Consider the following 72,089-nt stretch of genomic DNA (forward strand, 5'->3'; position numbering starts at 1 on the left):
ATGAAAAGGTGCTCAACATCCTTAATTGTTGGGGAAATGCAAATTAAGGCCACAATGAGGTACCACTACACACCCGATGGGTGATTCCAAGTGTTGAGGAGGTCGTGGAGAAACTGGAATCCTCATACATTGTTGATAGGAATGTAAAATGGTATAGCCTCTTTGGAAAGTTTGGCAGTTTCTGAAATAGTTAAACATCAACTTACCATGTGACCTCGCAATTCCACTTCATTTCTGTACTCAAGAGAAATGAAAACCTATATCCAAACAAAGACTTGCAGTACACAAATGTTCACAGCACATTAGTCATAAAAGAGAAAAACTAGAAACAATCCAAATGTCCCATCAACTAGTGACTAGATAAACAAAGTGTGCTTTATCCCTACAACAGAATGCTATTTATCAACCAAAAGGAATGAAAAACTGATACATGCTACAGCATGGATAAACCTCAAAAACTTATGCTAAGAAGAAGGCAGATGCAAAATACTGCATATTGTATGGCTCTATATGAAATGTGCAGAAAAATAAAATTTATAGTCACAGAAAGCAGATCAGTGGTTGCCTAGAGCTGGGGTGGGAGCACAGATTAACTGTAAATGGGCTTGAGAGAATTTTTTTGAGTGATGAAAATGTTCTAGAACTGAATTGTGGTATTAGTTGTACAACTCCATAAATTTACTAAATGAATTTACTAAAAATTACTGAATTGTGCACTTACAATGGGTAAATTATGTGGTATGTAAATTATTTCTCATTAAAACTGTAAAAAACACTGCTACCAACACAAAATGCCAAATATTGTTGAGTCACCCCAATTGATGGACCTTAGTGACATGTGTTTACTATTTTTATGACCCAATTAGGAAGATACAGAAAACTATTTTTTGAGAGACACTATTAATGAAAATTAATTAATCTCTTTCTTATTAATTATTCTTAATTCTTCTTATTAATGAATCTTCTTGAGTAGATAATATTTATCCTAACTCTAATTTTTCCCACTTTGAATACCTTTTAGCGTCTACTTTGATACCCAAGGATGTTTGCAAATATGCTGAATTTTATGCTATTGGAAAAATTGAGTCTCTGAGTATGTCTTTAGGAGTGGATATATGTGGGTAATGAGAGTAAATGAATGCTTATTTGTTCATTTATTCACTCAGTAAATACTTATTGAGCACCACTGTCTGCTAAGCTCTGGAGAGAAGGAGATATAGACCAGTAGACCAAGAAGGCTTAGCAAGGTTCAGAAAATCTACAGTCACAGTCTGAAAACTTGTGGTTTGTTCGTGAAGTGTGTGTTTGAAACATCAGCAGCAGGATTTCCTGTTTAAATCATGACTTTATAATGCTATGAGTGGGTGTGTGCGTTAGATTTTCTAATATTTAAATGGACTGTTCCTGCTAATGTCATCATTTAAAGAGAAAAATTTAAAAACATATGTGTGCTTTCCCCCAAAATATCTTTAAGCTTTAGTGTTTAATCACAAGTTTCAACAGGAAAAGGTTTTTAAAAAGTATTTATCAGGCATTAAAATAATAAAACCAGAATTACTACAGTATTTATGAATTATGATGGAATGCAATGTTGATTAATACACAACAATTTACATAATTTTATGCTTTGGCAGTTCAGTCTGAAGATAGTACATTTTTGTAGACTTATTGTTCCCAGAAGAATTTAGATAGACAAGGCTGCCAAATGTCTGTTTGATGTATTTAGTTAACATGTTTCATAATTCAAATATTCAGTGCTGAGAAAAAAAATTAAAAATTAGGAAAAGCTATATATCAATTATACACTGATCTTGGCCAAATAAATGATTACTCCTTGGATATATGTCTTTTTAGTCATTTTCTTCTAGGCATAATTTCTTCTTTACATAATTGTAATCATGCTACATAAGTGCTAAACACCTTCTGTCAATTAGTCATAATTGCTTTTCATGTCATTATGTAGACTTCCTAAGCCATCCTGTAAAATAGTTGGATAATCATTGAGTGCAGGTTCCATAGTTTAGTATTTCTGTATCACTGATCATTACATATATCACTGATCATGTGACAGTGTGTATCACTGATCATGTGACACTGGACCACTGATGATGTGACAGTCTTCAAACTTCTACACATAATGTACATAAGCCTTTGCTGGTATTAACATTGTCGCATTGAGATAAATTTACATAGTTAGTGGATATTTTGTCATTTTGATACATGTTGCCAAATCACTTCCCACAGGATAGTATTTTCCACTACCACTAATACATAAAGTATAGTTCATTTTCTCTTTTGCGAACTATTTGTTCATGTCCTTTGACAGTTGAATTTTAGTGTCTTAGTATTTCTCTCATCAATTTGTAGGTCATTTATGTGATTAAACTGTGAAATATTTGCTACAAATACATTTTCTAATCTGTTGTTTATCTTATAATTTTGGTAGTATTTTTTATTTTGTCAGAGAAATGCGCACATTTCTATCTAATCAAATCTTCTGATTTGTGTTCTTTTCTCTAGGTAATTTTTTTTCCATCAACTTTGTGAAAACTTCTTAGGGAGGGTTGATTACTATTGTTCTGTGTTTTGATTTTTCAATGTTTGATTTTGGAAAGTACTCTCTATTTTACTGTGTGGTGTTGAATTGAAGGGATAATATTTTTTTTTCCATTCAATTACTAATCGATTATTCCAAGGCCATTTGCTCCATAATTTTTTCCTCTCTGTGACTTTCTGATGACACCCTTTCCATTTGTAAAATATCTACATTTAAAATAATCTGTTTCTGAGCTACTTATGATTTTTCTTGACATATCTGTCTGTCTGTTCTTACCCTAGTATAAAAATATTTCTAGAGTCCATCTGAAGAAAAAATAGAAAAAATATCTCTAGGAATTATGATTATTTGGCTTTCCACTAATTCTCAGTTCCTGCCTAGAATACTGCCTTGCATAAGAGAGGCACTCAGTAAATGCTGGTTAATAATTGAATGAATGAAAAATAAATTCAATAGAATGGAGTTAATTTAGCATGATTTTGAAACTTTTAGAATGACTATCCCTCAATGATATTTTCTCAATATATCTCTCAGCTGATTTCTCAATAACCTGTAGCTAGAGATTAAATTCTGTTGAGAACCTGGATGATGACAATATGTGATTACTGTCTGACAGTGGACTTCTTGTGGACAGGGACAAATTTGTCACCCTTTTGTATGACTTGAGGAGTTTAAACTGGATTCTTGACTGGTGGAGGGTCATTTACCTTTAGAAAGAGGGAAATGTGTGAAAGAGCTGTGGTTGGCAGGAATACTTGAAATTGTGATGCATCTATCTGTGAAAATTTTCATGCGTTTGCCTAAATAATATTTCATGGAATATTGCTATTGGTGTATACCCCATTTCCCAGCAGCATTTGGAATATCTAAAACACGGGACAAATGCACATGAAAAATTTAAGTAACAGAAAATATGGATCAAACATAAATCTATGTTAAGAAACTTTAAAAGAAAATCTCTTATTAAACACCTAATATTAAGTATGCAGGCAAATTTCTGGATAACCACTGGTAACCATAGATAAATAAGAAATTCTCCTTTAGTAATATATAAAACCTGTAATTGTTTCTGGTTGTCACCATGACCTCACATTTTCCATTTTGGGTATGTCTTAATTTTAGTATTCCTTATAAAACTTGTAATCCTGTTGACCTCTGCTGGTCTATTCAGAGCTTAGGCTGAACTCTACATTTTCTTGTCTCCAAAGAAACTCCATATTACGTCATGGTCATGAGATACTCACCCAAACAAGGATGATGTCTTTAGGATTTGCTGCCAGTTGCTCATACATTTAAAATGGTTGAGAGAAGGCCAATGAGTTTGAAGTTAAAGGTATTGATTTCAGTAATGATAATGAAGTCTCAAACAAATTTATTTTAGTTTTAGAAGGTAATTCAGTATTGTTTCTGTTATTTAATAGCTACATTAGGAGATGAAGCAGTACAGTCCCAACTTGAAAGGACAGCACAGAGGCAGATTAGAATAAATTAAGGGGGTTTTATTTACAAAGAGACTGTTTTTAAAGGTTTGCACAGAATGTAGGGGAACCACAGGAATAATTCATAACCTGGAGTAGAAATGGTGGGGGGAAAGAATAAAGAAGGAATCCAGTAGGAGAGAGTTATGTAGAGATGGCAGTCTTGAGAGGTACAGTGAGCTTGAGGGATATAGCAAGGGTAATAAATACCATGACTTACCTTCATCCCTCCTTCTGATCACCTGACTGGGCTCTTCGTTGGTCGAATCCAATAAGAAGCCAGAAGACGTGGAAATCTCTTGATGTTGCCCCTACAGGTCAGCCTCTTGGAGCCAGAGAGCAGAATGAAGAAAGAATTTGGAGGAGGAAATGGAAGACGTTCAGCACAGGTGAGGGGGTGAGGGTGAGGGATGGAATTACCTGATTTGCATCATGTCATGATACATGTTCTACTACAAGGAACCTCAATTGTGGAATGAGTTTGTGATAATGTTATAGCCTGAGAGGTTCTTATAAGCTATAAGTCTGGACCACCGTTCTGTGACTAATTCCCACTATGCATAAAAATATAATAAATTACTTCATGTGATAAACTTGTTTCTCATGAGCATCATGTTTCTTTTAGAAGGATTTGTACCAGTTTTCATATGGGTTGGGTTTTCCATAGATGGAAAGGAGGATATGCAAAGAAGTGAAAAGGACAAGTGAGAAGACACTGCTCAGATTTTGGCTTTGAGCTTCAAAAGAAAAAAAACTTGTATGAAAAGAAAATAAGGCACAAAATATGCATAGTGTGATAAAACATAGCTTTTCCTTGATTTCTTTTATAACTTAAAAAGTCTATATTTTGTATATAAAGAGACATTCACTAAAGAAAAAATGCAAATTGTTGATTATTTTTAGGAGTGAACATTACTAATAAACAAATACAAATTAAACAGATAGTGGAATTTAATTTTCAAATATTGGAAAATGATGAGTTTCCCCAGTGTTGGCGAGGTTGTGGTAAGACAGGCTTTCACAGAGTCCTGTGGGAGTTTATACTGATACCATCTTTTTGGAAATCATTTTGGCAATACAAATTAGTAACCTTAAAACAGTTCATACACATTGACAGTAATTTCATTTAGTTCCACCAGAGAGAACCTAAATGTTTAACATTATAGATGTGCTTGAGGGCATTGTGTTTTACCCATAAGATGGACTATTATGCAGCTCTTTGTTATGTTTTTTTAAGAGTTCTTAATGCATGGGAAATATTTATGATATCATGCTAGTTTAAAAAAGGATATAAATTATATTTCTAATAATTTGAGTAGAAGGACAGAAATAGGTCAAAATGTCAATAGTGACCATCTAATGGTAGTAAAATAATGGGTAATTTCTATTCTTTCTCATAATTTTTTTTGGTTGTGAGCACGTTTAACTTTTATAATATGAAAATAATCATAAACATATTTTTAAAAAGTTGTTTCTTTTTGTTTCCAGTTCTATGAGCAAACGTAAAATGTTTGACAATCAGCTGGAGGCATTGGTCTGTTGCATTCTCTTTTTGCAAAGAATAAAAAGAGTAGAGAAATTAAATCCAAACTGTTTTGGGAGTCATATGGAATTTGAAAGCCCCAAGAATATTTGTATTTGTACCTTTTTATTTTTTATTTATATATATATAAAAGGTTTAGGAAGAAGAGTGATTTTAATATTTTCTTCTTTATACTTTAATGTGTTTTCAAGATGATTATAGTGAGCATTTACTTTTTATAATTAAAAAATTCAATTTATATATATATATAATATAAATTGGTCATAGTGGGAATAATTAAGCAGTTAGGTACATGAATGTTTATTTCTTTTGTGTGCTTTGAAACTAATTTTTAAATTCATCATAATTATACTTATTGTATTTGGTTATTTTAATAATAGAGTGTTTTTAGAGAAGCAGAATCCATGAATAGCTAATCTCAACCTGGTATGTAACTCAGGTGATAACCACATGACTGAGATTTTCTTTTGCTTCCTGAAGGTCTAATGCAGGGAAGAGTGATGGCAAGAGAGACAGAGAAAGAAAAAAAATCCTTTTCTTCTCTTGCTATCTTAATACAGTTACCATGTAGGGTAAATAGTCAGTGTGCGCTTCAGAGAATTAAAGAAGAGCAGATGTTAGATGCATTAAGAAAATTTGTTAAGAAAACAAGTGTAACCCATTCCTAGATAATACTGAGGGGCATGAGAGAGAAAAAGGGGAGAGGTCAGCTGACACTCCCCCTTATTTCCTCCTTGCTGATTTCAGGGACTCTGATAATGCCTAATGAATTCTCCAATCCTCATTTCTTTTTGCCCCCTGCCAGTTAATTTCCATCTTCTTGTTCCTTTATCTAACTCTATCTCAATCTAGCTCTCTTTCCCTCTCATATTCTCTCTCTCTTCCACCTTCCCTCTCTTTCTCTCTGTCTCTCTCTCTCTTCTTTGTTTCTAGATCTTTCTCTTTGTATGGACATTTTAGTTTCCTAAGGCTGTTGTAACAAATTGCCATTTACTGCGTGGCTTAAAACAACATAAATGTGTTCTCTCATGGTTCTGGACGTCAGAAATGTGAAATCAAGGGGTCTGCAGGTTGGTTCCTTCTGGAGGCTCTGAGGGAGAATTTGTTCCATGCCTCTCTCTTAGCTTCTGGTGGCTGCCAGAAATCCTTGGTGTTCCTTGGCTTGTAGATGTATTACTCCAATCTCTGCCTCCATTGTCTTAATATCACCTTGTCCTCTATGAGTTCTTCTCTTTTTTTATAAGGACACTAGTCGCTGGATTTACAGCTCGCCGTAATCCAGGATGATCTCATTTTGAGATCCTAATTACATTTGCAAAGACCCTTTTTCCAAATAATGTCACACTCACAGGTTCTGGATAGACGTACCTTTTGGGGGAGCTGCCATTAAACCCACTACAGTAGGAGATCTTTTCTGGCAACATTTATTTCTACTTTATAATTCACTCTCTCCTTAGTTCCTACCCTCTCTTTTGCTGTCCTCCCTCTGCTGTCTAGGACTTGGAACCTATATTCTCTGCTGCAGAGTTTCATGGAACACTGCTCTGCGAGATACAATGTCGAGAAAGTTCTAAGTTAAAACCAGTTTGGGAAATGCTGCATTCTATATCTTCCTATTAGAAATTCATAACACATTACCATGTTAAGGGGCTGAGAAGTCCTTCTGTCCTATTATTTCTTTAACCATGAAACTCCTTGAGCATAATATCTAATAGAATCTTGTGAAACTGTGCTTTGCAGAACACACTTTGGGAGCAACCATGGCATGGGTTCCCTTTCCTCTAACTGCAGTGCTGCTTTGGTAGCTTTTAAAAAAAAATCAATTCCCTGCCTATCTCGGAGCAGTTCTCCATTTTTGTGTTTCAACTTCTTACTTTTTTTGTAAAAATTATTATATTGTTCTTAAAATTTCTACCCCATATTTATGTAGGTGACTGCTAAATTCACATCTCTAGGTTTGGCCTCTATCAGCTTAAATTCTTTACATTTCCTATCTACTATTAGCAGAGAATGAGCAGGTCCTTTCTTTTTCCAGTGATGTTTAAAAGTCTTGTTTTCTATCATTTTTCAAAATAACAGCCTTGAAGCATTTAAAAAGAATTTTTACTTCAAATTTCCTATGGAGAGACAGAAGAAAGTAACTGGTCTAGAACTTCTAATATCTATATGTGAACCCATAAATCTTCAAAATGTTTTAGTAAATGGTTTCTGGAACAATCCATACTGTATCATTTAAGCTTCAGAAAGAAAATGTAAAATGGCTACATATTTAGATACATGGTTCAGGCTTTAGGCTACTTTCATTACTCACGGGATTTTCTGCACGTTTTGAGTTGGTGTTGGAATTTTGAAAGGTACTAGACAATAGCAACACTGATATTTCAGAGACTCGTTTATCTTTATAAATTCCATATTTTATTGTTAGTTTTCCACATAGCTATGATAACTTTTCTATCCATAAGGCTAAAGCAAGGAGAAGCTTAACCTCTTAAAATGTCTCTAAAATTTTAAATAAACTTTTTAAAAAGTAAAAATATTTCTCCTTGAGAAGTAATATGCCTAAATTACAGTGCCCTGCAGAAGTGTATAACACCAAAGGACTCCCTGGTGGCTGAGACTTTATTCTCTAGATAGTCTTAAAACCTTCAATACACTGAAACACTGACATATTAGTCCGAGTATCATGTAACTCTCTGATCCTCAGAGTTTCCATTATCATAGATGACACATACATTTGGTTTTCTTTACATAGACCATTACTCCATTTATTCCATTGTACTTGAGTCCATCTAACGAGCTTCTGGTTCTACCCAGGGGTAGTGCTTTAAGTGGCTTGCCAAGCTCTTACTGAATCCTTAGGTGTTTTCTGAGCCCAGTGTGACAGCTGCTGTTCTCATTTAATGATTTTGCCAGGGACTCAGGAACTCACTTTGTCATTGGCTTGAGTTTGCATGTAATCTCACTTCTTATAATTTTATGAGTATGGAAAAAAGCCTTCCTATCCCAGGTTAAACTAAATGAAGGGAAACCTTACCCTAGGGAAAGCGAGAAATACTGCTGTGGGAGATCAAATTTGGCCACCCTGAAATATATTTCTTTACCTTGATTATTTTCTGTGACGGACATTTGACCTCCCCCACTAACTGCCTGAAGGAATTTAACTCTGGGTATGGACAGACTGGCAGTCCTCGCTAAGCCCATTCTTTTCAAAATTCTCTTTACCAAATATTTACATTTGTAAAGGTATCTCCCTCTGTGTAGTGGGAAGAGGGGGGGATGACCTTATCTGTGAAAACTCTTATCGGTATGGAAGGAGAGGACTTAAATCTACATACTATTGATTACTGTGATTTCTGTCTCTCCGGCCACATTCTCTGTAGGTGGCCCTCCAAAGCATTGTCTAACAAACATTTACATTTCCCTCTCCATGTGAATTGTCTTCTTCCCCTCTGAAATCCCAAACCACTACCACCCCCAACATCCTCCTTTGTCTTTAGCTGAAGATGATATTTAAGATGAGAATTGTTGCTGTTGTGTGGAGAAACTCAGTTTCCCTGGTTTCTCCCATGTATACATGTTATTAAACTTGGTATTATTTTCTCCTGCTAACCTGTCTTTTCATTATTTAGCCAGCCATAAGAACCTTAAGGGAAAGGGTGGAGGGGGATTCTCCCTCTTCCCCGACACTGCACATAGAAATTTGCCAAAATTGTTGCTATAGCTAAGAAATATGAGAATCTTTAGGCATGGGGAATTAATAAAATAAATCTATGAAAATGGCATTTGGGTAATGATAAAGCTTAAATTTGAATTTAATTTCCCTTTCTCTTCCATAATCCCCTTATTACAGAAGTTGACTGTAAGAAAGGTGACCAAATTGCAAGGCATTTCTTCATGGAGATGAAACTTTTAAATTTTCTGTAAGGGTAATTGGGGTTAGAGCTGAGTAGATTGTTCAGGACGCATGCAAACTAGGTATGGTAGACTTATTGAACTGGTTATTTACTTTTGTGACTGTTGGGAGACACTTCTCTATGAGTCTCTCCTGTGTCTGCACATCTTGTGAGCAGAGGTACTAACTGCCCTTTTGTTTCACACTATATTTTAAATAATATTTGTGTAGAGAATAACTTTGGAAGATAAAGATAATGTCTCCCTCTCTAACAGACAGTAGATATGCTTATTTTTCTGTATAATAAAGATAATGTCTCCTTCCAGAGCAAAGATCAGGCAACTTTGCTTACTGTCCATTATAAAATATTTGGGCTACCTAAGCTTAGTGTTTCTCAGATGTGACGCTAACCCACTGTGTGTGTCGTATCCACCTGGCCCACTCTGCATTGTCCTCATGGGACTTGGGGGCAGGTGGACAGACACAACTATAAAGCTCAGTTTCCCTGAGTAAAAATGTCTTATGTCTCTGACCTAGGAGTCTTTTCTCAGATCCATTAAGTGTTAATTCTTAAGGCGGACTTTCAAAGGCAACCTCACTTCCTCTCTTTCGAAGGTTTTAAGGGCTGTTCATAATTGCCCTCTTTACTGTTTCATAGTACTCTACTCAGATGATTAATAGGATTTTTAAATTGAAAGACATCAATATTATTCCTTATTCATTTTATTAGTCAGGATAGGCTATGTATGCTGTGATAAATCAACCCTCAAATCTCAGTGGATCAACACAAGCAGGGTTTATTTCTAGCTCACATAACATTCGATGAGAATTAGATGGCTCTCTAGGGCTGCTTTATCCTTAACCCTCCACATGATGATTGATTCAGGTTGTTCCCATTTTGGGTGTTGACATCTGAATTTGTATACTCCTGATGTCAGAGCAGGGGATGAGAGTAAGTGGAGAACTCCCACCCACCCTTGTATGCCTTGAATCCCATCACTTCCTGTTCATTGACTAGAACTAATCACAGCTAGTGGCTCAGCTAAGATGCAAGGTTGTTGAGAATTGTAGGGGAAACCATGGACATTCAGTAAACAGTAATGTCTCTGTCACTTTTATGGATATCTTTGCAAATATTTTTAAAAAGTAGGTTGACTGCCTACTTATTCTCATGCTAGTACTGCATTTTAAAAATTATTATAGTCTTATAACAAATTTCAGTAATAGCTATGTGTGAATCCCTACTTCCTTTAAAAAAAGTGTCTTAGCTATTTTTGTCTGATTATTCTTACAGATAAAACTCAAAATCCTTTTTGAGAATTAAAATTCTTTAAAAAATTTTGGCATTCTTATTGGAATAAAAGTAAAGCTGTAAAGTAATTTAGGAAGAACTGATATTTTTATGATATTAATCTTTCAATGCAAAACAGGACTATGTTCTAATTTCTGTAGTAATAAAGATTTATAATTTCATTCATAAGATTCAAATACATTTCTAAAATAATTATTCATAGACATTTTAGTTTTTTTTAAATTTTTTGTTTATTGCAGTTACATTGGTTTTTAACATTGTATAAATTTCAGGTGTACATCATTATACTTCTATTTCTGCATAGATTACATCATGTACACCACCCAAATACTAATAACAACCCATCACCACACACATGTGCTGAATTATCCCTTTGGCCCTCCTCGCTCCCCCCTTCCCCTCTGGTAACCACCAATCCAATCTCTGTCTCTATGTGTTTGTTTATTGTTGTTATTATCTACTACTTAGTGAAGGAAATCATATGGTATTTGACCTTCTCCCTCTGACTTATTTCACTTTGCATAATACCCTCAATGTCCATCCATGTTGTCACAAATGGCTGGATTTCATCGTTTCTTATGGCTGAGTAGTATTCCATTGTGTATATATATACCACATCTTCTTTTTTTTTTTATTTTAATAATTTTTATTTATTTATTTTTTTCCCCAAAGCCCCAGCAGATAGTTGTATGTCATAGCTGCAGATCCTTCCAGTTGCTGCATGTGGGACGCGGCCTCAGCATGGCCTGAGAAGTGGTGCGTCAGTGCGCGTCCGGGATCTGAACCCAGGCCGCCAGCAGCAGAGTGCACACACCCAACCGCTAAGCCAGGGGGCCGGCCCTATACCACATCTTCTTTATCCATTCGTCCCTTGATGGGCACTTATGTTGCTTCCAAGTCTTGGCTATTGAGAATAACGCTGCAATGAACACAGGGGTGCATGTATCTTTACGCATTGGTGTTTTCAAGTTCTTTGGATAAATACCCAGCAGTGGAATAGCTGGAACATATGATAGTTCTATCCTTGATTTTTTGAGGAATCTCCATACTGTTTTCCATAGTGGCTGCACCAGTTTGCACTCCCACCAGCAGTGTATGAGAGTTCCCTTCTCTCCACATCCTCTCCAACATATGTTGTTTCCTGTCTTGTTAATTATAGCCATTCTGACGGGCGTGAGGTGATATCTCATTGTAGTTTTGATTTGCATTATCCTGATGGTTAATGATTTTGAACATCTTTTCATGTGTCTGTTGGCCATCTGTATATCTTCTTTGGAGAAATGTCTGTTCAGGTCTTTTGCCCATTTTTTGATTGGGTTGTTAGGTTTTTTGTTGTTGAGATGCATGAGTTCTTTATATATTTTGGAGATTAAGCCCTTATCAGATGTATGGTTTGCAAATATCTTCTCCCAATTGTTAGGTTGTCTTTTCATTTTGTTGATGGTTTCCTTTGCTGTGCAGAAGCTTTTTAGTTTGATGTAGTCCCATTTGTTTATTGTTTATATTGTTTCTCTTGCCCGGTCAGACATGGTGCTTGAAAATATGTTGCTAAGACCGATGTCGAAGAGCGTACTGCCTATATTTTCTTCTAGAAGTTTCATAGTTTCAGGTCTTACATTCAAGTCTTTAATCCATTTGGAGTTAATTTTTGTGTATGGTGTAAGGTAAGGGTCTACTTTCATTTTTTGCATGTGTCTATCCAGTTTTCCCAACACCATTTGTTGAAGAGACTTTCTTTTCTCCATTGTTTGTTCTTGGCTCCTTTGTCAAAGATTAGTTGTCCATAGATGTGTGGGTTTATTTCTGGGCTTTCGATTCTATTCCATTGATCTGGGTGTCTGTTTTTGTGCCAGTACCATGCTGTTTTGGTTACTATAGCTTTGTAGTATATTTTGAAATCAGGGAGTGTGATACCTCCAGCTTTGTTCTTTTTTCTCAGGATTCCTTTAGCTATTCGGGGTCTTTTGTTGTTCCTTATACATTTTAGGATTCTTTGTTCTATTTCTGTGAAAAATGTTGTTGGAACTTTGATAGGGATTTCACTGAATCTATAGATTGCTTTAGGAAGTATGGACATCTTAACTATGTTAATTCTTCCAATCCAAGAGCACGGAATATCTTTCCATTTCTTTGTGTCTTCTTCAATTTGTTTCCGCAATGTTTCATAGTTTTCCATGTACAGCTCTTTCACCTCTTTGGTTAAGTTTATTCCTAGGTATTTTATTCTTTTTGTTGCAATTGTAAATGGGATGGTTTCTTAATTTCTCTTTCTACTACTTCGTTGTTAGTGTTTAGAAATGCAACTGATTTTTGTATGTTGATTTTGTATCCTGCAACTTTACCATATTCGTTTATTACTTCTAAAAGTTTTTTAGTGGATTCTTTAGGGTTTTCTATATATAAAATCATGTCATCTGCAAATAGTGACAGTTTCACTTCTTCCTTTCCAATTTGGATCCCTTTTATTTCTTTGTCTTGCCTGATTGCTCTGGCTAGGACTTCCAGTACTATGTTAAATAGGAGTGGTAACAGTGGGCATCCTTGTCTGGTTCCTGTTCTTAGAGGGATAGCTTTCAGTTTTTCACCATTGAGGATGATATTAGCTGTGGATTTCTCATATATGGTCTTTATTATGTTGAGGTACTTTCCTTCTATCCCCATTTTATTCAGAGTTTTTATCATAAATGGATGCTGTATCTTGTCAAATGCTTTCTCTGCATCTATTGAGATGATCATGTGATTTTTATTCTTCATTTTATTAATGTGGTGTATTACGTTGATTGATTTGTGAATGTTGAACCATCCCTGCATAGCTGCAATAAATCCCACTTGATCATGGTGTATAATCTTTTTAACATATTGTTGTATGCGATTTGCTAGTATTTTGTTGAGGATTTTTGCATCAATGTTCATCAGTGATATTGGCCTGTAATTTTCTTTTTTTTTAGTGTTGTCCTTGTCTGGTTTTGGTATCAGGGTAATGTCGGCTTAGCAGAATGAGTTAGGGAGCTTCCCCCACTCCTCAACTTTTTGGAAGAGTTTGAGAAGGATAGGTATTAAGTCTTCTTTGAATGTTTGGTAGAATTTACCAGGGAAGCCGTCTGGTCCTGGACTTTTATTTTTGGGGAGGTTTTTGATTACTGTTTCGATCTCCTTACTGGTGATTGGTCTATTCAAATTCTCTACTTCTTCTTGATCCAGTTTTGGAAGGTTGTATGATTCTAAGAATTTATCCATTTCTTCCAAATTGTCGAATTGGTTGGCATATAGCTTTTTGTAGTATTCTCTTATAATCTTTTGTATTTCTGAGGTGTCTGTTGTAATTTCTCCTCTTTCATTTCTAATTTTACTTATTTGTGCCTTCTCCCTTTTTATCTTGGTGAGTCTAGCTAAAGGTTTGTCAATTTTGTTTATCTTTTCAAAGAACCAGCTCTTGGTTTTATTAATTTTTTCCATTGTTTTTTTGGTCTCTATTTCATTTATTTCTGCTCTGATTTTTATTATTTCCCTTCTTCTACTGATTTTGGGCTTTGTTTGTTCTTCTTTTTCCAGTTCCTTTAGGTGCATTGTTAGATTGTTTATTTGAGATTTTTCTTGTTTGTTGAGATAGGCCTGTATTGCTATAAACTTCTCTCTTAGAACCGCTTTTGCTGTATCCCATAAATTCTGGCATGTCGTATTTTCACTTTCATTTGTCTCCAGGTATTTTTTGATTTCTTCTTTGATTTCTTCGTTGACCCAGTCGTTGTTCAGTAGCATTTTGTCTAATCTCCATGTATCTGTGGCTTTTCTGATTTTCTTCCTATAGTTGATTTCTAGTTTCATACCGTTGTGGTCAGAAAAGATGCTTGGTATTATTTCAATCTTCTTAAATTTATGGAGACTTGTTTTGTGGCCTAATATGTGATCAATCCTGGAGAATGTTCCATGTGCATTTGAAAAGAACGTGTATTCTTCGGTTTTTGGATGGAATGCTCTGTATATACTTACTAGGTCCATCTGTTCTAGTGTGTCATTTATGGCCAATGTTTCCTTATTGATCTTCTGTTTGGATGATCTATCCGTTGGTGTAAGTGAAGTGTTAAAGTCCCCTACTATTATTGTGTTACAGTCTATTTCTCTTTTTATATCTGTTAGTAATTACTTTATATATTTAGGTGCACCTACATTGGGCACAGAGATATTTACAAGTGTTATATCCTCTTGTTGGATTGTTCCCTTGATCATTATGTAATGCCCTTCTTTGTCTCTTTTTACAGTTTTTGTTTTAAAGTCTATTTTGTCTGATATGAGTACTGCTACCCCAGCTTTCTTTTCATTGCCATTTGCATGGAGTATCTTTTTCCATCCCTTCACTTTCAGTTTGTGAGTGTCTTTAGCTCTGAATTGTGTCTCCTGTGTGCAGCATATATATGGGTCTTGTTGTTTTATCCAATCAGCCACCCTATGCCTTTTAATTGGAGCATTTAGTCCATTGACGTTTAAAGTAGCTATTGATAAGTATGTACTTACTGGCATTTTTAACTTTTTTTTTCTCAGTGTTTTAGTAGGCCTTCTCTGTTCCTTTCTTCTTCTATACAGAATTGATGGTCTCTTTAGTTTGAGCTCTGTCTGAAAGCTCTACTCTTTAACTTTTCTCCTCCCTTAATTTATGTTTTTGATATCATATCTAATCTCTTTTTTGTGCATTTGTATCCATTACCCTCTTATCATGGAAATAGATAATTTTTCCTATTTGTGGTCTTCTCTTTTCCCCTTAAATCAGTCCCTTTAACATTTCTTGTAGCACTGGTTTCTTGGTGACAAACTCTAATTTTTGCTTGTTTGGGATATTTTTTAAGTCTCCTTCGATTTTGAGTGATAATCTTCCTGGGTAGAGTATTCTTGGCTGTAAGTTTTTTCCTTTTAGCACTTTAAAAATATCATGCCACTGTCTTCTAGCCTGTAAGGTTTCTGCTGAGAAGTCAGCTGATAGCCTTATGGGGTTTCCTTTGTATGTAACTTGACTTTCTCTTGCGGCTTTTAGGATTCTCTCTTTATCTTTAATTGTGGACATTTTGATTATGATGTGTCTTGGTGTGGCCCTCTTTGGGTTTATCTTGTTTGAGGCTCTCTGTGCTTCCTGTACCTGGATGTCTGTTTCTTCCTTAGGTTAGGGAAGTTTTCATCTATTATTTCTTCAAATAGATTCTCTGCCCCTTTGTCTCTCTCTTGTCCTTCCGGGACGCCTATAACACGGATGTTAGTGCACTTGATGTTGTCCCAGAGGTCCCTTAGACTATCCTCACTCTTTTTAATTCTTTTATCTTTTACCTGTTTAGCTTGGGTAATTTCTTCTAGTCTTTCGTCCAGCTCGCAAATCCCTTCTTCTATATCCTCTACTCTGCTTTTGAGTCCCTCTATTGAATTTTTCATTTCCAGTATTGTATTCTTCATTTCTGATTGGTTCTTTTTTATATCTTCCATTTCTTTGTTGACATTCTCACTGAGTTCCTCTATTCTTCTCCCCAGATCAGTGAGTATCCTTACCACTCTTGGTTTGAACTCTCTGTCAGGTAGGTTGCTCATTTCTGTTTCACTTAGTTCCTTTTCTGGGGTTTTGTCCTGTTCCCTTACTTGGAATGTATTCCTTTGCCTCCTCATTTTGCCTCTTTCCCTGTGCTTGTGACTACGTATTAGGTAGGTCAGCTATGTCTCCTGCTCTTGGATAGGTGACCTTATGTAAGTGATGCCTTAGGGGGCCTGCAGTGTGCTTCTCTCAGTTCTCAGTGTTCCAGGGGCTACGTGTGTCCTTCTGTTGTGGTCTGTTTGCTCTCCCTGTAGGTGCCCAGCTTGACCGAGTTATGCTCCTGGCCAGCTGTTGTAATACTCAGCTGCTTGTAGTTGTTGTGGGCCCTTTAGTCTCTTTATCAGGTGTGGGGAGCCCCAGCACAGTTGGCTGCAAGTTCTAATACCACATTTGTGTTGCAGTATTTCTTTTAAGTGAGTAGGCCCCCAGCGTGGCAGGTTGTTAGGCTCAGGGCCTTACAATTGCTATAAGCCTCCAGGCTTTAGGTCTCTTGTCAGCTCTCTGAGGATTACAGCTGTGTGGGGCTGGCCTCAGGCACAGGAACACCCAGTTGTTTCAGGCTTTGGATGGTGGGGCAAACCCCCTATGTGGGTCTTTGAGAAGCACAAGTCTTCTGCAGCTGACAAGCCCTGCCGCCCACAGGTCCACACACACAGTCAACACAGTCCTGCCCCGTGTGAGCGCCCTGACCTCCCGAAGCAGACCCAGTCTCTCCACTGCAGGAGCCCCACACACCCTGCCACCGCCCCACACTCTCCACCCGCTCCTTGTGCATGCCCTGCCCTGCTGAAGTCGGCTCGGTTGCCAGGCTGCAGAGAATCTAGTCACCAATCTATGCAGGCCCACCAGTTGCCTGAGGGCTTGTTGTTGGGTGGGGCCAGTCTCTAGGGTGGGCTGCCTGCCCTGGCTGAGCTGGATTAAATCGAGGCTCTAGCGGGGGGGGGGGGGGGGGAGGCAGACCCTGGGTTAGCAGGCCCGCAGGAGAACTCCGATGGCCTCTGTGTCAGCATGCCACAACAGGCCACAACAATGGCTGCCGCCAATGTCCCAGTCCCTGGAGAGGTTCACCTCTCACCGAGATGCACACAGGGCCTATTAGGTGAGTCTCTTTTCACCAAAGCACTGTGCACCTTTCTTTCTGGTGATTTTAGGTTGCTTTCTGAAACGGGTGAGTTTGCGCGTGGGCCCTTTAAGTGCCGGTTTTAGTTTCTTTGTGAACCGGGTTTTCTGGGGGTACTCCCCAATGTTTTAGTAGCAGGCAAAGTCAGATATTTTGCCACTCGTCTTGATTGTGCTGGGCCCACTAAATGCCCACAGCGGGGGCGCTCCCCGGCTCAGGGCCCCGCGCCTCCAGGGAGGCTGCGGACCTCTGGGCTGCCCCTGGCGACCGTGAGGCGCTGTGGCTTGTGAAGGCGGCGTTTTTGCTCCCCAGAAGGGAGTTTCTGCCTCTTCCACCTCAGTTAGGATTGTCCGTTGTTGCAGGAGTTCCTCTTATCCAGTTTTCAGTTCTGTCTCAGGGGTAATTTTTCCACGAGTAGTTGTAAATTGGCTGTGTCCACGGGAGGAGGTGAGTTCAGAGTCTGCCTATGCCGCCATCTTGACTTCCTCCCCCAGAATGTTAAAAATAAAGTTTCAACTGAGGCAGACACCAAAGTGAGTGTGAGCCATACCATTCTGAAGGAATCTTCAAAGTCGATTCTTCAAGGACTAGTTCCATGACAAGCCAGCCCTGGTGGTCTAGTGGTTAAGAACCACTAGAAACAAACCAGCTCCTGGTTTGTTTCCTGGTCAGGGAACCACACTACCTGTCTGTCAGTTGTCATACTGTGGTGCCACTTCTAAGAAAATTGGCCATGAAAACCCTATGAATAGCAGAGAAGCATTGTCTAATATAGTGTGAGAAAATCAGAGGGTGGTGCAAGAAAAACAGGGCGGGGTTCAGCTCTGCTGTACACAGGGTCACTAGGAGTCAGAATCGACGACGCTAATAACAACAAAAGTTCCATGACTACTCACTGTGAGAACATAAAAGAGCAGAGTGAGAGAGTGGATGTAACTAAAGTACTACTATCAACAGCAGGGCAAGAAGAGCAGGAAGCCTGCCCAATAAGACCACCTATAAGGGTGAGAAGACTCCACACCTCAGAGTTGATATGGGGAAAAAGGCCAGTGAGAAGAGAAGCACAGTCCACGTCGGGGGAGCTGTGGTCAGAGGGACCCACCAGAGGGCCCACACGAGCTCACAGAAGAGCCCTTGGGAGAGAGAATGAATTTTTGACACATGACAGGCCCAGAGAGTTTAGAGTTAATCCTAGGACCCTCCACTCAATAAGTAGGAACTTTTCCATCCTGTTTCCTTCCCTGTTTTCTCTTTCACTGGCTAGGTGAAAACTACTGCTAAAAAATCAGGAGGAGGTGAGCAGAGAAAGAGGGGAGAAGCTAACCATATCATCACTTTTCTCCAAATAAGACACCCTACCAATGTAAGCCTTAGGTGGCCAGGAGAGTGTCCTACCTTTCAATAAATGTTCAAGTGTTGATTACTAAACATTACATTTGTTGGACTAAACAGATTACATTTCTGTAATACATTCAAGTGATGATAGAATTATTTTATATGTAAAGTGAAAAGAAAATCATGGAGTCTGGTGAGTTTTTATCCAGTGGCAAGGAAAATGTTTCTCCCGCTGAAATGGAAGACCCAGAAAGTTGTGTTTTCATTATATCTCAAGTTATTCTTGTTCAATGTAATATAATTAGTATCACTTGTATCTTAGTAAAGTTTTTGTCCTCCCTCTCCTTCTCTCAATTTGGCCAAAGCCTCAGTGAGGAGACTGTATAGATCTTATCCTGTTTCTGTTGAGCAGGGAAATTATAACCTCTGTTCATTTGTGTTGTTTTGAGCATGTAGGAAACCCAGTGGGTATATCTGGGTGATTAGATATAGTAACAGGAGGCCAACTCTCCTAAAGGCAGGACAGAGGAAGGAGGAAGAGGCTGTTTATACATCTGGTATATGTCTTCTGTAGCTCCCTGAGTCCTAGATAGACTCTGTAGTAAACTCCCGATATTAGATTTGGAGCACAGCTTCAACAACAGTTTTGAAATTAAGATTAAAGATTAGGTGGGCAGAGTGCTGGGCAGTCATATTTTCCCTCGGGCTGTTCTTTTGCAATTTTAGTTTAATTTGTAGACAAACTGTCTGCTCCAAAATTAAAATAGCAAAATGTCTGTGGAAAAAGCACGTGTGTACTAAGCCAATGTGTAAGAGAGAGCACGTGTTGCCCCGGGAATGCCAGCAGGCTCACGTTCTATCAGCTTCATAATGACCTTGGTGATTTTATCTCATGCCAACTTCTGGCCTTTGTCTTTCAGACTTGGAAATGTGATTTTGGCAGCACCAAGATCAGATCCATTTCTTGGGGGGAGATTCTCAGAAACCAAGTTCAAAGCACTGATATCTAAAACCAAAATGATAAGAATATTTCACAACGGGAAAAGAAAAAAATCTCGTGAGGGATGAAATACTTGTATTGGCATCAATGTTCTTTTCTCCTGGTGGTCAGGCAACCTGGATAATAAAATTATAACCAAGGCAAAGTTGCTTGGTAAGAGATTCAGCATGAAGGGAAATTGATGGTGGGCTTCTGTAGTTCCAAGAATGCTCAAACAGGGTGGTGGTTATGAGGGTTTCTCTTTTTATCCATTTGTTAGCTGCACAATTGTTTTATGCATTTTTCTGTATGCCTGATATTTCACAAAAACAAATGTTAAAAAAAGAAGAGTGTACAGTATCTCAAATTGTAAAAAGTACTGTTTATGTAAGAAAAAAATTCTTATGTAAGGAAATATATTAACATAGTAAAACCATTTATCTCTGCTGGTATAACTATCCTTCTTAATAATTTCCTACAGTCAGAGTATTTAAAATTGTTGTATGTGGTTTTTTTTTTTTTGGTGAAGGAGATTGGTTATGAACTAACGTCCATTGCTAATCTTCTTTTTTGCTGAGGAAGATTGGCCCTGAGCTAACATCTGTGCCCATCTTCCTCTATTTTATATATGGGATGCCGCCAAAGCATGGCTTGATGAGTGGTGCATAGGTCTGCACCTGGGATCTGAACCTGCAAACCCCAGGCCGCTGAAGTGGAGCGTGTGATCTTAACTACTACACCACCAGGCCAGCCCCTTGTATGTGTTTTTTTATTTTTATTTTTATTTATTTATTTATTTTTGTGAGGAAGATCAGCCCTGAGCTAACATCCATGCTAATCCTCCTCTTTTTGCTGAGGAAGACTGGGTCTGAGCTAACTTCTATTGCCAATCCTCCTTCTTTTTTTTTTTTCCCCAAAAGCCCCAGTGGATAGTTGTATGTCATAGTTGCACATCCTTCTAGTTGCTGTATGTGAGATGTGGCCTCAGCATGGCTGGACAAGCGGTGCGTTGGTGCGTGCCTGGGATCCGAACCTGGGCTGCCAGTAGCGGAACGCGGGCACTTAACCGCTAAGCAACGGTGCCGGCCCTGTGTGTGATTTTTTAAAAGAAATCGTTTTGATATAATTTAGCTTAATTTGTTCCTATTTGTAAAATCCTATTTAAAAAGGTCAAATGAGTCTAAAATTTTGAGCAAAGGAAGGGAATTTTATGAAATTTTTGTATGCCTTTGTATTTTACAAGAAAAACAAAAATATGTAGAAGATTCATTGAAGGCATGAAGAAAGAAAAAGAATGAGTGTAAGCTTTATGCTATTCTTCACTGCAGATGAACAGAGTGCTAATTTTAGTTCTGTGTTTACCCAAATCATTCTTTTACATTCATCAGATTTTTTTTTAAGGCTCACACTATGTCCCAAGTCATGAAAACTATAATGAAGTGAAAGAAAATAATGGAATAGAATGTAGCATTCAAACATCCTTCAAAATGCCAAAGCTTTTCTTTTCAGCTGTTGCAAATTTCCTTAATATCTCAGTGCTTTGGGTAGAAATGGAATTCACAAACCAAGACAAATCAAGCCTCCCAACTGGCAGCCAACATCTTTGCCTGGTGTGATTTCCATTTTCCCCTGGCTTATATAAACACCAATTGTATTTATATACACTTCTTCCTTCAAATAGCACAGCTTCAAGCCAGCAGCTCTAAAAGTGGAAAGGATAAACAACAGCTAAGAAAGAAATTCTTTGAAGTAGCCTTTGTGTTGGGTTGTGCTCCTGCCTTCTAATTAGACTATTTCCCAAAGGTGGAAATGTTGGATCATTTCTGAGCCCCGCAGGGACTCTGCTTTGCTGCATCTCAGGTTAGGCAGGCAACAAGACTCCCTACCTGCTGTAAGTCCCCTAAGACTGAGACAAGCAGTAGCACCAGCTGGTCTCCACAAGGTGTCTGAGTGTTTGGAGAACTTCTCTCCTCCTACTTAGCTCAGTTCTCTCTGGGGCAACCTTAGTTCTCAACAACCAGAACAAGACTAGTCCAGAGCAAGGAAAGGGGTGAGAGGTACAAGATGTCTATAGATGACAAGGAGAAAAAGAGAGGAAAAAGAAAAAGGGGCTACTGATGGGTAGTTTATCCCATCCCTGGCTCCCTTCCGTAAAGCAGTGATTCTTCTAAATCTTTTAATTTTTTTGAGCTGACGAGAATCTTACATGAGTGAAAGATATAAATGCTAACCATAGATATAGATTTTAATCTTGAAAACCAGAAAAAAAAAGCTTCCAACAAAAATAGCCTACACATTTAATGACAAACATGATGACATTGCATTGTATGGTGATGTTGGAGAAGAGGGAGAATCCCCCTCTGCCCTTTCCCTTAAGGTTCTTGTGGCTGGCCAAATAATTAAAAGACAGGTTAGCAGGAGAAAATAATACCAAGTTTAGTAACATGTATACATGGGAGAAACCAGGGAAACTGAGTTTCTCAACAAAATGGCAGAGATTCTCCTCTTAAATACTATCTTTAGCTAAAGACAAAGGAGGATGTTGGGGGTTAGCAGGGAGACAGGAGGGAGACAGAAATCACAGTAATCAAGAGTATGAAGATTTAAGTCCTCTCCTTCTGTACTAAAAAGAGTTTCCAGAGATAAGACCATCCCCGCCTCTTCCCAGTAAAGAGAGGGAGATACTTTTACAAATGTAAATGTTTGGTAAACAGAACTTTGAAAATAATGGGCTTAGTGAGGACCCTGCCAGTCTGTCCATAACCAGAGTTAAATTCCTTTAGGCAGTTAGTGGGGGAGGTCAAATGTCCATCAGAGAAAATAATCAAGGTAAAGAGATATATTTTGGGGTGGCCAAATTTTGATCTCCCACAGTGATTTGGAATAAATGGTAAGCAGTTCATAAAAGCTACTATAATTTCTGTTACTGTTATAATACCAAACTATTTTTATGTTATATCTTCTAACTTTGTGACTTCTCTAACCTCTATTACCATTATCACTATTCACAATAGTCCCTGAATACCTTTTGCCGTTTAATCATCCTAAGTATATGCACACACACACACTCCACACCACACACACATTCTACACTCCACACCACATACATACTCCATACCACACACAAACCCCACACCACACACAAACTCCACACCACACACACACTACACACTACACACACACTCCATACCACAAGCAAACTCCGCACCACACACACACTCTACACTACACACATACTTCACACCACACATACGCTTCATACCACACACAAACTCCACACTATACCCACACTCTTCACTACATACGCACTCCATACCACACACAAAATCCATACCACACATCATAGTTTTCTTGCTTCTGCTTCTACTCCCACCACATTTCGGGGCATCATCCTGTACCTTCATATCCATATTCTGTAGTGGCCATTCTGCTCCCTCTGCTCCACGTAGGGAGCAGAGAAGCTCAATGATTTGGGGGAGCAGAAACACAAGTCATGAAACTATGGACTCCCTGACTGACCATAGAATGACAGCATGATCACCTTATTCCAGAGTAGGAAAAGATTCAAGTAGAGTGAATGTACAGGAGAGAGGGCATATTTGAGGAGTTTGAGGAGGGAAGATGGGCATTCAGGTCAGGAAAATGGCATGAAAAGGCCAGGAGATGTAAGAGTTTGTCCTCTTCAGATGACGTTATGGGTTGAATTGTGTTCCCCTAAAAAACATATATTGGAGTTCTAGCACCCAGTACTTCAGAATATGACCTTATTTGGAGATAGGGGTTTTTCAGAGATAAGCAAGTTAAGAAGTGGTCCTTAGGGTGGGCCCTAATCCAATATGAATGGCATCCTTACAAAAAGGGGGAATTTGGACGCCTAGTCAGACACACATAGAAAGGAGATGATATGAAGAGACACAAGAAAAATATCATGTGAAGACAGAAGCAGAGATTGGAGGTATGCTGCCATAAGCTAAGGAACATCTGGGGCTACCAGAAGCTAGAAGAAGCAAGGAAGAAGCCTTCCCAAGCCCCTTCAGAGGGAGCATGTCCCTGCTGACACCTTGATTTCAGACTTCTGGCCTCCAGATCAACACTATGTTTCGGTTGCTTTAATCCACTCAGTTTGTGGTACTTTGTTACAGCAGCCCCAGGGAATTAATACAGGTGGCTATGGATTGTATTCTGGTGCTGAAGTGTAAGATATGCAGGATCTAAGTTGTAACGGCTTTGAATGCCGTGCTAAGGGCATTATATGTTACTCTACAATCAAAAATCGGATGAAACAAAAAACTAAAGCAAATGTTGAGCTATCAATGGTATTTAAGAGAAGAATGGTGTGATCAGATGTGTCCAAAGAGGTATATTTGAAGGTGCTCTGGAAAGAGTACATTCTGTAAAGTTGAAGTTATCATTAGCATAGATATTCTGGCAACAGATGGTGAGTTAGAAAGGATATATATAATAATGGCAGAACAGAGCCTAGTTAGGAAGTTTTTGCCATAATTCAGGCAGTGAGGAAGTGGCTTTGTACCAAAGCAGTGGCCATTAGAATGAGTAGGAAAAGGCAATTTTCAGAGACATTCTATAGGATGATCTAGAGAACTTGGTGACTGGTGGGTGGTTGGTTTTGGAAGAATCTGAATTAAAAATACCCCAAGCAATTTGAGTGTCTTGGCTACAGGATAATGATTAACCAGAATAATGCTCAAAGAAGAAGGAATATGTTTGGAGAACAGATAATGAATTCAATCTTGGGCACGTTGAGTTTGAGATGCCTGTGGGACATGGTGACATTTAGCTGGCCATTGGAAACCTGAATTTGGGAGAGGCTGGAATTCAGACCTTCTTGTTCCTAGTCCAAGGCACTTTCAGTTTATCACAGTGGCTGTGAGAGGAACTCCTGGATTTCTACTCTGTGGTGGAAAGTTTATACTGGAAAGCAGAAAGGGTTGGTGTCTAAAAGCAATTGTTAAATAACAAGATAGAATTTATTATACTGAAGAGTGAAAGTGATCTTTTATATTCAATAAACACCTTCTTTTAGGCTCCAGTATTATGATGAAAATATTAGCGTATTGTGATCCTGTGTTTTTTTAAAGCACATGGATTGCTCCTAAATGTGAATTTCTTTTGGATGTCTATTGTGGGGAATGTAAGCACATTTTAAAGTTCTGTATTTATTTTTTCTCTCAAATGTACTTCAGATATGTGATAAACAATGATGAGAAACTAAAAGTAATTATTTCTGTGAAACCAGAATTAAAACAAATAATAAGTCCGAATGTAGGGTTTTTTTGGGTTAAAATAAATTTTTGCACTTGAAAACTGTGAAGACCTGTATGAGAACAGGAAAAATCTTGCTAGGCAAATTCCCAAATACACTGGATTTATAGAGCTTTTAGATTCATAAGATGACACCTATTGATATTGGATGCTTTGCTTAGATTCTCATCTGTAAAAAATTTTAAATTCACATCATTCACTTCTGTTATTCATTTAAAAACTAACCATATCGTGAAGCCAGTTTAGCAACTTGAGTTGTCTGGGGTGTAATATAGATTGATGGCATTCCTTAGGAAATCACTAAAAGAAGGATACTATTTTACTCTGCCTTAACATGTATATAAATAAGGAAATAATGGGTAAAATGTATAACTACTTTAATGTGATTTTCTTTCTTTCCTTTTGCCCTTGTTGGCCTGAAGTACCCTTCTACTTGAAGGATGACTGAGGAAATAGGCAGCCTGTGATATCCAAAATAGGATATTGCAACAAGCAACTAGCCTTGCAAGGTAGATTACTCTCTTGAGGCAGGCTTTTTAAAATTCAGTTTTCTCTCCCTTTAGATGATAAGCCACAAAACCTGGAGAATACAGGCTCACAGAATTCCATTTCCATATAGAGATGATATTACTCTGCCTATGACAGTAAAACCATGAAAACTCTGCTCACTGGGAGAGAGAGAACATGACACAGAGGAAGTAAAACAAAAGGCCACCTGCTTTCCACTATGAGGAACTGTGGGGTAGATAAAGAGGGGAAACCAGTCAGGCAGATATGTGTTCTGATTTTCTACTCTCCAAGTTTTGGCCTCAAAAGAGAGAGGTACGTTAATTGAGTGGAGGTGAAGTGGAGAGTGGAGGGAGCTTTCCTTGACCCCTACCACTTCCACCTTGTTCCCAGACCCCACCATAATGCCCGTTTAGAATTTTGGGAAGTGACTGCATTTGGGTGGAGCCAGACTGACTGGGTGATACTATGGGGGAAGCAAAGGGAATGCCTAAGATTGAGTTTTGCTCGTCTGCCTTTGGTTCCCCTGAGCCCCATCCCCCACAGATGGGGCTGAGAGGAGGGTCTGGCTGTTGAGCTTGCCAGAGAAGCTCATCTTAGCAGGGGCAAAATGGATGGCCAAGGGTAGAGAGAGTGAACTGCCTGGACTGGGGACAAATGGGAGTCCTAGGGACTTTAGAGGGTTGTTAGCATCAGTGGCGGCTGAGGTGAAACTGAGTTAGCCAGGCAGTGCTAGTGGACCGTACCAAAAGGATAGAAGATGATGGGTAGCACCAGAACAGACTTCTGCCATGAATGCCAGGAGGCAGGCAGCACCCAGGTGAAAAAGGACACTGCCCTGAGACCAGAGGAGGTAGAGGGCCACTGAAGGTGATATAATTCACAGCTGTCCCGCATGTGTCCCTACCACATCTTAGGGAACCAAGCTAGAGGAGAGGAAGGCTATTTCAGAGACTGAGAGTGTGTGTCCAAGAGAGAGTGCACTAGCTAAAGTAACAGTGTAAATGTTCAGATTGGACAACACTTAAACTGGACTGGACATTTGTTTCATCCTCCCACGTCCTTTCTTTGCCCTGCCTCTAACTAGAGGGTTCAAAATAATTATGAGAGAGATCAGATGATCTAAGGACAAAAGTAAGAAGTTAAATTTTCTCCACATGTATGAGTTGTGCTTGGTGATTTCTAATTGAATTTGCATTTCCTCAATTACTAGTGAGGCTGATTGTCTCTTCCCAGGGATTATGTCTTCCCTTCTATGCATTGCTTATTCACGTTCTTTGCTCTTTTCTCTGTTGACTCCTGCCTTTTTCTTGCTGGATTGATTCTTTTGTATATTTGGAATACAAATCCCATGTCAGCTTTAGATGTCAGAAATACCTTTTCCCAACTGGTCTGCTGAATTTTCTTTGATGATCTTTATTTAATAGAAATCTTTAAGGTAGTCAAATCCTTACAGTTTATGTATTTTGTTGTTGTGGCTGTTTAGGAAATACCTTCCCACTCCAAACTTCTAAAGGTATTCTCTCTATTTTCTTCTGTTAGCTTTATAATTGATATTTTGCATTTAGACCTGTGAACATTTTTGTGTAAGGCCATTTCTGCTCACTGTTTCCTTTATTCATCATGGACAACTTTGACAATTGCAAAGAGCTGTCTCCCTTATGGCCTGTTTTCTGCACTTCTCCTCTGTCTAGTCATTGAATTTATGAATTATGATCCAGTCCATCTGCTCATTTTATAGATGAGGAAACCAGCCAGAAGGGCCACATACCTGAAGGATTACAAGGCTCTGGTGGGTGTCTTCTTAAATACTTGGTAAGAGACTTCCTTTGCCCAAAAGTGGCTGTTTTGGCTTATTCGTATGTTTAAAAATATAGATCTAGGGTTTGGTTTTTCAGGATATTGCAGGTGGGAAACTAATATACTAGGAAAGTGGGCAAGCATAAAAATTAGTAATTTATAAAAGGTAACCAAAATAAACTTCACTGAAGACCTATAAAGAAAAAAAAAAAGGTGTCTGGTATCTGGGAGCACCCAGATTCCTGTGTCAGAGCAAGTGAACCTCCCACAGTGTGTACATACAGTTTGGTCTAAAGCAGTGGTTGTCAGCCGGGGGTGATATTTTCCCTTCATCCACTTCCCTGCTCTCTGGGGATATTTGACAATGTCTGGAGACATTTTTGTTGTCATAAACGGGAGAGGGTAGTACAGAGAGTGTTGTTACTGGCATCTCGTTGGTATAGACCAAAGATGTTGCTAAACAACCTATGATGCACAGAACAGGCCCTCACAACAAAGAATTATCTGTCCCCAAGTGTGAAGAGTGCCGTGGTTGAGAAATCCTATTTAAAGAGATCATTTAGAGCTTGAGAAAGCAGTGACCCAAATAGGTGATATAAAGTAGTGTCGAGGCAAATAATCCATAATCAATCTATAAATCAAAATTGGGGTGAATTTATTATCAGCCAACTTTTGAGGACCATATAGCCCGGGGCCTTCCTTCCCTAAGGAAGGAAGGGCACTAAAGAAGTGGGGTGTACGGAGCGGTTATATACCGTCAAAGAGCATGTATCACATATGATTGCAACGTCCCTTTTACAATAGCCACAAGATTGACCTGTCGGCACAGCAATTGACGGACATAGCAGGTATCAGGTCTGCTGTCTCCATGGGCATGGCTGGTGGCAGGTCTGTTGTCTCAAGCTGGGTGGTCTTAGGATGAGCACAACAATCAAATCCTAGCCTAGGGAGAAATGCTTATCCTTAAGGAAATGCCAATGTGGGGGAAGTTGCATCCATATCTTAAGGGCATCTTCTTGTCTTTGGGACATGTTAATTGCTTAAAGCAGATATACAATGAATATTTGGAGGCCACAGGCCCTTTTTGGAAAAACAAGCTCAGGCTGAATTAGTTTTACACCAAATGGCTTCCTCATATGCTCCAATATACCCTATTGCTTGCCATTTATCAGTGGTAATTGTAAGGATGAGGAGAATCGAGTTGGCAGTGTCCCTAAATTGGAGGCTGTGTGATCTGATAGGGGTGTCCTTTTTTTGGGGACATAGCCTTATATAAAAGGAGAGATTCTAAGACTGAGAAGGCCAAATCCTACCTAAAGCAAAATCATGTATATATGGTTATTTATGTTAAATAGTTGCTTTGGGATTGCTGTAACAGGCCACACAAAATGACCTGCAGTGCCTCAGAATGCTTGCCACACGCACAATCTTTATGTGCATGTTGCTATGCTCTTGTCTTACTCTATTTGGACTCCTGTAACAAAATACCATAGGCTGGGTAGCTTATAAACAACAGAAATTTATTTCTCATGGTTCTAGAGGCTGGAAGTCCAAGATCAGGGTGACAGCATAGTAGAGTGAGGGCCCTTTTCTGGGTCATAGACATCTCGTTGTGTTTTCACATGGCGGGCTTTGTTGGGCCTCTTGTGTAAGGGTATTAATCCTATTCATGAGTGCTCCATTCTCATGACCTAATTACCTCCCAAAGGCCCCATCTCCCAATGCTATTACATTGAGGATTAGGTTTCAATGCATGAATTTTGGGGGCGGGACACAAACATTCAGACCCTAGTAGCTCTGTTCCCCAAGAATCTCCTGTCTCCACCTCCTCACCATTGGCATCTGCTAAATTCTACCAGGCGTGGATACATAACTCTATAAGGTTTCCAGCTGTAAGATTTCCAAGAGCCAAAATGTGGTCTTTGGCCATTGGTAAATGGCAGCTTAATCAAATCCATCATTGGTAAAGTTTAAATTTTGTACCTGTAGAGGGAGACTTGACAGCAACTATGCAGAAAGAGGAAGTAGAATCTTTTCTTGCAGGTCAAATTAAACTGAAGTGATTAGGGAATGGGTCAAAATCTAAGATTAGCCAGGTTCAGTTCCCAAAGGCTCAGACCTTCAGGATAGCAGAGGTAGAAGTCATGGAACATCATCCCAAGATCCAGGTTAGTACCACTAAGTGGAGGAGAAGAGAACCAAAAAGAGAGGTAATAAACAGAGTCTCGTGGTCAGATCTGGAGCTCAGAGTGGGAAGCACTGCCCTTTGCCTTGTCAACCTGCAAAAACAGAAACCAGTTTAAGAGGCAAAGCGTTTACTTAGGATCAAAGAATTGCAATTCAGGAAACACAGATTCAAGTAGAAACCCAAATAGTGTCGAGGGAGTAAAAGTCAGGGGCTTTTAAAGTCAAAGAAGGGAGGATATATTACAAAGAATTTTAATTGGAGTTGGAGGCAGAGAGCTAGTCTTGGCTAAACATTGATTGATTATTGATTCTATCTTCAGAAAGTCCACAATCATCAGTCTTTGTGATCAAGATGTCTGTTCTCCTGCTGACTTCTCAAACAATTGTTTGTAAAACAATTGCCATTTTGGCTGATTCCAAAGGTTTGGCCCAGTCCAAGGTTCATGACAGCAAGGCAGTTTCTCTGGAAAAGCAGCTCTGACTCCATTTAAAAATGGCTCCACTAAAGTCAATTTTGACAGCCTTCTCTTTAGGCTTGGGGTGAGTGGATAAAGAGAGGCTTAGCCAATAAGCAGTAACTGGCTTCCAGGCTGAGACAGGGTTCTCTCTACAGGTGTCTGTGAAAGTGACTTTGGCAGCAAACAGGCCACTGGATGCTCTGGGGAGTCTGCCTTGCTCCAAAGCCTGTGCACTTTCTCCTGGGCTACATTGTGAGAAAATATTTCAGAAAAAAACTATAAAAACTTTCCACATCTTAGATGCTGAGAGTTTAGAGACAACTAGTCCCTTATTCAGAGGGTGATATAGTTCTTCAGTTTTCATATACGTTATTAGACCTATCAGGTTATAAAATATTGCTAACAGTTACAGAATCTTGGTGATGACTCTCAACTTTAATCTAAATACTAGATGGCATCATTATCATTTTACTGAATGTTTCCTATGTGACAGGCATGGTTCTAAATTCTTTCAATGTATTAACTCTTTTAATCTCGATATGGAGCCTGTGAAGTTGGTACCAATTTTTATCCCCATTGTACAAGTTTTAGAACTGAGGTATAAAGTTCCTTGGTTTATACCTCATGGTCTTGCTCATGGTCACACAGCTAGCAAGCAACAGACTAGGGTAGCACCCACACAAGTCTGTCTTCAGAGCCTCCCATCTCAGGTCTATTGCCTCCCTGAGGGCAGCATCTTAATATTTATGCCCATCTAGTCCCATCAGGTACTAGGGGTGTCCACTCTGTTTCAGGGGTGCTCAGGTGTGCCTATTTTGGCTTTCAAGTTCAGGGGACAGAGCCTCTCACCACCATCCCATTAGGTGTTCAGTGGGTGTCCTCAATTGTTACTGAAGCTCAGCCTGTGTGTGGCTCTCCTCCCACAATAACTGAGTGAGGTACTTTGTGAAGGTAAGGGGAAGTTCCTACTCGTATGGTGACATCTTGTCTAGCTGGCTAGGACTGTGCTACAAAAAGCCTTCTAGACATTTGAACAGTGGCCACGGCAGCAATTCTTGTCTTGGTTACTTGCCAGCACCTCCCAAGTCAACACCCCATTCTTGGAGCTCTCTTAGCTTGGGGGCCCTTGGCAGTTAGATTCCTTCCTCCCTCTGCCTTCCTTCCCTTCCTTCCCAAGCGTCCCCACTTCTGCTTTCTCCCTAGCTTTATTTCCCTCTTCTTTTTCTTTTCTCTCATAACATTGATCTCAATATCTGATCCAAAACGTCTGTGATCTTCTATCTAAAATTGCTCCCGAAAACAATTGCCATAGAAATCCAAACTTCTCTCTTTAAGTAGAGAGGATTTCTCTTACACCCTGGATCTGAGGGTGAAGTTTCAAATTCCGTTAAGGGGAAGGTTGTCTTCCCCTTTAGCCAAAATAATGAATCCATGCAATACAATTGAGATTTCATATTAAAACATAGATTAAATACTTGTGTTTTGTTACAATTGGTTGATAGAAAGCTATAAGGAATCTTAAACGCCCTTATACCTCTTAATAGGATACAATTAAAGCAGTTCAGACAGTTCCTATTTTACCATACTCTAAGAAAAAGATGGTGAAAAAGTTCAGGTCATGCCATCTCAAAATATGCCACTTTGGCATATTGATTATTTTGCGCTAAAGGCATTTGAAAACCAGCAAGTGCAAGAAGGGCAGTCTGACCTTCCCTTTTCTTCCCGAAAGTAGGAGATGAAACTCCCATGTGAAAGATGCCCTCCCTATACCAGGAGGAAAGAAAGATTGTTATCATCAGAGACATGGAGTCCAGACATGGAGAGAAATATGTACAAACGGACTTTGTTAAAATAACTCTTATCTTCTTTTATTCTCCCCATATGTTTTAGTTTTTTTTTCTGCAGTTGCCACTCTTGTTCAACCTGGTATATAAGCACAAAGGTCTAGTCACTTCTTTGGGTCTTCATGTTTCTTGTGAAGACTCGCATGTATATGTAAACGTTACTAAATAAAATTTGTATGCTTTTCTCTTGTTAATGTCTTCTGTTAGTTTAATTCTTAGGCCCAGCCAAAGACCCTAAGAAGGTAGAGAAGAAATTCTTCCTCCCCTACAATGGAACAATCCTGGGTAGTGGAAAGAAGTTTAGAGTCAAATGGCTTGGAATTCAAATCTTGATTCAGCCACTTGAGATTTATAGCTCTTGAAAAGTAACTTCATTTTCTGAGTCTCTGCTTACAGCACTGATTATGATCAGGTGGTAGTGAGTGTTGGGGGTTGGAAGAGGACACTTATTCCTTGCTCTAATAAATCCTTCCAAATAAAAGTGTCTTTGTTGGCATACAGCCTCCCCCTGCCCTCAGCACCTCTCAAGGAGTGGCTTATGATGGATGGATTAGAGAGAGGAACTGGGCATGCTTAATTCAAGCCATTCTTCCCACCTCCCACTACCCCCATGACTAGTGAGTAAATCTGACTAATTCCAGGGCTCAACACACCTAGCCATATTCTATCACATAGCCTTCGTCATTAATGAAAGTGATATTTCAATCTCTTTCTGCCTTAACTGTTTACTTTTTAATTGGTTCTGATCTTTGGCCAGGAAAGGGGGAAGTATTTATTGAGTCTCTTCAATTCTAAAAGAGAGTCAATATATTTATAAGTGACCAGTCTTTAAACGTGCTTTACAAATGTTAGTTCTCTCTCTCTCTCTCTGCCTTTCAGTTGACTATTCTGTCTAACAAGTCCTACTATCAGTGAAGCATGACATATGTCTGAACCAATCTTTTCTGCCAGGGCCTGTTTCCTCTTGTTCAGTTTTCAGAGGAAATAAATCAATGGTGGAAGGAGAACAGCTGGTTGCAATTTCTTTGAAGTTTTTAATCAGAAAATTCTCTGGTTTATTTCATTTGGCTGCTTCCTAGAGCATGACTGTTAGACTGAACATTTAAATATCTTTCTTAAACCTTCCAACAAAGATTTGCAACCCAAAGTGTGTAAACTTATAAACTAGAAATGTTAGTGAAGAGGAAAGGTAAACCTTAAAAAGAACTAAATTAAAGATCCTCCAATGTATTTAAATCTAGCCTTTATATAGACTTAGGAAGCTAGATATTTTTGTCCTTGGGGACCAGGAACTAATGACACATCCCTGCATTACAGTGCAGTGAGGGAAAAGCAAATGAATAACAGTCATTACTGTGTCACCGGGGACTTGGTTTCCAGAGTTATTCCTATGCCATAGTTGAAACTTTTTTATTACTCACACTGCTTTGGTTTAAATTTTCCTTAAATGCTTCTCACTTCTATAATATTAATTCATGCATAGTCTGATTGTCTCTGTTTAGGTCAAGTGAAATAAAGACCTGATAGGAAAAGCCCTACGATTGAGAATTAAACAGATTTCTCGTTTGTGTTTACCAAGCTGACTCCAGCTGCTCACGTTTATGCTAGTATGCTATTATGTTAGTATCCAGTTTACTTTTTGCAGATACAAACTCAATGAGAAAAGAGCGGAAAAAAGTAGTTACGCAGGGACACCAAGTGTTAAAAATTCCTATCTTCTAATATTCTCTCGCTCCATTTAGTTTTAGCCCCTCCGGTCTCTACAGTTTACAAAATGGTATTTCTAAGTGTTGATATGTTTATGTCACTCTCTGGCTTAAAGCTCTTCAGTGACTTCCTGTCTCCCACAGGGTCAAGTTCCAGTTTATTAGCTTTGCATACAAGAGTATGCAGTAATTGACTTTCTCTCATCACCACATCCTCCCCCAAACTTTACATTAAGTTAAAGTATTTGTGCTTCACTGTGTTATTGTGAGGAAGACAAGCATCCCTGGTTCCTTTAGTTAGTAGGGTTTTATGGTGAGGATGTATGGGAAAGTCTAGAAGCCTCTGTCTCTCAGCCAGCCTCGCAGGGAGCAGGGACAGTTGTCCCAGCTCAGCCCAGCTTACTCAACAGCAACCCCATAGTCTGCTCCTCAGAAAAGGGCAATTGTGCTCTCTCTTCTAGGCTCTACAGTTTGGTCTCAACTTCTTTGTCTATGTCTTTCTTTCTTCCTGCTCTTTTCCTGACTGCCTCTGCCAGGGTCTCGCTGTCTTGCTCTGTCACTGTCTGCACATGACCAACAAAAAAAAACAGTATAGGAGTGGTAACTGGGCATCCTCTCCTGGGAAACTTGGACAAGGCCCTTCCCCAAAAGATCTCTGGGTTTGGTTACTTGATAATGGGACTCAAAGAGGAGATTGGAGAGCTCTCTACCAAGTACTGGGCCATGGGGGTCCTGATGAGCAACTCTGCTAGGGTTCACGTAATGACACCTCTGTGACTGACACAAGTGCCATTCCCCCGCTCCCCTCCCAGTGAGTCTGGAGATGAATCAGAGAGCCCCAACAATGTTTACTCAGAACTCTTTAGCTTTAAAAATACGCAAGAGTAGGAGTTAGGCTGAGGGGCCTCTGTTGCTAGGGGGTGCTGGAGTTCCTATGCCAAGGTCAGGGTTCAATGGAGAGGTGAGGGAGAATTGTACTTCTTGGGCCTTTCAGATGCTGGATCACAGGTGACTGTGATCCTCACAATCCTTTGTACCAGGATGAGGGGGAAACAGATAATATTCTCTGTTTTTAGTCTGAGGCCACCTCACTGAGACCCTTGCCCAGGCTTGGCTATGCATGATTACTTTTGGTCCCTACAAACCTCCATTCTTATGACCTCCACCACTGAATGTATTTTTGGTATAGATGTATTGTCTGTGTGCACTCAGGCTCACCTTCACCCCCAACCCCTGCCAGGAATTGCTTCAATTAGGGCCATCTTAGTGGGGTACATGGAAGACCCTGAACCTACTTGACAATCAGTGCCTGGTGTCGTTATCTCCCAAAAACAATATCAGCTGCCTGGGGGAGAATAGGAAAAAATGGCCCTCATTCCCAAGCTTAAGGAAGCCAAAGTGAAAATATTTCTTCATTTAATAGTCCTGTCTGGCCTGTGTGTAAGGCCTTGGGTAGCTGAAGAATCACCATTGAGGTGGCTCAGTACCATAGTGCTGCCGGACCTGACATTGTGACTGTCACAGAGGCTACTGCCCAAGCCAAGGGAACTTGGTATGTGGCAATTGATATCTCAAATGCTCTTTTCAGCATCACTCTCCATCTGGATCAATTTGCCTTTATTTGGAATGAGTTGTTTAATGTCTTTCCACAAGGCTACCTAAATTCCTTGCCTACCTGCAATGAACGGGTGTCCTGTGATCTGGAAAAAGTCCCACTCCCTGAGGGAGCACTGGCCTTTCACTATATTGGCCTCCTGGTGGGCCCAACCTCCAGTGCCTGGAGGGCACTGCCCAACAAGGACTGGACACCCTGTTGACCCACATATGCAACACAGCTGGGCCATTAACACAAAGTACAAGAACCTAGTACCCAAGTGAAATTCCTAGGGGCAATCTGGGAAGGAGTACAATATCTCATTCCAGAGAAGACAGTTGTGAAGCTTTTGGCAATAAAAAATAGGCCCAATGATTGGAGGGCCTATTTGGCTGCTGGAACTCTCACATACCTCATGGAAGATCTTGATCGCAACTTTCTAGATCATGTTGGGCCTCTTATCCAGTCCAGAGGATTCTGCTGGAACCTGACTGCAATTGTCACTTTTTAGGTGTTTACCCTAGCCATCCCAATATGTTCTACTGACTCTGTCACACTTTCCAGGCCCTGCAAGACTGCATTTGTTTTCTTTTTGGGTTCCTTGAGCACACTGCATTTGATAATGGCTCTGGATTTTGGCCCAAGCTACACATCAGTGGGCCAAATCATGGGGCATATGGTGGGCTCTTCATGCTCCATAAAACTCCCAAGCTGCAGGGGTGATTGAGCAATATTTTTGTTTTTTGTTTTTGGTGAGGAAGATTGTCCCTAACCCTAATCTGTGCCAATGTTCCTCTACTTTGTATATGGGATGCTGCCACAGCATGGCTTGACGAGCAGTGTATATGTCCGTGCCAGGGATCCGAACCGGCAAACTCTGGTCCACTGAAGTGGAGTGCACGAACTTAAACACTACACTGCTGGGCTGGCCCCATGGTTGAGCATTTTAATGGATAATTAAAGGCAGGCTTAAGTGGCTGATGAATGGGGACAAGATAGTCCATGCCTGGGTTACATGTCTCAGGCAAGCAGTCTGGGGTCTCAATGTAGCAATTTCCAGAAGAGGTACTTCTCATCTGCATTGCATGTTTAACCAGGCCATTCACCCCCTTTCTTCAATTGTACGCCTATCTTTTACAATTTGAAACGTCAGTCTCCATGGGGAACCCTACAAGGGCCTTCCACCTCCTTCAACTCTTTCTTGAACAAATCAAGACGGCTATTAAACAGGGGGTGGAAGGCAATAACCTCCTTCTTCATTTATTTCCCAGGTGCAGAGATTGTTTTTTTTTTCCTACAAGTGATTCAAAAATAATGACCATCAATTTGAGGTCTTGAGTTCAATATTTTCTTTAAAATACCCTTGCTCTTTGCTTTGGGTAGCCCCATGGGATGGATATCAGTATTTAAAATATAAATTTTTACTGCACCACAAGAGAATCCAAGCCAGAGGATTTGAATTCAGCACCCTAGGGGTTGGATCAAGGGCACTATTCTTGCCCATGATACAGGACAGACTGCCCACATCACAGCTGATAGGGAGGGGTCACCCTAACTGGTAGGACGTGAACTCCTTAGGATCCAAGATATCCCAGATATAGTAGAGGGAGGGGATGGGGATGGATATCTAATCTCTCTTCTCTCTCTCACAGGGTAGCATGTGTGAATCCCGATTCACCAAATTCATTGATATGCCTGTCATAGGCAGTTGCCACTGTTCTGAATTTGATGAACTGTTGGATATGTCACTCACCACCTGATCTTACAGATAAACATCTGATTGCTGTGCTATTGAATACCACAAATGGACGTTTCTCTAACTGTGGACCTTTCTAGTACCTTAAGTACCTAACATTATTAATCTAGATCTGATGCATTGCTGCACTTGGACTCTGACACTGCAGGGTGAAATGCCTCCCTAAATTTCAACTCTCTCCTGTAAAAGTTGGGGGCAACTGGAACATTTGTAGAAGCTATTTTTGTGAGGAGCATCATAAGGCTATTCTGGCCATGATGATGGTGGCCTTCTCCTCCCCTACATTCATCTCCGTCATTACTCAGGGGAGTTGCCAGGTTGCATTACTGACTTTCTGCCCCTGTGTATGCTCTGGACAGTTATTCCCACTGTCTAAGTCATCCAATTAGAAAATGTTGTGCATAAGCTGTCCTTGGTTTTGCCAATTTTATTTATTGTTTCTCTATTCCCTATTTCATTTATTTCCACTATTATCTTTATTATTTCCTGCTTTGTGCTTTGAAAGTGGAATATTGAGGTCTCCAACTCTTATTGTTGAATTGTCTATTTTTTTCCCTTCAAGTCTGTCAATTTTTCATCATGTATTTTGGGATCTCTGTTGTTAGGCACATATATGTATATAATTGTGATGTCTTTCTGATGGATTGATCTTTTTATATCATTATAAAATATTCTTCTTTGCCTCAAGTAATGATTTTTTTCTTAAAATCTATTTTGTCTTCTATGAGTATAGCCATTTATTTTCTGTTTTGGTTACTGTCTGCATGGTTCAGCTTTCCCCATCCTTTTAATTTCAATATATTTCTGTCTTCAAATCTAAATCTCTTATAGACTGCATATAGTTGGATCATATATTTTTATCCATTGTCAATCTCTGCTTTGATTGGAGTGTTTAATCCATTTACATTTAATGTAATTATTGATAAGGTTTATACCAGCCATTTTGCCATTTGACTTTTTAATATGTCTATATCTTTGTTTCTCTATTCCTTCATTAATGCCTTCATTTGTGTTATATAGATATTTTCTATTGTATCATTTTAATTTCCTTATCATTTCTTCTATTATTCCCCCTGCATACAGGAATAACAATTAACATCTTAATTTGTATCAGTCTCATTCAGAGTAATACTAACAATTTCAATATTATACAAAAACTTTGACCCTATATAGCTTTATTTCTTCCCCACTTCTTTGTGCTTTTATTGTCATAAAATTAATTCTCTACACATGACAAGTCCAGAAATATGGTTTTATAATTATTGCTTTATGCAGTTGTCTTTTAAATCAGGAGAAGAAAAGAACTGCAAATGAAAAATACATTTATACCATATTTTATATTTACCTATGTAGTTAACTTTACTAGTGTTCTTTATTTTTTTGCATAGATTCCAGTGTCTGTATAGTGCCCTTTTAATTCATCCTGAAGGACTTCCTATACTGTTTCTTATAGGGCTGTAAATTCTATCAGATTTTTTTAGTCTGGGAATGTCTTAATCTATTCTTTGTTTTTGAAGGATTATTTTACTGGATATTGCATTCTTGGTTAGCAGTCTTTCAGCACTTCGAATGTGCCATCATACTGCTGCCTGGCCTCCATCATTTCTGATGCACAATCAGCTGTAAATCTTATTGATGATTCTGTGTATGTGATGAGTCACCACTCTTACTGCTTTGAAAGTTCTTTCTTTATCTTTTTTTTTTTTTCAGGCAGAGAAGACTCTCTGCTTTTTTCTTTTTTTGTGAGGAAGACTAGCCCTGAGCTAACACCTGTTGCCAGTCCTCCTCTTTTTTGCTGAGGATGATTGGCCCTGGGCTAACATCTGTGCCTATCTTCCTCTACTTTACGTGGGACACCTGCCACAGCGTGGCTTGATGAGTGGTGTGTAGGTCCATGCCCGGGATCCGAACCTGTGAACCCCAGGCCGCCAGAAGTGGAGTGCGTGAACTTAACCCCTATGCCACGAGGCCGGCTCCTCTCTCTTTGTCTTTTGAGAGTTTAATTTGATATATCTGGGTATGGATGTCTTGAGTTTATCCTACTTATAATTCATTAAAATATTTAAATGTGCAGGTTAATGTTTGTTATCAAATTTGGAAAGTTTTGAGCATTATTTCTTCAAATATTATTTTTGTGTCTTTTTTCTTTTCTCTTCTTTTGGGACTCCTGTTATGCATATGTTGATATGATTGTTGGTGTCTGAGGTTCTTTTCATTACAGTCGTGTGCTGCATAACAATGTTTTGGTCAATGATGGAGTGCATATATGACAGTGGTCCCATAAGATTATAATGGAGCTGAAAGATTCCTATCCTCTAGTGACATTGTAGCTATCATAACACCAGAGCACAATGCATTGCTCACATGTTTGTGGTGATGCTGGTGTAAACAAACCTACTGCATTGCCAGTTGTATAAAAGTATATAGCACATACAATTATGTACAGTACACAATACTTGATAGTGATAATAAATGACTATGCTACTGGTTTATATATTTACTATACTTTTATTGTTATTTTAGAGTGTACTCTTTCTACTTATGAGGAAAAGTTTACTGTAAAACAGTATACTGTGTTACACCAGCAGCAGCCTCATACATCTTGTGTTTACTGTGTTTATTGCATCATTTTCTCTTGTGCTTGACTTAATCTCATGTTGTTTTATTAATCATGTCCCCTAAGTGTACAAAATCCTCCACTGCTAATATTGCCAGTAAAAGACCACATTGAATGATTGAAACAACATTAAAAATGATTAAGGACTACGAAGGTGGAAAATCAGTGATGGTTATTGCTCTCCAGTCAGACATGTCCCATTCCACCATAGCTATCATCCTGAAGAATTCTCACAATGATGAAATTGCCTAATGATGCATTTCTCAGAACCTATCCCCATCATTAAGTGACACATGTCTGTATTCTTCATTTTTAAAACTTCTGCTCCTCATACTGGATAATCAATTGGCTTATCTTTAAGTTCATTGATTCTTTCTTCTGCCAGCTCAAATTCACTGTTGAGCTTCTCTAGTGAATTTATTAATTCAATTATTGTACTTTTCAATTTCAGAATTTATTTTTGGTTCCTTAATAATTTATATCTTTTGGTTGTTATCTTTATTAAGTGAGATATTATTTTTCACTCTTTCATTTAATTCTTTAGACATAATTTTCTTCCTTTCCTTCTATAATAATTGATTTAAGTCTTTGATTTCAAGTCTTTGTTTGGTAAGTCTAAAATCTGAGCTTCCTATGGGATGGTTTTTATTGACTACTTTTTCCTGTGTGTGGGTATACTTTCCTGTTTTTTGCATGTCTCAAAATTTTTTGTTGTTGTTGAAATCTAGACATTTAAAATAATGTAATGAGGCAACTCTGCAGCTCACATCCCCCTTTTAAGGTTTGTTGTTATTGCTATTTATTGTTGTAGTTGTTATTGCTCCTTGTTTGTTTGTTTAGTGACTTTCCTGAACAAATTCTGTAAAGCTTTTGTCATATGTGGCCACTGAAGTATCTGCTTAGTTAGCTTTGTGGTCAGTTAATGATCGGACAGAGATATCCTTAAATGCCTTGAACCAGTCCATTTCCCAGCCTTTGTTGAAGGGCTCTGGCTGGAAGTTGGGGCATGTCTTCAATGTTCTAGTAGTTTACAACTCAGCCTTAGCTTTTATTTTCTGCTTGTGCAGAGATTTGAAGTCAGCCTGAGGTGAGAGATTAGGGCCTTTTCAGATATTTCCTGGTCATGTCCATAGCCCTGTTGTTCTCTATTCTTTTATGTGATGGTCAGTCAGGTGCAGCCATAAGAGGGGACATGGGAGAGTCTCAGGAAAACAAAATTTATTGTACTAACAGGTTCTATAAACAGGAGGCATGGCACACCACACAGGGCCATATGAGGAACACCAGGTTTTGGTCAGGAGACAGAAGATAGAAGCAAGAGGAAAGTCTAGTCCAGAGCTTTTATTGGGATTTCCTCAGGAAAGGCAAGACAGGGCAGGATAAACAGGTTAGGATTGACTAGGTTGAATAATTCCAGTGGACTTTGGGCTATAGAGATGGTCTCTAGCTGCCGATACCTGGCACTGGGATGATTAAGGCAGAGGAATATTGCCTCCTGAGATGCACAGACCAGATGGAGGATGTATGGCTCACTGGTTGCATATCAAAGGTGTGGTCTTCCCTGCATCCTTTGCTATCTCTGAGAACTGGCTAGTCACAGGAGGTGCAGTCTCTCTCCAGCCAAAAAGATTCTTAAGATGTCAAAACATCATAATACACAGAAAATAAAAAACATAAACAATACTTCTACATATTTGTGTGGCCTTCTTAATTCTCAGAAAATGTTGGAGCTTTTCTATAGCTATCACATTTCCTACCTTTCCTTTTAATTATTTTGGTCAGCTTCTTGTTTGCCTTGACTGTTATCCTTACCTTAGTCAGCTATGATGGTTAACAGTTGCTGCTGATTGTTGTAAATAAATGCCCTGGGGAAAGCCTGTTTACAGTGAACGAGCTGAGCTTTGAGTTATGTTAAATAAAGATGAGTCCTGCAAGTGAGAGCTCCTAGGGAGCTACTAGATAGGTCAAATAATGACAAATTTCTGGGAATGGGGCTTTTTTAGAAGCTCCAAACTCATTCTTCCCTCTCCAATGGCTGCGAGGTTTATGGTTTTCCCCTTGTGAGGCTGTTGGTTTTCATGGTTACTGTGAAACTGGGGAGAGAAGAATGGAACTAGGATGACTTAAAATGCTGTAAAGCTTGCTCTTCTTCCTGATATTCAGTATTTTTTCTTGAATAAATTCTCCTCATATTGTTGCAAGCTTTCAGTTAATTTCCAGAGTTCTAAAAATGTTGATTTTTAAAATTTTTGATACTCTTACTGCTTTATGGATTTTTTGAGATCCTTACTCTGCCATTCTGGAAGTGCTCTTCCTCAGACTTTTTTTTAATAGTCTGAATGTGTTCTTTTTAGAGCCATCAGATCTTTCAGATAATGAAATTCATATAGGTAAAGCAACATGGCTTTTTGTTGTTGTTTACATACTGTTGAATAGACCATTTCCAAGGATTACTCTGAACACTATGATAACATACGTTGAGTTTGAGATGTTAAACTGGACCTACCTTTGGCAAATTCACAAAGTAATAGGCATGAGGTGATTTTCTGTATTTCACTGCAACATGTCTAGCATCTCTTCAAGAAGAGAAATTCTTAAAGATGGAGCATCTTTGCTCCTAAAGATGAAAAATAGCCTGCCTCATAGAGCAATTCACTCTGATTCTTCAGTGGGAAGTGGAACCCGCTTCTAACACAGCCTTCCTCCATTTTTTCTTCCTAGGTAGCATGTGTTTTACCAGGCTTCCAGAGATAATTTATTAGTTTTCCAACTCAAATGAGGGACTCAAACAGTGAATATATCAAGTAAGGTGGATAAAAAGGTGGGAGGCGCCAAGGAAAGTAAGAGGGGCAAAAAATATTGAGATAATTATATTTCTATGATGTCTCTTAAGTCATACTCTTTAGATCATTACTTATTCCACTATGTTTAAGGCTAGGCCTATATAAAATCTCTCTTTCTCTTAACCTAAGGTATAACTTGGTCTTTCCAAATAGAAAACTAGAAATGCTTTTTTTGTGTGTGTGTGAGGAAGATCAGCCCTGAGCTAACATCTGATGCCAATCCTCCTCTTATTTTCTGAGGAAGATTGGCCCTGAGCTAACATCCATGCCCATCTTCCTCTACTCTATATGGGACGCCACCACAGCATGGCTCGGCAAGCAGTGTGTCCGTACGCGCCGGGATCCGAACCAGCAAACCCCTGGCCGCCACAGCAGAGCGCGCGCACTTAACCACTTGTTCCACCGGGCCGGGCCCTAGAAATACTTTTAAAAATGAATCAAAAATTCAAATTATTGCATGAGCTGAATTCAAATTAAAAATTCTCTATCAAGTCACGTCATGGAATTGCCAATGAAAGCAGCAGGAAGTGCCAAGCTGTTTGAGAGGATCTCAGGCATATTTGGACGCTTGGCGTTGGTATTTGTTTCTAATCACTCTAGGAAGTGGTGTGGTGTAAAATAAATCTGAGAAGAAATGTGCCAGAACAGCCAAGGGAGCTTCTGGGAACAATCAAAGCAGGCTGAGCCGCATGGTTCCTGATATACCTTCAGGACACTCTGTACTGCTTCTCTAAGCCATCATTTCACAAAAGAGGGGGCCTGCTTTCTTCCACATCAGATTTTATGTTGGTTTGGATCCACAGATTATCTCCACCAGTGTTTAAAATGCCTCATGTGCAATGCCTGCAAGGGAGTGATTATCACTGGGTTATCCTGTATCTGTGCAGTGTCAAAGGGAAATTTCTCTAATTTTGGTATAAGTTCCAAGGCTTGGGTTTGATGAAGGACATATAGTCAATGATTTGAAGGAGAAGAAAAGACCATTTACTGATATACTAGTCATAAAGCTATTGGTCCTTTAATTGTTCCCTGAAAAGATGCCTTGAAGATAAAACAAATGCTTTAAAGTTGGTTTTAGAAGTGTTATGATATCAAGTAGATTATTTTAATTTACTTAATAGTATGATTCAAAGTTGCATAGTTTTTTTCCTTTTGTCCACAAAATCCACTTTTTAAAAATTATAATTGTCTTGATATCTGTATACTGGTAATGTCTGCTGGGTGGCAGAATGAATGAGTCTGGGTCGTACTTCGTTCAAAATATCATTCTACCTCTTCTTTCCTATGACTCCTTGAACAAATCACTTACCCTTCTGAGCCTCAATTTTTTTCTTGTAATGTGGCTGTTTTAAGGACTAAATTATATTAAATGAAATCATTTGTCACAGTGTTAGCTTAGTTCTAATACACAATGGGAACTTGATAAAAGTTATTTTAAATCTGAATTTAATCTCTATCGCTCCTCCCTCCTCACCTCCATGGATCATCCAAATGACAAGTGGAAATCTTTTTCTAAATTGCCTTTGTAATCACAACATTACTAAATGGGCTTATTTACCGCAAATTGTTATGTTTAGGAAGCATACTTCTTCCTCCAGCCTTTTAGCAAAGTAAGAAGAGTAGAAGTAAGCGTATATCCAATATACACTAAGTTTTGGGAGTTAGGAAGACAAATATTTATTGGTATCTAACTTGTATTGTTGGCAAGTGCCTGGATTATGGTAGATTGTTCCATAGTCTGTTACCCAGTGCCAGGCTCCTTGCACATTGCTGATGGTGGAGGCACTTCCTTTCCACAGCCTCTGTCTTTCCATATGGAAGGAATTCCATGAGAGTAAAACTGGTGTTTTATCCCACTCTCTGGTGATATATCCCTGGTGTTTTATCTCACCCTCTCCCTCAGTGCTCCCAAGGTGATTAGTGAATTTGGAAAGAGGAATTTTGCATGTGTAGCCTAATTCTTTCCTTTTCTCTGGATTTGCCTGCAAAGAGCAGACATTCTGTTATGATCTTCCATTCCAGGCTCTGCCCCAGTTGGGGAGGTCTCAGCCTTCAGCACTGCCTGTGACTGGGTGGTAACTCTGTTTAATTTAGGGATCCAGTATTAGGAAGCTCATGATTACTGAATACCTAAGCCACATCCCCAATCTATTAGTAATAAAATTGATATTTTGTTTTTCTCCTGCCTAAGTCCTGTTTCTATCTCTCAGTCCTTTCTGAAGTTGGGAGGGGAAAAGATGATTTCATTTATTAACTTTATAAAAGTCCAATATGCTTTTAACCCACATATCTGCTGATGTGCTAGCCTTTATCTGCATAGTAGCAGGATCTCAGTCTATCACTCTTACTGTATCCCCCAGTTATTTCCATATATTTCCAAGATGGTGCCTCAAAATGTCCACACTCTAGATGTAGTTGTCACTTGGTGACCAGTCTTTGTATTCTTATGTTCTAGCTCCTAACTATATAGAATTACTGCCTGAGAAGGCTCGTTATTGCCACTTCAAATCATGGGAGCACTAGTTTACTCCAAGAAAAATATCTCCAGATGCTCCTCAAGCTACAGCCCTTGAGCTGCCAAAGTGTTGTAGGGTTCTGGGCAGTAGTGGGAAGAACAGCCTCTTCCTTAATTCTATACCTCAACTTTTTAAAAATTGCAGTCCCAGAGAACCTCTTCTTGGCTTCAGTATCTTACAGAATCTTTCATGCAAAAGAATTTAACCATTTTTGGACCCCACCCCATTAGTCATATGCGCTTAAACATAGAACAAAAGTTCTATTGGGAACAGATATCATAGCATCCCTGCCATCCTTCTCCTCTCTTAGTATTAGACTCCAACCACAAACTCCCTTCTCCTGTTCTACATACACAGAAAGTCCTATGTATGTACCTTACTGAAAATGGATACCTGGGGTGTGGGTGTTGGAGTGAGAGTTGATGGATGCTGGCCTAGTGATGTAACATATAGCTTCCATTTTTGCCTGTGTTAAACCTAGATTATGTACTTTTTGTTGTTATTTCTTTTCAGTGTTCCTCTAAACACTACTGGATATTTACTACTATTATAGAAGAGAGGTATCACTACAACCTGATACATATTTTTATTCATGAATACAAAGAAACATAATATGTCAGTAATTTGATTTTCTTACTGGTATTTACCATTTCTTAGCCAAGTGCATTTCCATAAAAATTATCCTATGGAAATGATAATATTCATTTCATTAAGAGATCGCTGATTAGAGAGCCACAAAACTCATTCCTGCTCTCCTAGGTGCAGGTGTTTGGAGGCAGCTCAAGCCACAGATGTGTGATCCAAAAAGAATCAGAGATCTAAAATTGCCTCTTCTTTTTCCCTTTGGATGACTTCCTTTAATTCATAAAATTGGTCTCTTGTGCGTCTGAGAACTTGTTTTAAGGTGGAGTGTGTATGCACATGGGAGTTAAGAGTGAGAGACATGAGCAGAGCAATGAAAAGATAGTGTGACACAAAAGTCTGGAAATAGTTTCTAACCCTTGAGTTTCTCATTGCTACAAAAAATAACTAAAATGGCCATTACAAATTAACCCTACCTCAACCCTCAGCTGCATATGAATAAAATAATTTTCAAGTAAAATGAATAACATGAGAGAAAAATCTCATCCTATAGTATGCCCACATTTTCCAATGGTTTTTTTTTTTTTTTTTTTTTGAGGAAGATCAGCCCTGAGCTAACATCTGTTGCCAATCTTCCTCATTTTGCTGAGGAAGATCGGCCCTGGGCTTATATCTGTGCCCATCTTCCTCTACTTTATATGGAACGTCGCCACAGTATGGCTTGACAAGCCATAGATCCTTGGTGCGCACCAGGATCTGAACCTGTGAACCCAGAGCCGCCAGAGTGGAGTGCGTGCACTTAACCGCTGCACCGCCAGGCCGGCCCCTTCTAATACATTTTAAAGTGGCAACTAAAAGTATTCTTTTGCAATTGCTTCCATATTTTACATTGAAAATATGATGGAAAACAGAATTACTAGAAATAAAAAATACAGAAATATGTTCTTCACCATGGATATAGATACAACTTGACGCGTGTAACATTTATTTAGCCTTCTCCCAGTTTTGGCGGGCCTTGAATTTCGGTAGGGACAGTGAAAAGCCCGTAGAAATAGAAGTCAGAATATCTCCAGTATTGGAGAGGGAGGAAAGGCAAACCCCAGTTGATAAATAGGGTTTTGAGGTGCTTCTCCCATAAAGTGGCATAAACCAAGTTAGAAATATATCAACGCACCATTGGTTTTATTACAGCTGATGTTTAAACTAGTAAATATTAAGTCCCTATAATGAGCAAGTTATTCTGCTGAGCACTATGGCAGATACAAAAATGTTAAAAGACAGTCAATATCTGTAAGAAGATCACAATCTAGAACAGTCATGTATGAACCATTGAACAAAGATATACATGTAAGTTGTATTCTAAATAGTATAGATGTATGAGTTATTTCAAAGTAGCACATTAGAAATGAGAAATAAATAGTAAAAATAACAAATGCTTAAGAGGAGATGTAAGGAAGAAAGACACTACTGCCTTCTGGAGTGAGTTAAGGTAATTCTAATAAGAGCCCACATTATTCAGTACTTACTCTGTGCCCCGCAATGTTCTAAGGACTTTACATGTATTAAATCATTTTATCCATGTGATAACTGTAGGTGATGGAAGCAGTTATTATCATTCCATTTTGCACATGAGTAAATTGATGCCAGAGAGCTTGAATAACTTGCCTAATGTAGTGGAGGAGATGAAATCTGAACTTTGCTGCCTAGCTCCAGATGCCGTGTCCTTCCTTATTGCTCAAGACTCTGTATGAGGGATTTTGGTTGCTGACCCTTCAAATTCATGTGACCTGGATACATACAAGCAGTTTGCTTCTAAAACAACTATGAATATGAAATGCATAGGACAAATCATACGTTATCTAAATTGGTTTTAAATACACATTTCTTTTAAAATCAATGGCCAGCTAGGGTCGTTTGGCCATTTATGACTATTGCCCCATTCCTTTTCCCTTTACTATAGTTAAGAGCTTTTGGGGGAAAAAAATGCTTGGGTAATCTCTTGGGTTAGATGGTGAGACCTTAAGAACATCTCAGCAACAAAAGATAATCACTAAATTGCTAAACTTGAGACAAGAAAGAATTTTGGTTTTCCTGAGAAGGAGGGGGAAGAAAATGAGGTCAGTGAGAAGAAGAGCATTTAGCAGGAAGATGAGGGGTTGGTAGACTAGATGAGGCACAGGCTAGAGAAAGGACCAAGAAAGCATCCCCAAATCCCATTCTTGTCAGAGAAATTTTGAGACAAAAGCGTATCTAAAAGATGAATCTTAAAATTTGAGCTATGCCACATTCTTCTAATCTTCTGAAACCTTTAATAAAATCTCCATTTGCTCATAATAATCAGTGTGAGTATGATATATACAAAAGGTAATATTTGTTTTAATTTTTTGGAAACCAGTAAAAGTTATGAGTTCACAATTTGGTTGACACAGTGAACACTGAGAAAGCACGTGTGGGAGTAGATGATGAAGTCAGAAGGGAATCATGGGAATGTTTAACGCTCCCACAAGCCGTGGGAAGGTTTAACGCTCCCACAAGCCGTGGGAATTGTGAGTTCAAGTCTCATTCAGACCTAATAGGGCAGGAAACTCACTGGTAACATCAGCTGACACAGTTGGCACAGTTACAAGAGATTATCAGCTTAAATTGGTTAATGATTTTATTTTCAGTTACAATCAATTTTCAGATCATGAGTTTTCCCACTTTGCTTGATAATAGTGTAATTTTCCTTGCCAGCTTCTTTCAAATTGCCATGTCCTTCAGCAGTCTTACTGTTACACTCAAATTCTATTTAAAAGTTTTTTTACTTGATGATAGTAGAGGTATTATTTATTTATTAGTTACAAGCAGCTTTTTTTTTTACTATGACTGCAAATGTGGTGTTTTAATCCCAGATTTTTTTTTTTAAAGCACTAGTCAGAACCTCTGCTTTAGTGTTAGTCAATACTAATGGTAAAGTGGTTCTCATTTTTTAGTGAATTTCTTAGAGGTTGAAATGATCAATTCTATGTCTTAGTTTTCCTTTCTCTATCAAAAAATTTCTCTCACACTTCTAGTCAGAATTGCTAAGTATCTTTTCAGGCTCCATAAGCATCCTTTCAAATCATGTATCTTCTTTTATCATCTCACCCAAGAGAAGGGAGTTCTAAGCAGCGTCAGATCTTTCCTGTATTCAGAGCAGTTGTGGTCAAGAGGAGAAGGCTTTGTGCTGGGATCAGGGGCTCAGGTGCAGGTTCCGGCTTCAGTTTCTGCGTCTACAAAATCATGGTCTGAACACCTGTTCTGGTGAGGATTAAACAAAATAAAGTGGGGTAACATTTTGCAAACTGTAAGTGGCCATAGAAATTTTAGGAATTATTTTAAAAGAAAAAGATAAAAATATTTTAGTCAAACATTTTCTGGATTGAGCAAAATAACCTCTTTTCCCTATTAAACATTTTGTCATTGGAAAGTGAATATTGGGGGAAGTCTTAGCTCCTTGGCAAGTGAATTGACTTGGGGTGCAGTCTTTCACCCTTCTTTGCCACTTTTGAGAAGGATTGGAATCTTTGAATTTCTACTGATGACAAAAAATAGAGTTGCAAAGAGGGGTGATGTGGAATTTTGAGAGTGTGAAGAAGTACAACAGAAGGTAACTGACATTTGTTTAAGTTAACGGCTTATTCTTTGCGCGATAAGATGTAGATAAAATGTGATTTTATTTAAGTGAATGTGAATGTATTTATTTGGAAAAATTATGCTTATTTATAATTATTATTATTAAATTCAATTATAAGAATTTATCTGACAGGAAATATGCATCTTTCTGGAAATTGGATGTTAATAGCCATTGTTAATCATAGAAATATTAGTGCATATGATATAATTAATCTGATTTATATATCCACACAATTCTTTGCAGTTCACAGAATTTTAAAAATAAATCTTTCTTTCCACATTTAGGAATCTTCTGACATGTTCAACTGCTCTGTGAAATCTACTATAACATGCTGTAAGTAAAGTGATTTCCTACGTTTTTTGGGAGAATGTTTTGTTCTGCATTTGCTGAATACATGTATCATCATGCTTTCCAGTTTTAGACATAATGGGTAAATGTCCCGTACTGTTAAAGTAAATACACAAACAACTCTCAATTGTTCGTGCCCATGAGAAGAAGTAATATGGAAATGGTGGCAAGTGCAGGTTTACTAGATACGATGAATCAATTTGTTCTCTTTCTTCGTGAAAGGTTTCTAATTGGAGGCACGATTTCAAGAGATGCTTCCATAGCAACTTTTAAAACTTTTAAAATAAATTAACAAAAGTAGATGTAACGATTATGTGAATAAATAGTCAGTAGTTTGGGGTATGTATAGTGTACTTATCACATTGCAAGATGTATAGAAAAACTGTTTCTAACTATTGAATTTGCAATTAAGGAATAAAAAGGTTGAAGAGAGATGGTAGAATCTGGTAGGATACATTTGTGATTTAAGTCAAGTTTTCTCTGTCTTTTTAATTTTTCCTCTTTTAGAGATGTGAAAACAAGGTTTCTTCTCTCTTGGCATAAAAGTGAAAATGTTTAGACACATGGGTCACAAAAGCCATTTATGCTCAAAACATTTCCTCAAAGTCATGATCAAAATATCTCTGGCATTATGAGGTCCTGGAAAAACTCAGAGTGTACTCTGGATTAGGCCTGGGATGGTGTCCCAGTGGCCCTGTCATCCTTCCCTCCACCTGGCCGAGGCACACTCTCTGTACAGCATGTGCAGTACTATTTGGCTTCTGCTTCATTACTAACAAGAGTCAGTTGCACATGTGGGCTGGACGCAGGGGGCCTGGGCCCACAGAACACTGTCTGAGTGGAGTTTTCCACCCAGTGTTTGGTTTGGCCTGGTGCATGTGATGTCTTGCCAGACCTGCAAACTCCCGTCAGAAGTCACTCATCCCTGGATGGGAAATATTCCTCATCTTGTTGTCAGAGAGCACTAATCTGTCACTATAAACCTGGTGGGATGTCTGTTGGCCAGAACAAAGTATCAAGAAGCCAGATTTTTCCCTGTGAAGAACGTGTCTACAGTGGATGGCACTTGTACTAGTAAAAATACTTAGGGTTGTGGTGTTGGCCAGGTTTATCCACTTAAAAAATGAGAAACTTATAAATGTAGCACTGAAAAGCTCTCTACTTAAAAATAATGGAGGCAATGACTATTCCAGTTCGGCAGCCAAAGTAAAACATAAGGTAAGGTACAGGATGTTATCTTAGAAACAGAATTTTGTGTTTATGTCTACAGCCTTAGAGAGTTAACAAAATGTTCTTCTATAAAGTGAGCAGGGCACATGGGCACACACAGCTGTGCCAAGGATGTGGTGATCTTGGCACAGTCATCAGGGCCTGGCTCTCCATTTAGCCTTCTCTTGCACCTGTGAGGATGGATTGGATTTTACATTTCATTTCTGTGCCCAGATCTTCCATTCTTTTGATGCACTGTGTGTATGGCAAGTGAAGCTCACAACCTAAATCAATAGATATCTGTTTCCTTTTATCTAGCATTGTACTGGGCCTGTAACTTATTATTGCTTAAAGTAAGTTCACAGAGCATATGTATACAGCTCAATAAATTTTCACAGAGTGAACACATTCATCTTACAACTACCCATGTCCAGAATGGAATAACTATTGATACCCCAGAAACCCCTCTCATGCCCCTCACAGTTACTACCCATTCCTCCTCTCCATAAATAAGATCCTTTCAGACTTTTGAAGTTTATATAAATGGAATCATATGGTATGATGATTTCTTTTGATCTGGTTTTATTCAAAATTAAGTTTCTGGGATGCATCTGTTTTATTGTAAATATCAATAGTTTGTCATTTTTTTATCACAGATAGCTTTCTATTGTATATATATAGCAACATTATTGATCCGTTCTGCTCTAAAGGGCTATTTGGATTGTCCCCAGTTTTGAGCTATTATAACTAATAGCTGCTGTGATCATGGGTGTATAGCTTTTTAATGAACATTTATATGCATTTCTGTTAGGTACCAAGCTAAAAGTCATAAGATATGTGTTTTTCAGGTATTACTGAAAAGTTTTCCAAAGTGGTTGTATTACTTTGTGCTGATCAGCAATATATGAGAATTCCAGTTTCTCTAGGTCCTTACTAACACTATTGTCAATCTTCCCAATTTTAGCCATTCATAGTTGTGAATGGTATATTGTTGTATTTCCCTATTGACTAATGTGGTTTATACTTTTTTACAAGTTTACTAGTCATTTGTATGTGCCCCCATCTCCTTTTTAATGATTTTTCAAGTTTTCTATGGGTTTGTCTTTTTCTTATTGATTTATAGGTATTCTTTGATTATTTGGAATCAAATATTTTGTTAATTATAATCCCACTCTGTGCATTTCTACTGTCATAACTGTATCTTTTGATGAAGAGATGATTGGTTGTATTGGTGTGTGTGCATCTGGTTTAAGAAATCCTTGCCTGTTCCAAGGTCATAAATATATTCTTCTATACTATCTTCTAGAAGCTTTACTCTCTTATCTTTTATATTTATACCTATAGACCACCTAGAATTGATTTTTGAACGTGAAATGAGGTAGGTGTCAAGGTGAATTTTTTTTCCATATGGAAACCAATTGATTCAAAACCATATATTGAGATGAACATCCTTTCTTCCACTGCTTTTCAGCATACCTTGTCATAAATCAAGTGTCCATATATGCATTTTTGAACTCTCTATTCTATTCCATTGGTCTATTTGTCTATCTTTTTTTGCCATTACTACATTCTCTTAATTACTGTGGCTTTATAATTTATGATGTCCTGAATTGTAGTTCTCCAAATTTGTTCTTCTTCATTTTGAGGGAACTGTTTTTGTCCTTTTGAATTTTCATATAAAGGTTAGAATCTGCTTGTCAATTTTCACAAATAAAACTTGCTGAGATATTTGTTGAGTTTACATTACATTTATAGATCCAGTTGGAAAGAATGGACATCTATTGAAAATTGACTCTGAACCCATTAACGTGAATTGTTCTCCACTTATTTAATCTTCCTTACTTTATTTTAATAATACTTTTTAATTTTCTGCAAAGTCACACGTCTTCTGTTAGAATTATTCCTAGGTATTTGGAGTTTTTTGATGATTCTCATAGATTGGGTCTTTCAGAAGCATATGAGAAACAGTCTGGTGTACAGGCTGTTTATAAGGGATCAACACCTGTGGAAGGGAGGAAAAGGAAGAAGGATTGGGCAGAGAAAGAAATCAAACTGCAGTGCAAGCCTGACATAGCCTTGGCCAACCCCACAGGTGCTCAGGAGCCAATATTGCCTATCACAGATGTCTCTCAGTGGGCAGAAATGGTCAGGCCTTTATACTCTTGCAGCCATCAGTCATTGGGTGTGGACTGCCCAGAAAGGTATACCCTTGTGTGGAGTCGCTCTTTGCAGTTGAGGCAAGCTTTGAAGGAGCTCACAAAACTTCAAAAAGCTGGAGCAATACATCCTTCTTTGGAGTGGGATCTGGGTGGTGCATCTCTATGTCCATCTCAGTCTACCCCCTGTTGTGTGTCTGTCACAGACTGCCTCTTACGCTGCTCAAATCTGCTTCTTCATATACATTTCGGCAGCAGCTCTTCCAGGACTCTGGTTGTACCTGTCCTCCCGGGGAAACTTAGAAGAGGAAGGTTGGTAGGAAGATCTATAGCCCCCATCACTGCAGATTGTGTTGGGCTGCAGCTGATGTTCATTGTCTCTCTCTTCTGCTATCCATTCTAGATCTCCCTCGATATCAGTACTACCTCAACTCATCTTAATGACTTACCCTGAGGAGTTGGAGTTCCTAGTCTCCAGGCTCTTGTCAAGCCGAGGTTGTTATACTTGTCACAATTGGGCAAGAGAATACTTGAGGTACCCACAAGTGCCCAACATTGCCACTGCTGTAAAATAGCAGCACTACCTCTTTCTGGTGATCAGGGCCAATTATTCCTGTCAAGATGATGACTCTTCTTGCCTGCTTAGTCCCTGGTAGTACTATAATTTGGAGTTGAAAGGGACTATTGTTTTGTTCTGTGGCAAAAGTGTGCTCTTGTTAGTGATCAGAACCTCTAACCCTGCAGAGCTCAGAGTTGTGGAGATGGGAATTCCAGAGTCCTCCAGTGAGTCATGGGGAGTGATGATGAGCAGGCCATCACATGCTTTGGTTCCCATACTCATGTGTTCTTCCTATTAAGAGCACATTATCATATAAAGATTTTTAGTTCAATATATATACTGCTTCACAGAGGATGGAATTCTATCCTCATAGAGGATTGCCTTTAAACTGGCACATCTGTTGTGACATTTAGCGACAATAGCGGCTTTCCTGGTGGTATGATCTGTAATCCTACCTGTGGATCCTTCCTATGTATTGTCATTGCCCACTTTTGTCCCTCCTTTGCCTCAGAAATGGGTCTTCTGGTCTGATACAATATTATGTGGGTCCCATGCTAGTGGAGTAAACATAGATAGTGGTGCTAACTGAGGCCTGAAGGCAGAGAAGACAAACCCATACCTAGAATATGTATCTATTTCTCTGAAATCAAGTTCTTGGTCTTTTTAGGATATAAAAGGGTCATGTGGTAAACTTGGCCCCATATGGTTGGCAGAACTCTTTGAGGAATAATGCCATATTAGGGGTTCAGCCTTGGCCTCCGTTGCTGTCAGGTTGGGCATTCAGTGGCGACAGTAGCTAAATCAGCCTTAGTCAGTGGGAGCTCCCGCTGTTGGGCCCATGTATAGCCTCCATATCTTTCACCTTGGCCACTCTATTCATCTGACAGTTGTGGCCCTGGGGTGACTGATGACTGAGGCTGGCTGATGTCAACAGACTGGATCATTTTTTCTATTTGGTTGTTTAGTGCTTCTCCTGTAGTAGATGCTATTTGATATGCTGTAGCATATGACGCAATGGTCTTCGCACTTTGTGCCACTCTGACATGTACATCCACGTGTCTCTACATCAGACCTCCTTGTTTCTGTCTTCCAATCTTTCTCCTTCCATGCCCCAACCAGGTAGCCTGTGCTGCACCCATGAGTTTGTGTATATTCTAACCTGGGACTAGTTCTTCACACAAAGAGGACGACTAGTTGCTCTGCCCAAATCTCCAATCACTGGGAAGATTTTTCCTTGCGCTGCCTTTAAAGTCATTTGTGAGTAAGGCTGTAGTGCAACTGTTGTCCTGCACTTTGCCTTGCATTATGTACTGATCTGATTCATCTACAAAGCTAGCTCAGGTCTTTTCCCTCTTTATCGGATGGTCATAAGAAGTCTTCTGTATGGTCATAGGTATGAGCTAAAGGAGGTGCACTGGAATAATAAGGGTGAGTGACATTGGGGTCTGGGGTATCCCTTTATACAGCTTGCTTATGCAAGCTGGTCATGCTAGTGCTGGATCCAGGACATACCGTTTCCATCTTATGATGGACTGTTGCTGGGTCTGCCTGACCTTATGACTTATTTGGTCTGATAGAGCTGAGCTCATGATATGTGTGGTCACTTAGTATCCCATGGTCAGGCATTTAGTCTCTACCAGAGATAAATAAAACTCCAGTATTTTTTTCCCTCAATGGTGTATAATTCTGCTGCAGATGACACGATTTTGCTCCAAAACATCAGAGGACTACATTCTGGGGCTTGCTATAAGCAACATGTTTCACATAGCATGTTTTCCCACCATCAATACTTCCAATACCTTAGCATCTACTGAATCATATGGTTCAAGGGGCAGAGATACTTGCACCACAGCCTAGACCTAGTGCAGAGCCCTTTCTGTTCTAGGTCACTCTCAAAGCTTGCAGCCTTACATGTCACCTGGTATGTGAGTCAAAGCAGTGTCCCCAGGCATGGAATATGCTGCTTCTGCAACCAGTAAAAGTCTATCAAGCATTGTGCTTTCTTCTTTGTGATAGGAGATAGAGGATACAGTAATTTTTTGTCTTTTACTTTGAAGGGGGCTTCCTGATATGCCTCTAATTACTGAACTCTTAAAAATTTTGCTGCTGTGGAAAGCCCGTATCCTTATCTCAGGTGTCCTGGTCTCATTCCCCTCAACCCCTGCTCATAATTAGAGTCCTGATCTTGGTATAACAGAGCTAAATTGTCTGGGTGTTTAACTTTCTCCGGAGCTAGGTCACTCTAACTCTTAAATCCCGGGCCTGGTCTTCATCTTTCTTTGTTCTTTGACTACAGAAGATGAGACCTTCTTTGTGAGCTATTGTTTTTCACACTTAACTTTCAGTTGCCTGTTAATCACCTGCAGGTTTTCATTATTTTTTTTTCCTAGGGTATCCATGACATGCAGCAATAGCCATCCAATCCCATTGTCTTCATTGGTACTGTTTTAGCTGATACTTCTCAAAACTCTGATACTTGAATTAGCTGGTGCATTCTTCTCCACTGGCATACCATCCCAGCGATCACCTATGACAGTTTTAACAATTGGACCAGCACCTGTGTCAGGGGAAGTCTTTGCTACTTTCAGTCATGGAGTCCTCAATATTTGTTGAGCAGCAAGTGATTCAGCTCTAACACCACGTCTTATTGCCTACTTTCCAGGCCCTTTCTGGTACCAGTTCTTGCAGGCTGGTATAGGTGAATGCTGAATGGAGTTTGGTGTACTGGTTATTTATTAGTGATGAACATCTATGGAAGAGATGGGGAAGAAGAAAGACTGAAAGAGGGAGAAGTCAAACTTTAACATAGGTCTGACAAAGCCTTGGCTAAACCCAGGGGAACCTCTGAGCAAATACGTTCCATCAGTTGCCCCCAGGGGGTGGTCAGTTATTGGATGTGGACTGCCTCAGGAAGGGCATGCTCTTGAGCAAGATGACTTATTGTCAGTGAGGAAAATTCTGAAAGAGCTGAGAGATAGGAGGCTATCTTCTAAGAGCATTGCTGGTGGCTGGGGCAATAAGACTTTAATTAAGAAGGACCTTAATGTCTCATCTCTTGTTTACCACAACGTTTTTATAAATAGCACCGTTTAAAAATTCACTTTTGAATTGTTGATTGTATATAGAAACATAATTGATTTTTAAATATATTCTTTGTATCTAGCAACTCTGCTAAAATTACTTGTTTATTCTAACATTTTATATGTGGATTCTTCTGGGTTTTCTATATTTATCTCAAGTACACAGAAGTATTTATCAGAATGTACACTGGGCCATTATATAAGTGTCAATACATTTCAAAGGATTGAAATCGAACAAAGTTTGTTTTCTGGCCACAGTGAAGTTAAGCTAGAAATCAATAAAAAAAAAAAATCCCCTAGTGTCTGGAAATTAAGGAATACGCTTACAAATAATACATGGATTAAATGAAGTTAAGATGGAAATAAGAAAATATACTGAAGTGAATTATAATAAAAATAAGATATATTAAAACTTGTGAGACAAAACTAAAGATGAAAACTTATAGCCCTAATTGCACACATTAGAAAAGAAGGGCCAAAATCAGTGATCTATATATCCATCTCAACAAATCAGAAAAAAATAGAAAATTAAATCTAAATAGAATAGAAGTAAAGAAATAGTAAATACAACAGCATTTCTGCTCTTGTTTTAGTGATTGCTGTAGAGATTATACATATATCCTCGACATATTAGATCTACTCTAAAATAGTACTTTTACCACTTCCTGGACCATGCATCTTCATCCTTTCTTTTGTGCTTTTAGAATATATATTTCAAACCCCAAGAAATTTGTCATTGTTTTATACAGTAAACAATCATTTAGATTTATCATTTATTTATCCTTTCTATTGTTATTCATTTCTCTCTCGATTTCTATGCTTTCATCTGGGATATTTTTCCTTCTGCTGAAAAATTCTCTTTAGTATATTTTTTAGTGCAGTTCTATGGGAGACAGATTTTTCTCAGTGTTTGTTTCTCTGAAGACATCTTTATTTTATTTTCCTTTTTGAAAAATATTTTCATCAGGTATAGAATTTTAGATTAGCTGTTACTGTTCAGCACTCCAAACATGTCATTCTATTGTCCTATGGTTTCCATTGTTTCTGTTGAAGGTCAGCCCGATTCGTTGAAGGTACCGAATCTTTTTTCTCTGGCAACTTAAAAGATTATCTTTTTGTCTTTGTCTTTCACCAGTTTTACTATGATTTTTATTTAGACTGCTTGAGTTTCATAGAGTTTCTTGAATTTGTGGATTAATATCTTTGCTGTTTTTGTAATATTATCAGGCAACATCATATAAGATACTTATTTTGTGTCACTATCTCCTCTCCTTCTAGGTCTTCAATAGCTTGTCTAATAGATCTTTTGTACACATTTTCTTTATTTTCCATCTTTTCCCCCTCTGTTCTTTAGTCTGGATGCTTTAAATTGACTTAATGTACAGTTCTAATACTCTCTTCTCCTGTTTAATCTGTCTATAAATTTCTTAATTTTAGTAATTGTTTTTTTCAGTCTAGAATCTTTGATTGACTTCAGTTTCTGGTCAATTTCTCCATTTTCCCATCTTTTTTTCTGAGAAAATTAATCACTGTTCTTTTAACATCCTTATGTGAGAACTTCAAAGTCTGAATCATCTGAAGTCTGTTTCTAATTTTTAAAAATTTTTCATTCATTTCTGAGCCTTTAATTCTCTCTCGGCATGCCTAAGAATTTTTTGAAAAATTAAATGACATATTTTGTATGAAAAATTTTAGAGATGATTGGTGAAGTTCTACCTGATGTTATCTTTTTCCAGAGAGGATTTAATATTAATTTACCCTGCACTTAGATTAGGAACAGATCACCTTTACCAGGTCTTGGATTGACCTGGTTCAACACTGGATTTTTATGAGAGCTTTGTCCTTAATCCTAAAGTCTGGTCCTTTCAAAGTCTTTTCTGGAGGTCTGGCTGGTTTATCAGGGGTTATCTTCTTTGGGGGCCTTTGAACTCTAATTTTTGTTCCCTCGTCTTTTAGACTGTTCAAAACTCAACTCAGCTTCCCAGCATTTTGACCATTGTTTTCTGCTTTGCTTTTCAGCCTTTAATCCGGCCCTTCTTATAGCCTAACAAATATCTTGAAGGGAAAAGCACTACAATGTACTTCCCTTCTTTTCAGGATGTTGGATACTCCAATTATTCTATCTTTAAAAAAATACATTTTTTATTTTCTCCAACTTTTCTAATTGTTTCAGACTAACTCTGTGAAAATATTGCTCTGCAGCAAGCCACTCTACTAGCATCAGGAGCAGGAAATCCTGTAGGCTTTTTCAATGAGAGGAATGTACTAGGTTTATTGTTGTATTCCCAATGCCTTCCATAATCCTTGATACGTGAAGGTGCTCAGAAATTTTTTCAATGAATAAAAATATGCAAGAAAAGCATAAAACAAGACCATATTCAAGGGACATTTTTGATCTAATGAAATAGCTAAGACTTAGTCAAGAATTCTTTAATGCTTAGTGTAATTTCAACATATTTCATAGAATTTTTCTTCATGACTTGAATTCTCTTTTATCTTTTTCCCCCTCTGTGAAACATTTGGAACCCATTCTACAATTTATCCCTCAGTCTTATGTTGTCTTAATAGTATGTTTGATGTTATAAGCTTGGAAATATATTTGTGGTATTAGCATAAGGTAAGCTCTAGAAGGCAAGCTCTGTTATATTTCTGCTACATTCTTCAAGATATCTCAAGCAGTGCTGAATACTCGATGGCATGTGATAATTCCTTCTTTAAAATATAAGGCAGTACAAATTCAAGTGCCATATTCTAAACTTGAGGGGTTCAAATAATGTATATTGCAGAACATATTCTTTTAAATTAAAAAACTTTTTTGATGTGTATATTTTTGGTGTGTAGTAGATTTTGATGTGTAGTTTTTTTGGGGTAGGCTGCATGCAAAGCACTATGTTTGTGAGTAAGTATCCTAGTACTCCATCACTGTCATTCATAGTTGCCACCATGGCCTGATGAGAGGAGGGCAGAATCATTGTGATTAAAAAGTAAGGAGATTTGGGGCCGGCCCTGTGGCATAGTGGTTAAGTGTGCGAGCTCCCCTGCTGGCGGTCCGGGTTCAGATCCCGGGCGCACACCGATGCACTGCTTGTCAGGCCATGATGTGGCGGCGTCCCATATAAAGTGGAGGAAGATGGGCACAGATGTTAGCCCAGGGCCAGTCTTCCTCAGCAAAAAGAGGGGGATTGGCATGGAGGTTAGCTCAGGGCTGATCTTCCTCACACACACACAAAAAAGTAAGGAGATTTGTTTATTGCATGCTTAATATGTGACAGATACCATGGTCATTATTTTACATAGATTGGCTCTTTTAATCCTCATAATAACCCAATTCAAGGATACTATTGTTATCCCAATTTTTAGATGAAGAAACTGAGACAGAAAAAGGTTAAGTCACTTTCCCAAGTTTATAGAGCTAACTAGTGGAGGAACTAAGATAGTAGTTGTGGTAGTATATGACGCTAACAGAATATGTTACACTGTTCTACTCTCCATTTCAAATTCTCCAGTCCCTGGTCCTGGTAATGAAGGGGAAGCAGAGAGAGATGTATGATTCAATTTATTGTTTTGTTGCCCTTAGCACAGCAACACTGAGAGGAAGGGAAGGAATACTTATTTGAAAGTTTTCTTTCACCTTAGGCATATGTAATTATCTGTAGGAAAAGATGTTTACAATAAGCATGGGAATTTAGTTCAACAATTTTTTTTCATATTCTTGGTTCTTTTGTGTCTTCATTTTTCACTGGAAAATTTTGTTATCTCAAGAAATACACAACACAATGGCAAAAAGAACTAAAAGTATTCAGTGGGATAAAAATATTGTTCTGTAAGGACAGATTGAAACATTAGGCTTTTTTAGTTGGGAAGAATAAATGCTAAGTGGATATCTTTAACGTCTAGAAAATCACAAAGATTATTTTTGGATGAAAAAACAGAATATATGAAAGAATAATGGGGGTAATATTTGAACTGTTTATGAGTTTTCAGTAGGAATAATTGAGAACCAATTAAGAGAAGTCTGTTTTCATAGAAATTTGAAACTGGAAAAATGAAGATTGTGATGGGTTCTGTTTTTGTTGTATTAATTATGAGAAGAGAGGAGAGAGAGAGTGTAGGGACGTCTCTGTTTCAGAATTATGAGATTAATAATGTCCTGAGGATAACTGGGATAAAAGTTCCCAGTTAAAGTTAAACTTAAAGTTCCCAGCAAAGTTATTGCACACAGAATTTGGGTGTTGCAACTAGAAAAAGATTTTTTTTTTCTGTGCTCCAATTAGGGTAATGCATACCATCATGCTATTGCTGGTTATAAAGTCTAGGCATTTCAGGAGCATGCATTCTAAGAGAAGATTCAGAGTTGGTCTGCTTAAGTTGGGATAACACTGACATTCAATTAAATCAAGTGATGGTCAATAGCAGATTAGGATAGTGAGGAGGAACAGAAAACCGTACTGGGGAATTATTATGTCTATTAAGTTTCCTTTATTCTGTATGTGAACATTAGTGTAAATTTTGAAAATGGTAATATGTCAAAAGGAAATTTTAGAATTTCACTTTAATGAAATTTACCGACAGACATATATTTTTATTCAACAAAACTTTTGTAAATTTTTCCAGAGTGCTATATAGACAAAGTTCAAGAATTATAGAATAATGGAGGGGGAAGAAGGGAGCAAGATAGATAAAAGCAATTAAAAACCTTCCAGTGGTCATAATTACTTAGAACAAAGCTATGCAGTTTTAAAAGTTATTTCATTTTATGAGTCATTTAATTCCATTGGTAAAACTGGCATCTTTACTTTTTAGTCACTGCTTTACCTCTTTTAATTGTAACAGCATTTGCCAGGTGATATGTATTTCCTTATGGTCAAATTTGGTATTAACATAAAGTGAATTAAATTTGTTAGCCTTCTGCTAACTGAATATGATTCAGTATTTACTGTAGCTATTACACTTTATTTGAAATATTTTATTAATAAAACAGCTTTTCTATATGCTTAATAATTCTTATGATTTGGTGATTTTCTTGTTTTCATTTATAGACCATATGTTCAAGATAATTTAAAATATTCTGTTCTCCATGTTCACACTGGATTTTAATGTAAGTGCTCAGAAATGTGAGTAATCATTTGTCAGGGACACAGATAACTCCTGGAATGCTCACTAGTAGGAAAAGAGAAAAATTCATGACAGTCTAAAATTCTCTGACGACTATACTGTGCTCTTCATCATTCTACTCCCTCTCACTTTTCCTCTATCGACATTGTGATTTTATTTCTGGGTTTCATATGGAACAGCTAGGAAGATATTATTTAGAGATCAAGAGAGATGTTAATGAGAGAAAAATTACACTGTTCTGCCATTACCCTTTCCCTCTTTTCTCTCCTCGGCGTGGGGCACACATTCTAGTTTATTTCTCTCTTTAGCAAGAGACACACTCAAAGCCTCTCTCTGGGCCTTTTATCCTGTAATTTGTTTCTCTCATGTCAAAGCTCTTCTCTCAAACCCCCTTTCCAGTATTTTGGTTTTCTTCCAGAGTTTATAATCTCCAACTTGTTCTTATTCCTTCAGTTCATCAGAAAGGGAGATAGGGACGTTTCTAGGTTATCAATGGAAGCTTACTTTGTGTATGGGTGAATACTACCATGATTATTATTCATAAAATTTGGAATGTTGGGAATGTGCACTTATATTTGTTGCTGCAGGCTAAGTAAACTGGCCAGAAAGTGTAGGCATCCGGTATTGCTTTTCAGTACTTGCATATACAGTCCCTTTTTTCTCTTCATTCTACCTTCTCGTGTTAACAAGTATCAATCTTCAATGACTTTGCATGTCCTTTACTCACATAATCACTTAATTAACTTAACCTGATGGATAGTGTTGGTGTATTGGTGATGACCAGAGCGATATTACATAAAATCCCAGATTCTTTAAGTTTGCGGTAACTTTAGAAGTGTAGAAGTTAAGTCTCTCAAACTAACAGTTTTACAGCAACTTGACAAAAGGCTATCCCATTCTCTTTGAAAAGTTCCACATTATTCAATTTTCCAGGAGCTCTTGTATTTTGAACTATATTCCATGAATTGAAGTGAGATCTGTCTCCATATTACTATTATCCATTACACAACTTCTGTTATGGCACTCTCCTGAATAAATTTTAGCTCTTTGTCATAGGGAATCACTTTGCGTTTTGAATTCAGCTCATGTGAATCTAGCTTAATCTCATTCTCCTAAAATGTTTTTTTCTTTTGACACAGTTATGGTAAGGTTCAACAGTGGGTATCAAAATAAAAATAACTTTAAAAAGTTAGGAAGTGATTTCCCTCTCATGCAAAAATTTGTAGGTAAGTAGATCAGGCATGTCATAGTTACTTTGCTTCACAAAACATTTAGGACTCAAGGCTTCTTCTAGCTTATTGTCTTTCTGTGATAGCTTCCATCATGGTCCCAATGGCTTTTTCCCCTTTAGCCATCGTGTCCATATTCTAGCTAGCAGTTAAGAGAGAAGGACAGAGAAGAAAGGAGAGAAGATCATGTACCAGATGCCTTTTAAGGAAAGTTTTCAGAAGCTGCCTCAAGAAACTCCTGGTTATATATCTTATTGACCTAAAGAACTAGGTCCCTTGGCAAATCTATTTGTAAGGGAGTCTTTATTCTGGGTAATCAAGTGCCCAGTTAAAATCAGATGATCTGTTACTGTGGGACAAGAATAGAATCATTTTTGGGTAACAGCATTCTCAGGCATGCAGGGTTTCTAAACATATAAGTATTCCAGTCGCCTTTTTATAGGTGAATTTAGTTTTCAATTACCTTATGGTCCTCCTAACAAACACAGAGGTCTGGGCTGTGTACGGTGGAAGTGTTCCATGCCTTGATTTTAACACAGCCTAAGATAGCTGACTATTTTAGAATCAGTATCTTCACCACGGGTTACAGTTAAGGGTAGGTAAAAAGTCTTCTGCCACTCTGGCCTCCCTATTCTGTGAAGTGCCAGAAGTCCAGGATGCTTTCAGGTCACTTAACAAATTCTCAAATATTCTCTGCAACCATCTGAGTTAATTCTCCTAAGATTTCATGAGAAACTAATGAAGGAATGTGCTTTTTTTCTTCCTAATTGGTTTCAAGGTAGATATTTGATCAACATCATTGTTATAGTCACGTGTTAAGTGTTTTACACACATTATATCTTTTAATACTCTCAATAATCCGTTAAGGGAGGTATTTTTGTGTTCATGTTAGAGCTGTGCATACTGATGCTCAGAGATTTAAGAAACTTTCCCACATCTCAAAAGTGGTAGCAGAGTTGGGATTCAAATTCAACTTAAAATCTGTGCTTTTAATTACTATGCTATATTGATTTTAGTATTCTGCCCTCTTCTGCTAAAATAAATTAACGTTGGTGAAAAAGAAAAGATATAGAGTTTTCCATTATAGGTAAATATATATTTTTACTTGAAATATTACACTACTCCCTACCGACACACACACACCACACCACACACACACACACACACACACACACAATGTGCGTCATGGCAGTATAAAATATTATATTTTCCAGGCATCTGAATTATTGTTAAAACTGTCTTTTGCATATGCTTATAAGGCCAGATTTATAAGTGTCATAGATATAAACTTTTAGATCTGCAGTTATTACCCATGGATTTTTTGGGCTTTGTGAAAATATACAGTGCAGAAAATTTCTGCAAGTCCAGCAGAAATCAACTTTATGGGGATAGACTGGGTAGAAAAATTAATGGAGAGTATAAAGCCACTGCAGACTCCTTAGATTACTAGTGGATTTGAAAATGAACAGGTATTTGCATGAACAGTAGTTTGCTTATTATACTTTCTCTCTTCTCTGGTCACATTACATGACGTAACCCGATGAATCAGAAATTGGATCTGTATGGGGAGACGTGGATGACCACAATTTCCTACGAGTCACTGCTTCTACAGACGAGATATATTCCAACATCCCCTGGAATCATTTTGGAAATCAACTGGAACTCAAGATTTGTTAGGGAAGTTTGCTAAAACACTTTCAGATAGAGCAAATAGTGCTGATTTGATGGCTGTTCCAGAGACTTCTACACCTGACCTCCAAGTAACCTTCTGGATTGAAGCCCTTTGTCTTACACAGTTCTACTTGCTGTCCTTACTTCAAAAATGCACCGTAACCCCATGAAGTTACTGTTTGCTCTCAGGGGAATCACTGTCTTAAATTCTGCTGTCTGTGTGCCTCTAAGAACTGGTCTTCATCCATACTTTCTGTTTTATGTAAGCCTGCATTTATGAAACAGAACTGATCTAGTTGGTGGGATTTACTCATGAATGTGGGATGGGACTGATATGTCCACTTTCACTACTCTTACAATGTATGGTAGTTTTAAAATTTTTGGTTTTATTAGATATAGCAATTTTTTATTTAACCATAAAGTAATTTTCTTCTAGTGTTATCTTTGGACCGGTAGCATCAGAATCACCCAAGGCTCTCATGAAAATGGTAGGCTATTAAGCTCTGCTCAAAACTTACGGAATCAGAACATCTGGGAGTAGAGCTCAAGAATCTGTATTTTAAATGTTTCCCAGGAGATTTGATGTACGTTATAGTTGTTAAATTGCTATCTAGGAGGAATGAGCAACTTGTGTCAAGGTGTTTGACATAAGATGTTTAGAATTGACTTTCTTCTTTCTTATTTTGTATGAATTACTTCCCTTTCTCCTTATCTCTGTCTTCTCTCTCTCCAAATGTAACAGAATTTTTGGAAAAATCTGTGATCCATAGGGAATTTCAAGTTCTATTCTGCAGTGTCTTTTGACATTCAAAACATATTGGATCTGGGGCTGATCATATATATTGGGGATCCTTAAATGATTTGAGACTCAGGGCACTGCCAAGTTGCTCCTGTCCCAAAGGATGTGCCTTTTTATTTAGTCTCCCCTGGCATCACCACTTCCTTCCTCTCAGATACATCTTAAAAAATAAATGTCATGTCTTTGGGTTACATGGTGGCTTTCACACCTGTTCAGTTATAGGGTAGAGGGCAGGGATAGGTTCTAAGAATATTTAGTACTACAAAATATAACAAACCTTAAATAATACTTTATGTTAAATATTAATTATCTGCTTTGGTGAAGAACCCAATTCTTGTATGACAGAATTTTGACAGTAGAATGCTTCATTTAGATTCTTGTGGTTTGAAGTTCAAAGGTGAGAAAGAGGGAAAAATACAGTAGTTGTCAATAAATTTCTGTTAATATGCGTGAGTGTTACCTAGGAAAGAAGAAAGGGTTCAGGAGGGTATTCATACCCTTTTACAGTGCTCAATAACAACATTGACACATCAATATCTAAGTCTAGGTCTGGGAAAAATAATTGTGGGTGCATTGGCTGAATCTGACATAATATGGTAGCAGTTTCTAGGAGATAGTTGCCATAAATATTGGCCTACACAATCAATATATCACATTTCACAGTCTGAGATTATTGGCTCACAGTGAGTATAGGATCAAAGTTGATACAATCAGAGTGAATCTCAGAGCTCTTGGGACCTATTGGAAAAGTGGCTCTCTTTTTCTGCTGTTCCTGTGAAGATGTGAGATGATGGTTGCTATGAATATGTTGTCTTCACAAGATGAGAGGCGGCCGAATAATGCAGCCAACCCAGAGAAGGGAGCCAAAAGATGCTAAGGAAGAAACCAGTTTGGGGTGACATAATTTAAACCTCTGCATCAAAAATCATTTGAAGGTAGGGGCCGGCCTTGTGGTGTAGCAGTTAAGTTCACACACTCCACTTCAGTGGGGCCTGGGGTTTGCAGGTTCAGATCCTGGGTGTGGACCTATGCACTGCTCATCAAGCCATGCTGTGGTGGCGTCCCACATATAAAATAGAGGAAGATGGGCATGGCTGTTAGCTTAGGGCTAATCTTCCTCAGCAAAAAGAGGAAGATTGGCAATGGATGTTGGCTGAGGGGGCAATCTTTCTCACACACACACACAAAAAGTCACTTGAAAGTAAGTGTATGCCTGACATTTTCAGTTGTATGAGCCAATACAATCTTTTTTATTGTTTAAGCCAGGTTGTGATTGACTGTGTATGTTTTCCTTACTGGCAGCCGAAAGAGTCCTAACCGATTTACCATCTAACAATGTTCATTACGCTTCATTATTATTGCTTATGAAAGGTCTGACTGGCCTGCCCTGGTGGTTTAGTGGTTAAGATTTGGTGTGGCCTGGGTTTGTTTGCTGGTCAGGGAACCACACCACCCACGAGTCAGTTGTCATATTGTGGTGGCTGCATGTTGCTATGATGCTGAAAACTATACCACTGGTATTTCAAATACGAGTGGCAGGGTCATCTGTGGTGGACAGGTTGTAGCGGAGCTTCTAGACTAAGACAGACTAGAAAGAAGGACCTGGCCCGCCACTTCCAAAGAAATTGACCATGAAAACCTTATGAATAGCAGCAGAACATTGTCTGATATAGTGCCAGAAGGTGAGAGGATGGTGCAAAAAGACCAGGCAGGGTTCTGCTCTGCTGTGCACAGAGTTGCTGTGAGTCGGAATCAATTTCATGGCACAAGCAACAAGATCTGACTTTCTTGCTAGACTATAACTTCCATGAGGGCAGGGCCATGTCTCTTTTGCCTGCTGTTGCATCCTCAGTCCCTACCATAATTTCAGCACAGAGTAGGTTGTAAATAAACATTTTTGAATGTGACTATATAATTTATTACCCTTCTTGATAAATCTAATATTACAGCATTTTTGTGTTACAAACAATTTGTTCCTCTATATTCTTTAAAGGAAAAAAACCTTCCTACATTCCAGATCCAATTTCCCTATTTCCTGTGCTGATCTTGATACATCTTGCCACCCACATTGTTTTCTCCCCTACTTTACAGTAGCATTAAATTGAATCAAAACAACTCTTTTTTGTCTGTCGATTTTTTACCAGTCTCTCCCTGTTGTTTAGCCATTCCCTTGTCTGTGTTCACATAATGCTTTATTTATACTTCAATTGCAGCAGATTTCGCCATGTATTACAATTAATAGTTCATCCTTCGCTTTATCCCCAAAACTGTGTATTCTTTGAAAACAGTAATTAAGTCTTTTTTTAACCTTTATATTGTCAGTGAGTATTATAGCATTTTCCATTTGTGTATTAAAAATGGAAAATACATTCAGACATTTTTCTTTAGTTTCTAGTTCTACTCTCTCCAGTGTTTTATGCCATCGTAAACATACCTGAACTGAATATCCCCAGAATTTTCTTATTCTCATTTGAAGGTTGTCACTTGTGTGGTTAACCCATCAGTTAGCATATTGGATGTTGACTCCAAAAAGGACTTCAGAGATGGCTGAATTACTGTGGAGGGAAGCTTGAAAAAATTAGATTTTAACAGTAACCATCTATAAGCACCAATTTTTACAATCACTTGGACATGGTTATTAACTCATGTGAAAATAGAAATAAAAATTCCAAGAACTGAACTGTAAAAGCAGAGACTTTGGAGAATGTTCATAGTGAGGAAAGAGTCTTTGTATTAAAGATATTTTGGACTACCTGGGGTTTCAGAAATACTTTATTGATAGCAAGGTGCTAGTGGCAGTCGCTGTTTTGTTGCCTATTGAATAGCCATCCCCAGCTCTTCTTCCTTGACAGAGAACCCACATTTATTCAGGTACTGGGCAAGTAGTAATGTGCTTAGGAAGGTAGTTTCCTTTTCCAGCAATGGAGGGAGCTTGGTTTGAGCCACTTATGGGAATGTCATTCTTCTCTGCCAATGATTGTTCTAATGATGAGCATGTAACCCAATTCTGACTAATGAAATGTAGGGGGAATTCTACCTGAAAATTATGGGAAAAGTTTTCTTTCCTTATGTCTATATTTATCTATCTATCTATCTATCTATCTATCTATCTATCTATCTATCTATCAATATAGATTGAAAGAGACAGAGAGAGAGAACCCACTAACCCTCTACAATGTGTCATACATTCCAAGATGAATATTAAATGTTAGAGAAAAAGAGAAGCAGGCAAATATTAGAAGAGAAGTTGCCAAAAAGGGATTTTTATAAATTTGGAAACTGTTCACTGATGACAATTGGCTATAGTTCTAGAACAACTAGCCCTAGCAAATAATAGACTGTTGTTACACATATTACCAGAAAGTCCTCACCCTGAGATGTAACCGGTCCAAGAGAATTCATAAACTTAGATGTTAGTATTAACTGAATAAGATTACTGAAAGAAGAAAGATGTTATAATAGTAAGTATAAACAGATGGGATATGACCTTTATTTATACAGATATCCAGAGGGGACGGAAAGTAAAAACATGCCATTATATGTTTACTATTACACAAGTAAGAGAAAACCTGAGCCACTGACATGAACACCCTGGTTGTTCAGCACTTATACTCCCTAGAGTGAGTAAGGCAGAATCAAAAGATTACTATAGCTTGACAAAAATGTACTTCATTTCAGAGAATCAATTCGTGAATTGATTATCATTAAGCAGAAGTCTGATTATGAATTAGGTTTCCCAAGTATCTTCATTCTAGGAAGGTGAAACTTTGATTATCTGACTGACACATACGGCTAGTCCAATGGATATCGATTGATTGTAAAATGATAGGTCTTTTGGTTGATAAATCCACTTCCTATTGCTTAAGTTATCATGAGCTCATTCCTTAGAGTCTCTTTTACTTTAAAGTGAATTTGGCTTCTCGACCCATGTGGCCTTGGAACATAGAGAAGAGAGCCAGCCTAAAAGACCAAGCCAGCTTTGCATGAAACGTCACTAACTCGGCCATCTTGGAGATGACCAGCAGTGCACTGAGAAGGATCAAACTGCAGCTATATCTTGAGAACAGAGGCAGGCCAACCAGCCATTTAAGACATTCTCTTTAACGAGGAGTGTTTCCCAATTGAATGGAGCTATAAATTAATGCTCTCCTGTTGAACTCTTCGGTGCTCCTTTTAGCTGTCATTCACTGATCTCAGAGATGTGGGACAAGCCATGGGGAATCATCCAGGTGCATGGCTGCTGGCTTTTGGAAGAACTTGGAATAATTCTAGTTGCCTCTCAGAAAAATGTAAAGTCTAGGCCCACAGGGTATGCTCCTATCCAACTTTTCTGTTGGGCATATTAGGATTATTCAACTAAGGGTTGTAATGCAATATTCAGCCCTTTATTCCACACACAGGCGTTTTTGTAGATGTTGGGGAAGTATTAAAGTGTCTGCAGGACTAGTTAAAACATGCTCTTTGAACAAAATCCCACAATGGCTTATTCTCCTTTGTAAGCAAACCAATCCATGACTGCCAGAAATCAATGCAACTGATTCTACCCAAATGTTTTTAGTGAGTCAGTGTTGGAATTCTTGCCAGCAGGTTTGTTGTGTTTTTTGGATAGCTTCTTATGCATTACCAAGTGTTCTGATGAGGGTAATATTTTATTTAATATTTCTTCTCCCAATGAAAAAATCAAACAAATATTTATATGGTTTTACCTAAATCTGACTTCCCACTAGTGAATTAAGAATATAACTTATCTTTTGTTAATGGAAATTGACCTTTCAATTCTATCAATACCACTCTGTTTTTTGTCTTTAAAGTTTCTTAGCTATCCAAAAGCTCTTTTGAAGGAAAAATGCATAATGTTCATTATACAAATAGAAATTTTTGTCTAATTTGTTGGACGTTAAGTAAAACTTCAAGCTCTTAAATCGTCTGCTACAGCCTTTTATCGTAACAAACTCATCATAAAAAATTTCCCCAAATATAATCTCTCAATGTTTCTTTTTTGCTGCATAGTTATTTTTTTTCTCTTAGTGGAAGATAAGGCCTTATTCTTGCATTGTGTGGCATAATTATTTGTCTCTTTTGGTATCACTTAACTTACATATTTATAGGACAAGTGTTAACTTGGTCTTCTTCCCCTCCATATCTCTACTCTATCTCCTTTTCAATATCAGAGATGATTTCCCTGCTCCCTGTATGCATAACTATGCATAGGGAGTGAATGTATATAAAGATGACGAGAGGTCAGAGGACCAAGAACTGAACTCTGGCTACAGTGTTAGTGGTTGGGAATAAATTTGTGACAAAGAATTAAGGACCATTGTGAAGGAGATCTGAGACACAGAGTACCTGTTATGTAAGATTAGCAAATGGTGAAATCAAGTCTAGAATAAAAATCTGTTCTTTTACTTAGGTTACTTACATTACTATAGGTGAGAAACAAGAACAACATATTTGGTAAAAGAGTTCTCAACTTTGTTTTCTCTTTTAGTTGATTTAAATTTGTTTTTCATCAAAGTACATGTTTGGTAAAAAATCAAATGCTACTATATGAAACATAAATCAGAATCATCCTTCTCTACTACTTTGCATGACTTAGGCTTGCTCTGAAAGGGCAATTATTTTGACCTTTTTCTCTGACCTTTACTTCATATTTCTAAATATTAAGTGCAATCTGAATATAACAGCACTTACTTCATAGAGATGTTGGGAAGATGAAATAAAGTAATACATGTAAATTGTAAGGACTAAATATGTTAGCTGTTATTGTTACTTTTTATTTTTAATTTACTGTTATGGAAGAGAGGACTTGGTTTTGACATTTTCCCTGTACATATCCTTTCCCCTCAACCTCCCAATATATTTATATCATGATTTTGAAGTAAATCAATATTTAGTGTTAAGATTAGTACAATTCTAAATATACATATATAAGCCACATATTATATTATGATCACTCTTTCTGTATATCATTTTGTTTTTCCTGACCTTTAATAATTTCCTCAGGTTTTGTTTGCTTGGTTTTCTACTTTACTCTGTAAACTGCAAACTCCTCTCAATAGAACCAAAGACAGCAGGCTATTCATTCATTGTCTTTAAAGAATCTTTTAATAAATAAAAGTTTAAATTTTAGTGCAAATTAATAGTTTTCTTCTTCCAAAAGCACTTTCATGTCTTTTTTAAAGACATTCTACCCTATCCCCATATTGTAAAGATAATATTCTGTTTTCTTAGAAAATTTTTAAATTTTGCTCTTTACCGTTAAGTCTATAACCCATATGGAATCTACATTTTGGTTTCATGTTGGATAAGGATCAGTTTCTTTTTTATACAAATAAACAATTGTCCCAGTATCGTTTATTGTGTAATCCTGAATTTCCCCACTAATTTAGACTGCTGATTGCCTTATATTAAGCTTTAAAATAGGTGTGTCTGTTTCTCAACTCTCTAGACCTCTCTAGAGTTGATATATCACTTTCATTTCTTTTTCTTTGTTGTATACCCTGCTTCGTCCCCCTACCCCATAGAACGTTCCATCTCTTGTTCCAAACTGGGCTAGCTGCTCTCTAGGCCTTATATAGCTGATGTCCTGGCATATCGCTTTACCATCAACCTTGGAATTTTCTGTTTTTTTCTCCACTATGTTGAATTTCTTGTTTATTAGATCCCATGTTTTCCTCTTTCTTATTTTACTCCTTCCTTATGGTGAAGCATATCCTGCAGTAACTTTCTAAGAAAGGTTATATGGAGAAGATGCATTTCAGATCTTGTATGTCTGAAAATGCTTTTATAT

Source organism: Diceros bicornis, chromosome 9 (genome assembly GCF_020826845.1).
Source record: "Diceros bicornis minor isolate mBicDic1 chromosome 9, mDicBic1.mat.cur, whole genome shotgun sequence".
In the NCBI taxonomy this organism is placed as follows: Eukaryota; Metazoa; Chordata; class Mammalia; order Perissodactyla; family Rhinocerotidae; genus Diceros; species Diceros bicornis.